The 72,089-nt window shown below is 39.6% G+C and overlaps 4 protein-coding genes and 1 pseudogene across 4 annotated transcripts; 3 read left to right on the top strand and 2 right to left on the bottom strand.

The window, feature by feature from the left end:
* Positions 1-21,884: 21,884 nt before the first annotated feature.
* Positions 21,885-22,820, top strand: LOC138833556 (olfactory receptor 9Q1-like). Its single transcript, XM_070031834.1, has one exon. It carries the CDS (start codon positions 21,885-21,887, stop codon positions 22,818-22,820), a length of 936 nt encoding a protein of 311 aa, XP_069887935.1.
* Positions 22,821-30,577: 7,757 nt separating this feature from the next.
* LOC138833555 (olfactory receptor 9Q2) lies at positions 30,578-31,522 on the top strand. Its single transcript, XM_070031833.1, has one exon. The coding sequence runs from the start codon at positions 30,578-30,580 to the stop codon at positions 31,520-31,522; it is 945 nt and encodes a 314-aa protein (XP_069887934.1).
* Positions 31,523-44,549: 13,027 nt separating this feature from the next.
* On the bottom strand, positions 44,550-45,497 carry LOC138833554 (olfactory receptor 1S1-like). The gene has a single exon (XM_070031832.1). The coding sequence runs from the start codon at positions 45,483-45,485 to the stop codon at positions 44,550-44,552; it is 936 nt and encodes a 311-aa protein (XP_069887933.1). The 5' UTR covers positions 45,486-45,497.
* Positions 45,498-54,117: 8,620 nt separating this feature from the next.
* LOC138834129 (olfactory receptor 5B3-like) lies at positions 54,118-60,767 on the top strand (annotated as a pseudogene).
* An 8,077-nt stretch (positions 60,768-68,844) lies between these two features.
* On the bottom strand, positions 68,845-69,798 carry Or10q1 (olfactory receptor family 10 subfamily Q member 1). Its single transcript, XM_070032891.1, has one exon. It carries the CDS (start codon positions 69,796-69,798, stop codon positions 68,845-68,847), a length of 954 nt encoding a protein of 317 aa, XP_069888992.1.
* Between the last annotated feature and the right edge of the window lie 2,291 nt (positions 69,799-72,089).

Here is a 72,089-nt window from a genome sequence, read left to right as displayed (position 1 = left end):
ATCATGAAACCCACATTCTTTAGATACAAAAATAATTCTTGAGGAAAAGAAAGGAAGGGAATAAATCAAAAGGAAGGTAAGGCAGGAGGCAGAGAAAACACGGGACAGTAGGAGAAGTATTTGTTAATATGACATATCAGGCTTGGAATTTCACTTGAAGACTGGCTGGCAAGTAAGCACAACTCATCTCTTCCACAAACAACTCCATGTTGCTACCTTAATGTCTAGTGGCTTCTCACAGGTAGAATCTTTCCTGACGAGGTTTGCAAAACAGATTGTAGGAGTTTTCCAGGACTTTAATACCCTCATTTTCTTTTCTTTTCTTTTCTTTTCTTTTCTTTTTTTTTTGTTGGTCATGGGGCTTGAACTCTGGGCCTGAGTGCTGTCCCTCAGCTCTTCAGCTCAAGGCTAGCACTCTACCACTTGAGCCACAGCACCACTTCCAGCCTTTTCTGCTTATGTGGTGCTGAGGAATCAAACCAGGGCCTCATGCATGTAAGGCAAGCACTCTACCACTGAGCCACCTTCCCAGCCCTACCTTCATTTTCTTACAAACTGAAGGGGCACATGACAGGATAGATGCCTGAGTTGATGCTCTACTGAGTGCTTTAGCTAAACAGCTGACAAGATGTTCTTCCAGTCTGCAGGCTTCAATCTCTGACACCCTCAGGCTTTCTTAGTCAGGGATTGTTGGTTGGGGCAAAGAGAAGTGTACTCCAACTACCTCAGTAAAAGTGGAGGATTTGATTGTCAAAATAAAGTTGGTTATTTCAAGGATAAAGGAGCTGAAATATAGCTAAATATCATGGGAACTGGGCTCTGGGAGCGACTTGGAACTAAAGCTTCATTCTCATCTCCCAGGGGTGTTGTATCTGACTCACTTTTTGTTTGCTCTGATTCTTTCTGTGTATTTCTTAATGTCCTGTCTGTGTAATATCTAAACATTGTTACCAGCCACAATACAAGCAAATTAATCAGGTCAAGTTTTTCTACCAATCTGGCCACAGGATCCGTGGTTAAAATTATCCAGAGAACAAAACTAAGTCCACTGACCTGTCACATTTTTATTTGGGTTGCCCATTTTGCATGAACGTGAAGTTTGGGTCATCTGATATGTAAATACAGCTGCCTAGCTTTTGTGGGCCTTAGCTATTTTTTTGGAAGGTCATCAGCTTCAAATCATGTCTGTTATACAGTTGCATCGAAAGTCAGGAACCTACTGTATCACACATCACTGAAGAAATTGCCAAGATCCACCATACTTCTCTCAAGGCCTCTTTTTTTTTTAACCAGCATGCATACACCATTGCCAAGAAGACAACAATGAATACTAAATAATGAGATGGTCCCATCTTTGTAGCCAAGATCACTGGAATTAGCCAAAGTACTTGCTTACGTTGGGTTTATATAAGATCTGTGTGCAGGAATTTTGAATTGAAACTATGTAAGACTTGTCTTTATAAGGAACAGACTCTATTGTGCATGGCCAGGAGTCTTCTTCTATGTGGCCTGCCAGAAAAAGTGAATCTTGAAGTGCATGCATGCACACACACACATCTGATGTATAAAGGGAAGAAATGAGAGATGGAGAAGGAACATTTCCTAATTTTTACATAGCTCTTTCTAAGTGGTATTTTCTGACTTACTCTGTGTTCTTAAACCAGTGGATTCTATGAAAGTTTTATCTATTAAGATCACTTTAAAATGATCTGAATTCACCTGTATTGATTTAGGATACTTCTTCAAATCTCTTTTTAAAATTGTTCTAAGGTAAGTCAAGATATGTTTAATTCTATGTCTTTTTTCTTCAAATATCAGGACTACTACACAAATAGTTAACAACAATAGCATATGTGTAATCAGGGATTTGGAAAACAATGTGTCGTCACCTGAGACAGTAATAGGGACACAGAAGACTCCTTCATGTGAAGAAGAAAAATGTAACTTAGAACATGTAATTAGGGATTATCCCCTGTTATCATCTGTGATATAGATCATCTACATCCACAAATGGAGATGACAGGGGTCTTGGCTAAATATTTGTCTATTCAAGTATTAGTTGTTTCTTGAAGCCTTGGTAGAGGCAACAAAATAGAAGCAGATTCTTGTCCAGGACTTCTAATATGGGAGAAGACAGAAACCACAGGTGTGGTATTACAGATTATCTGGCTAAAAATAAATTGACCACGAGATTGTGGATAGTTTAGAGGAATTGAAAAACCTTTAACAGTGCTAATTCCCCACCATTGAGACCTGTAATAGATCCTATTATTGCAGGCATCCAGCCAAAAGCCAGCTCATAAAGGGCCTCATGGATTTTTTTAAAATCATAATTGTCTAGTCTTCATCAAATGTCATCTTCATTCTGTGGACAATTATCTCAAATAAAAATGAGGGCTCAACAGAAGCCATCCTGCATTTCACAATGTAGCATTAGCAGTGACAGAGTATCACTTCTGTCATATTCTACTTTTTTCCCCTTTATTTGGCACTGGGGTTTGAACTTAGGGCCTATGCTTGCTAATCAAATGCTCTATGACTGAGCCACATCACCATCCCTCCTTTACACTGGTTATTTTTGAGATATGGTTCCACTCTTTGTCCTGGCACGTGCTTGGAGGATGATCTATTAAAAATTTTTTTGCCAGTTCTGTGACTTGAACTCACGGCCTGGGCACTGTCTCTGAGCCACTTTGTGCTTAAAGCTAACACTCTACCACTTGAGCCACAGTGCTACTTCTGCTTTTGCTGAGTACTTTATTGGAGATAAGAGTCTCGGATTTTTCTGTCTGGGCTGGCTTCAAACCATGATCTTCAGGTCTCAGCCTTCTGAGTAGCTAGGATCACAGGTGTGAGCCACTGGCATCTGGCTATGATCTGTCTATTTTATACTTCCCATTGCAGCTGAGATGACAGGCATGTGCCACCACTCACAGTTTCTGTTAAGATGAAGTCTGGTGTACTTTTTTGCCTGAGCTGGCCTCAAACTACTATTCTCCTGATCTAGGCTTCCCAAGTACCTAAGATTATTGGTATGAACCACTGGTGCCCAACTCACATTCTACTTTTTGTTGTTAATTCCTTTTCTTTTTTATTGAGACAGAGTCTCAACAGTTATTTTATTTTGATCATGATGAATTGGATAGAATAGGGAAAAGACTTTTTTTTTTGTTAAGAGTGAGTGTAGAGAGACCAGATTGGAAGTAATTTTCATAGTCTGAAGAAATTGCTCATTAGTAATCTAAGATGGTAGCAGTTGATTAGAAAGTCAAGTTCAGGTATTTTTTAGAGGTATGTTTAACAAAATTTCCAGGTGGAGAGTGGAGTTAACATTAATTTTTAATAATAATCATGCCAAAATGTATGTATGTATGTATGTATATATATATATATATATATATAGTCCTATATGCTCTTCTTGCAATATAATATTGATAAATACCTCCATCAAGGGGTGAGGGACAGGCCTATGATTCTTCCTCTTGAAATGGAACCCATCTTAGTAACTAGATCAATGGGTAGAGTGTGGCATATTCAGAGGCAGAAGAGTGGCAAGTTTGAGACAAGTCTGGGCTAGACTTCATCTCAACAATAAAATGAAACAAAGACACAAGTAGAATGGGAGCAGAAGTGATGCTCTCTGAGGGCCGACATGTGACTATGAAAGGTGAAATGGCTTCTACCTGGCTCTCACTTTTGCTTGGGATGGATGGCCATAGAACTTAGCTGAAGGCTTGTGAAGAAGCCGAGACAACATGAAGGGTTCATCTGTGGAATGTTATGCCCAGTGGCTCTGCCAGTCCCTCAGCTTCAGTCAGCATGAATGAGCCTCTGGCCAATTCCAGCCCCCAGCCCTAGGGTATTCTAGCCGAGGCCCTCAATGTCCTAATTGAATTTTTGAATCAAAGAACCTGTGAACAATAATTAATGACTATGATAATTAATAATGACTATTGCTCTTTGAAGCAATCAAGTTTTGAAGCAATTTATTACATAGCAATCAATAACTGGATCTTGGGTAGTACTTGCAGGAAGCAGAAAAATAAGACAAGGGTGAATAAAGATTATGATCAGAAAAAAATGAAATAAAATTAAGAAATAAAAAAAATACAGGTTTGGTCAGAGTGATTAGTGCATTTATTGAGTAAAATCATGTGTTCTCCTTAGTTTGAAATAGCCTTTTTTTCAGGCACTCTCTACTTCGTCCAAACTGGCTTTCTTGCTGTCCCTCAAACACAGAAAGCTCACTTACACCTTATTCTACAATAACCAGATTTCCCACAATAATTTTGCTATATGTGATAATGATCTCTTGGTCACAAGCAGACTGATGACCAGTTTCATTCATTCAGATTAAGCCAATTAGAACCATTTCCTTGGAATTTGGAAGTGGATTGAGTTAAACAGGTGAATATGTGGCCGGCTTAAAAACATGGAAACATGGATGTAGGGTATATATTCTTCAAGGCAGAGTGGACAGAAGGGAGGGAGGGAGAGAGAGATAAGATTTTGAGAGAGGTTGCTAACAATTCTTCTAACCCTCTTTGTAGATGCATAATACGTTGGCATGCCATTATTTTCAAAAGTTACTAGTAACAAGAAATCATAAAAAAATTAAAATGCTCTAACTTCAGTGAGAAAATCACCTTTCATCATTTAGCAGTACTCTCTGGCTTTGTTGGAGTGTGTTTTATGTAACCATACATAGAAAGGACATTTCACTAATAATGGGTTGTCAGGGATTAAAAAATGTAAGTTGTCTAACATACAACTGTACTAAGGATATGGTTAGGGAATATTTATTCTTCAAATGGATTCATAGTAAGACTTGAGAGGGAGTTATGCCTTAGTGAACCTCTTGATGCTTTACTATGGTGGTTGGAAAAAGACCTTCCTGTATCTTTAGTGAAAAGCTAGAGCACTAAGTGAAAGGGTTATTTTATTTTCTGGCATTGCAAAGTGCAGAAAAGGAAAAGCAAGCAGAGCATGGTGCCAGCTGGTGGCCCCAAGAAGGTGACTTAATATCTACTTTCTTAAAAAAATGATGTAAGAGAAATGAAACAATAATTTCTGTGTTTGGGGTCACTCTCTAAATGTCAGAGATGATACTAATGACATCTCTGTTAGGTCTATAGATTTGGAGAATGACCTTGGGTAACTTCTCCATCCACCTGTGCCCTGTCTATGTTCCTGCTTCAGTAGAATGAGGGAAAATCACATAAACTCTGTTCTTCACATAACTCTTCTGAGGATAAAATGAATACCACATGGCTCTGAAAGGTCAAAGTTACCCTGGTAAATCTGAGAATGTGTCATTTTTTTCTTGCTTTGTATTTTCTCTAGGAAGAGGGATGAGGGGGAAGAAAGTGAGGGGACAGCCTTTCTCAGAATTTATGTAACAGAGAGGAGGATGGACAATAAATACACAAGTACATTAAATGTTATTCTAGAAGGTAATAATCTCTATGCAGAAAAATAAGACAGGGCAAGGTTCTCTTTGCCCTTGCCTTATAGGTGTCAAAGTTCAGGCCAAATTCTACTAGAAATCATGTCTTGTGATTCTCTGTCCCTGTGTGGAAAGGGTTGATTTTATATATAGAACCTACTTCTCACAGCAACCTATACAATTCTTGAAGGCAGAAAGTATCTATGTGAATCTCTCTGTGTGTGCACCCATATGTGTATACGTAACTTTCGGACCAGGCTCCTAGAATGTCTTGCACACTGAAAAGAAGTGATAAAACAATCACAGCATGTAGGTGGACCCCATTTGCTCTTTTTTCTGGCCCTTCCTTTCTCAAAGGTGTTCTCCCCTGATCTTGTTCCTTTCTTTTCTCTTGCTCAGCCATTGTGAGACTCCAAAAAAAAAAAAGCCTGTGCTTCTGGTGCTAGGAAGAGTGACCACAATTCCTCTTCTGCAGAGTTGGCAAAGGTCATGCCAATCTGTAGACGATGGCCAACTACGGTTCTGAGCAATGAACTTGTCCTACTTATTTCCCCCTGTAGGCTTTCTCTTGTGTTACAGATGAAAAGAGAAAACCTTGACGAAGCATCTGAGTTCAGGGAGGGCAAGCTGTTGGCTGCAATGGGCCTTGTCCTTTCTTTGGTGAACAGGTGTCTGGATTGTCCTCTCTGGATAAAGAGTAGAGGGGAGCCCAATGTTTACAAAGCATCAGTCTCCCAGATCCTAGGTGGTTCCAGGATTCATGGCATTATTTTGACTAAAGAACCAGACTCTCACATCAGACTGGAATTCAGGCTTCATCATATCCCAATATGGGATAGGACTTTTTAGAAATGGAGACAGAAGAGAAAGCATATTGATTCCTATGTTATTCCCTTTCTCAGCAGTAGCTTCTGCTAGGAGACTTCAGAGAGGCCATTGGATCCCACAGAGCCCAGGCAGGAAGCAGTAGTAAGAGTCTTGTGTTAGAGTCAAGATCTTTGTAGACATATGGGGCCATGACCTGTAGGACATTATTGGAAGGGGAAGAGAAAAGAACCATGAAATTAAGTCTCCATTCTTCCTGTCTTCAGGTGGCTAAATGATGATCATCTGCCAGATTTTTTGAGGTAAATTTAATAAGAGAAAAGAAGAAAACAGACATGAGACTGAAATGTCAGAGATCAAGAGACTTACCTGGGCTGACATCAGTAGTCAAGGATGAGAATGAAGATGGTTCAAAAGGTGGGAATGAACATTGAAGTGTCCCATCATGTTATGCAGAAAGAGGAAGAAGGATGGAAAGAGGCTCTTCAGGGAAATGTGAGACCTGGGTTTCAGGTGAGGAAGCGTCATGTTCACCTTGGCCACACCCAACCCATTCTGAGAGGTGAAATTTTCTTACTTGTCAAGCGAACAGTGGTTTTGTTGTTTAACACTGATCTTGCTGTCAAGTTCTTTCTCTTTCTCCCTTTCTTCCTTTCTTTCTTTTTTCCCTTGTCTCTTTGTCTCTTCCTCCCTTCCTCCCTTCTTTCTTCCTTCCCTCCTTCCTTCCTTCCTTCCTTCCTTCCTTCCTTCCTTCCTTCCTTCCTTCCTTCCTTCCTTCCTTCCTTCCTTCCTTCCTTCTTTCCTTCCTTCCTTCCTTCCTTCCTTCCTTCCTTCCTTTTTCTTTCTTTTTCTTTCCTATTGATTGAATTCAGGGAGCACTCTTCCTTAGCTTTTCCCCCTCAAGACTGGTACTCTATAACTTGGGCCACATTTGCACTTTCAGCTTTTTGGTGACTGAGCTAAGAGTCTTATAGTCTTTCTTGCTTGAGATGACTTCATCTCCTGAGTAGCTAGGATTACAAGTGTGAGTCATCAGGGCCTGGCCTGCTGTACACATTTGGCTTTTGTGTTTCACTTTCTGTCACCCCATAGGGATGTAAGTTCATGAGAGCAACTATGTCTTCAGTACTTTAACAGTCCCTGCCAGATAAGAAGTACCCAGGAAATATTTCTGAAATGAGTAACACATGTGTGAAGGCACTCTTGGTCATTCAGATTTGTGGAGGGGATGATATTTGTTTCTTCTTCCATAGTTCAGTTGATTTTATTTTTGATATAATTTTTATTGTCTGTATTACCTAACATATTTACAAACTTTTTTCCTTTTCCTACACTACAATTCACAGGTTTCAATATGTATTTATCAAAGCCAGCTATTGCTAAATAGTTTGCAATTTCAGGATATTTCCATTTTATCTCAAAATTAAAAATGTTGAAAGGATGACATTGATGAAAATATATTGTATTCATAAACTGCTTTGTTAAATGGCAACTCCTGCGGCTGGGAAGGTGGCTCAGTGGTAGAGCGCTTGCCTTGCATGCATGAGGCCCTGGGTTCGATTCCTCAGCACCACATAAGCAAAAAGAAAAAAGCTGGAAGTGGCGCTGTGGCTCAAGTGGTAGAACACTAGCCTTGAGCTGAAGAGTGAGGGACAGTGCCCAGGCCCAGAGTTCAGGCCCCATGACCGGACTCCCCCTCCCCCCCAAAAAAAGGCAACTCCTTTGTACAACTATTTAAAGATAAAACCAGAAGATTAACTGAGCAGTCTACCTCAGTATATCAAAATGACCGATTGATATTCTTGTTAGGCATTTGTTAACTTTTATATGCCTGATATTGGGGTCAGGTAATGTATCTGATATGATTAATTCTCATTTGAATGACAAGTTGGTTAAATTCTAGATTCAAAATCTTCCCTGTGATATATTTTTTTCTCTTTTGTCTGTCATGGGGCTTGAACTCTGGGCCTGGTGCTGTCCCTGAACTCCAGCTAAAGGCTAGTGCAGCAGCACCACTTCTGGTTTTCTGGTGATTTTTTGGAGATAGGAGTCTCACAGATGTTTCTGCCCAGGCTGACTTTGAACTCGATCCTCAGATCTCAGCCTCCTGAGTAGCTAGGATGACAGGCGTGAGCCACCAGCGCCCGGCTTTCCTGTGATCTTATAGACTGTTTTTTTCTTTCTTGGCTTCCAGTAGATGCATATTTGATGACAGTCTCCTTTTGTGTTTGTTGTTGATCACTTTTTTTCATTCAGAATTATGCAATATAGTAATTCCATTTTCATATCTGGAACGGTATCTTTTAAAAAAATATCAGTGCCAGAATTTTGGAGAACCCTTCGCATCTGAAGGCTTAAGATTTATTTTTAAAGCTCAAGGGAACGTCCTTCTGTTGTGTCATTAATTTTTATTATCCTCTGTCTTTTGTGCTTCTTAACTGTTGGTAGGATTCCTAATTCCCTCTTGTGGCATTTCTGTGTCACCTTCTGGACAGTAACAGGTTTATAACTTATAACCTCAATATAGGTGTGCAACAAAAATAACTTCTTAAAATTTCATTTTCACTGAACTCAATCCCCACTCCCTCCAGGCAAAACAACCATTTCTTTTTGATCCAAGGTAATTTAGTCAGTTCCAGTTTTTAACACACCCCGTTCAGGATTTAAGCTTGGTCAGTTTGCAATTCTTTCTGTTTCCTTCCTTCCTCCTTACCTCCCTCCCTCTCTCCCTCCCTCCCTCCCTCTCTCCCTCTCTCCCTCCCGCCCTCCCTCCTTTCCTTCCTTCCTTCCTTCCTTCCTTCCTTCCTTCCTTCCTTCCTTCTTTTTTTCCCTCCCTCCCTCCCTCCCTCCCTCTCTTCCTTCCTTCCTTCCTTCCTTCCTTCCTTCCTTCCTTCCTCCCTTCCTCCCTCCCTTCCTTCCTCCCTTCTTTTCTTTCCCTCCCTCCCTCCTTCTCTTTCTCCTTCCCTCTCTTTCTTCTTTGTTTCTTTCTTCTTTCTTTTTCTTTCTCCCACTTTTCTCTGTGTGTCTGTGTGTCTTTCTTTTGGGATTGATCCAAATTTCCCAGGGCTTTATGTAGCACTCTGATGTTGGGTGTAAGACATTTAGTTCTTGTTGCTATGTGCTTACGCTGCTGATCTTTGGGCCATGACTTCTTTCTTGACAGGTAAGTGCTCTGTGTTCTTGTAGTATGAATGTTTAAATTTCCTTTGGCTTCTAGACCCTCTCAGCAATTTCTATACAGGGATGTTTGTGTTGGTGAAATTGTTTTGTTCTCATTATCTAGACCCCTCTCTCAACCATTGTTCAAATGTTCTGTAGCCAACTTAGGTATAGAGAGTCTCTGGAAGGCTTGCAATTTTTTGGCCTAGGGAGTGATGCATGATTATCTCCTCTTCTAGATACTTCTGAATGAATAGAGATTTATGTAACTTTCTGATACCCTCTTTGAGTCATCCAGGGTTGAGGGGTGTTGGAGCAATGGAGTCCTCTTGAAGCTTTAGAAAACATCTATAAAATTAGAGATACCCTCTGATTTTCCTCCTCATTTGTAACTTAAGAGATTCTACTGTTAGAATATTATTTTCTATTTTAAGTAAGGAAACAACTCTATCATAATGTGAATTTTCTTTTTGGGTCCGGTCATGGGCCCGAACTCTGGGCCTGGGCACTGTCCCTTAGCTCTTCAGCTCAAGGCTAGTGCTGTACCACTTGAGCCACAGCACCACTTCTGGCTTTTTTTTTCTGCTTATGTGGAGCTGAGGAACTGAACCCAGGGCCTCATGCATGCAAGGCAAGGACTCTACCACTAAGCCTCCTTTCCAGCCCCATAATATGAATTTTATGCTCGTAGTCTAAAGCTTCCTCTCCTTGTCTTGCAGGATTGATTATTGTGGTGAAAGACCCATTTGTGAAATTTTCAAAGAAACTCTTTTTATCTTTCAACATAGTCTCTTTCAATAAAAGCTTTATCTACAACATAATTGTTTTCCAGTTTTATTAAAATAAAAATCAATTTGTTTTTTGTTTTTGGCAATATTGGGGTTTGAACTCAGGGACTTGGAGGTGGGTGCTCAATAATTTGTGCTTTAGTTACTTTGTCAGCGAGTATCTTGCATTTTTGTTGGGTGAGCCTGGAGTGCAATCTTCCTACTGAAGTGTCTTGCATAGATGGGCTAACAAATGCACTTTTTTGTTGAGAAAAAGTCTTTTTCACAGCTTTCCTGTGAGTTGGCCATGGACCATGATGCTCTTGATTATTGCCTCTTGAGTAATTAGGATGATTGCTGTTGTGAGACATAGTCCCATGATCTCTTTAATACATTAAAATTTTATTTAAAAATTTGATGCATTCATTTAAGCCATGATATATCAGATCTACTCCTAAAGGGGAAGTGAATGATAAATAATTGCATCTTAAATCAAGGAGGTAAAACAAGGCATTGGGTGGTGATGAATAGTGGAAAGCCACTGTTTAAAAATGTCAAAAGTTGGGCTGGGAAGGTGGCTCAGTGGTAGAGCGCTTGCCTTGCATGCTCAAGGCCCTGGGTTCGATTCCTCAGCACCACATAAGCAAAAAGAAAAAAGCCGGAAGTGGCGCTGTGGCTCAAGTGGTAGAGCACTAGCCTTGAGCTCAAGAGCTGAGGGACAGTGCCCAGGCCCAGAGTTCAGGCCCCACGACCGGACCCCCCCAAAAAAATGTCAAAAGTTAGGGTTTATCTTTGAAAATGAGAATTAGATTTTCAGATGTGGCATTATCAACCTCTGTTCACTGTCATCATCATGACTCCCAAGATGTCTGACACCAAGGTGGTCAAAGCATGCTTTAGACAATTGAACAATGCAAGCATCTCAATACATTATATCTCCTTCTCCTTTTGCCTGCTCATCAATTCATTTTATGTTCTGTGACCTTCATTGCTACTGGCCTTGCAGCTGCTGATTCTTATCTTTGCTCTTTGTGTGACTCTGGCCCAACTCGCTATGATTCTGTTCATCAGCAAGTCCTTTTCCACATCTGCAATCAGGCTGGGTAAGGTAAGACTTCTCCATCCTTCTCCTCCATAATTGTAGTTGGGTTTGATCTTTGGGATTCCAGCTTTAATCTGTGTGTGTAATGATCTAGGCAAGTCCCTGCTAAGAGACAAGGCTGTGACCATGTTCTACACAGTAGTGAGCCCCAGACTGAACTTTCCAATTTTATTACTCAAGGAACAAGAAGCGAAGGAGGCCCCGAGGAAAGCTTTTAATAAAGCGGAGTTGTTCTAATTATCTTCACAGCTCTGGAAAATGCTCAACAACCACCTCCATCTGGGCTCTCATTATCATTTCCAAGTGTTCATGCATACTAGGCTTGGGACAAGGCCCCCAGAGTTAGGAAACTTTTCAGTAATGAATTTCCCATGAGGCCTAGCACCAGGGAAGGCAGTATAAGACAGGGGCATACTATCACCAAAGGAATTCCATACAATAGTGGAGAAAGTGATAAAGATTTGCAATTTCAAGGATTTGCAAAAGCAAGGAATGCTGACACCAAGAGTAATATTAATATAGAGCTAGAGAAAGGACAAAAAAATGGGATAGGAAGATGATGAAGAGACAGCTGCGCAATGGAGTTACGCCAACAAGAAATGCTTTGTCATCAGTGACAAAGCATATTTCCTTACATGACTGGGGATATCAAGTTAATTTGCATGATTATAAATTTATTCTTAAATAAGAAATTGTATGTGAAATGCTTAACATAGTGCCCGAAACATAACGGGGCACTCAGGGATGCAGTGTATTTCTGTGATTCTTACCATTATGTTTAATGGGATCTACGGTCATTAAAGTCCTGTTAGAAGGTTTTGCAACTATGTCCAAGAAACGAATTGGTATGAACTGACTGTAAATGAATGTACAAAGATCCAGACCTGGAAGTAGTAGGAAGAAAGTCTGAATTTGGGAAGCTATGTGGAAAACACATGCCTGTTTGGTGAAGACCAGGGTAACCTACTAAAGAATGGTTCTTCTGCTTTATTTCCACCAGAACCTTTTGAGCTTGGTGTTGTCATCCCTAATATATAAAGATGTTGAAGTGCAAAAAGATTTTGCTTGTTTCCTAAGATTACATAGTCAGAATGGTTGACCCCAGATTCAAACCCAAGTAGTTTGGGCCAGAACCTGTAATCGCTCCAAACTGACAACCCTTTCTCAGCAGCTATAGAATGCCAGTTGAAAGACCCAAGTCAAATAGAAGCTGTTTGACCCCTTTTGTGAATGCAAAAATATCATGGTCATGCCATTTTTATGAGTCACAACGAACACTGATCTGCTTGATCCTTCTTGCCACTTGCCCTTCTTCCCAACTGAGTGCATTCACTTCATTTAAAAGTATTTTAAGATTGTTATTATAAAGGTGATGTCCAGAGGGGTTATAGTTACATAAGTCAGGTTAAGAGTACATTTCTTTTTGGACAATGTCATCCCTCCCTTCATTTTCTCCCAGTTTGTACTCTCTAATATAGAATTCCTACCCAGAGAAGGGGGTATTTAGCAAGTCTTCACCATGATTTCAGAATTAGTATGGGTCAATGATTACCACACACCTGCTTTTTTCCTTCCCTCCCTCCCTCCCTCCTTCCCTCCCTTCCTTCTTTCCCTCTTTTTCCTTTCTTCCCTCTTTCTCCCTCCCTCCCTCTCTTTCTCTCTCTCTTTTCCTTCCTTCCTTCCTTCCTTCCCTCCTTCCTTCCTTTCTCTTTCTTTCTCTCTTTCTTTCTTTCCTGTTTGCTTACTTTCTCCCTCCCACCCTCTCTTTTCTTCCTTCCTTCCCCCTCCTTTCCTTCTATTTCTATCTAAAATTTTTATTAGCATGTAATTAATACATTGTGACATTTCAATATATGCTTACAAGGTACCTTAGTCAAATTTGCCTGCTCCATTTCTCTCCCTCAGCCACTCTCCCCCTTCGTAAAACAGTTTTAACAGATTTTATTGTTCTATTTTTCCTTCCATACATATAAAGTATTTCAACCATATTCCCCTCCATTCCCCCTCTTCACTGGTCTCCCCTACTGGAACCTGCCCCTCAATATAGCCTTTGCCAATAAGGTTTGGGGGTTTGTGAGAAGATATATAATTTGTCTTTTTACTTATTATGATTATTTTTTTAGTTTTTTTATTGTGAAAAAAAACTGTACTGAGGGGTTACAATTACATGGGCAAGATAATGAGTACATTTCTTATCAAGCATTGTAGCCTCCTCCTTTGTTTCCCCTTCCCATCCCTTCCAAGCTTATTATGATTATTTTAAATTAGCATCAATTGTCTGCTCAAGGGAGTTTCATTGTGACATGTTCATAAATGTATAGAATGTACCTTAATAGGCTCATTCCTGCTTTCAATCTCTGTAATCCTTTCCTTCACAAACAAAACTCAGCAAGTTTTGTTGTTCTATTTTTACATACTTGAAAAAAGTATCTGGGCTATGTTTACCCTCCTCCACGCTGCCCATTTCTCTCTCCCCTGCCACGGGCACCCACATCCTAGACAGGACGTGGTACACCCTCTTACCCTTCATTTTTTTTTTTTTTTTTGTGCAAAGTCCATGTTGCCGGGCTCTTGTGGCTCACATCTGCAATCCTAGCTACTTGGGAGATGTGAGGATTGCCTATCAAAGCAAGTCTAGGCAAAAACATCTGGAAGTGGAGTTTTGGCTCAATGTAGCCTTGAGCAAAAAGGCTCAGGAACAGTGTCTAAGTCTTGAGTTGAAGTCCCAGGACCAGCACATACACCAAAAGTGCATGCTAATTGTTCCAAAGGGCTTCATCATGATATTTAATACATGCATATACAGTACTTGAATCAGATTTAGCTTCCTTATCCACTTCTGCCATTGTCAGTAAAAGAACATGACTGAATATTTTACTAATACAAAGATGATGAGGGAACACACAAAATGGATTAGACAGGATGGGGGAGCTTGGAGGAAGTAGTAAATAAATATTAGATCATGCAGAGATGCGAATAAATGCTCATCCATTGTCTATAATTGAATTTGTGGGTGTTGGTTACATTGTAGTTGCCAAAAGAAAGCACTCCATGGTCAAATGATTTTGAGAACTGCTTCATGATATGCACTTTATTTTGGAGATTTAAAAGCGCATTGCCATGCTGAAGTCATTAGGAAGATAATTGTTTAAATTTATTTAGTAGAGTTTCCTAGTCATCTTGAGCACTGAATCACTTTATGGTAATATTTTAAAAAAATGCTGGCTGAGCACCTATGGCTCAGATCTGTAATTGTAGCTACGTAAGGGGTGGGCCTAGAGAGCATCACAGTTCAAAGCTAGCCTGGGCAGAAGAGTCCACAGGACTACCAAAAAGCTAAGCTGGAGGCATGGTTCAAACAGTTGTGTAAATGTAACAAGTAAGCCAAGTGAGTTAGAGGCCCTGAGTTTAAACCAAAAAATGATGTTATAGATTTTTCTTTATTGGCAAAAGTCAGGGTTTATTATTATCATCATCAAAGAGTTGTATAAAAGGGTTTCAATTCAACATGTCAGTTTGGAAGTATAATGCATCTTTTTTGTTGTATTCTTTGTGCTTTATTTTTGTTATCTTTATAAGTAGTTGTACAAAGTAGTTTCCAATTGACAAAGCAGTTTATGAATACCATACATCTTGATCAATCTTCTTGTCCATCTCTCCCAACCAATCCGTTGCCACATTTCTCTTAATTTTGTAGGATATGCATTAGATTCTTGCTTACATTCTCCTCTCCCCTTCTCTTCATTGTACCTTGTCCTCCTTAGCCCCATCCCAACACTTTCAAGTATTTGCTTCTTGGTGCTTATTTTGTTGAACTTTGACTTTGTCTTTCTAAGGAATCATGCTATTTGATATATCCCTTAAATCTACCGTATTTCAGTTAATACATTTGTATAAACTTGAATACCACACAATGTATTTATCTATAAGTTTATAAGTTAATTACCTTTTATATATGAGGAAAAACATATAATCTTTGTCTTTCTGGGCCTGACTTCATCTATCATAGTTTATTCTAGGTCTTTCCATTTCCTGACAGATGGTATAATATTATTCTTTGTAATGGATGAGTAAAAGTCCATTGTGTATATACCACATTTTCTTGATCTATTTATCCATTGAGGGACATCTGGACTGCTTCCATACCTTGGCTATGGTGAATAATCCTGCAATGGACGTGGTTGTGCTGGTGGCTTCACTGTATCCTGGTAGATTTTTCTTTATTAAAGAGCAAATCTTTTTTTGTTATTGTTGAAGAAAATGCCTCTGAAGAACAAAGATAAATAATGATTTAGGGTATTTTGATTAAAACCTTTAATGCACACTTCAAGTGAGAGATATTTAGACCTTAAAGATTTAGATGATCACATAAAACAAAACAAAACTAGACAAAGTGTCTTTGTCTAGTGAATTGGAAAAAATAAGTCTGGATGACATTAGACTGAGAGGCAAGAAACATGAAGAAAGGATTGTTTCAGTAGAGAAAGACATGGTAGCTGCCTGGCTGACGGTGGTAAGGAACAACCAGTGGCAAATTCCTTGTGATAGAAATGTCTGTGGGAAATTCTGGCAAATGATATCCATAATCATTTCTAGTCAACCCTTCTATGTATTAATGTAAATCTTCAAACTAAAAGCAATATACTTATTAAAGGTCTATATTAACCTTGTTTTAGAATGAATGCCCTCCATTTTCTTGAGGAGGGTTTTAGACTTTATGGTACCCAAAGATAGGAAAATGTTAGCTTGAATGTTATTTTGGAAAAACATCTCTGTGCATGTCTGCGTCTTCTGGCGCCTCTGATAGTTTTGTTAAGGCCTCAGGCCTTTCTCTGTGCTTCTGCTTTCTCAGTAGAAGGTGGAGTCTCACATTTTCTCTCAGTCCCATGGAGCTTTTGTAGAGATAGACAAAGAGAGTGTTTTGAAGTGGTTAAAAATGCTCTGCTTCTGCCAAGATTAGATCTTATTAAGTTATATTTTCTTTCTTTTTTTCTACATAGAGAATAGAGAGAAAGGAAGTAGGAAAGCTCTAGATGATTGAAAGATACCTGTTAAACCTGTCTGCTGGAGGCTCTTTGGTCTTGCCCTCCCATTTCAAAAAATATGTATGATCACAAATGACAACACATAGAGTCTTTGTCTAGTGATATATATATATATTTATGAAATGTATATATATATATGTATATATATATATGATATATCCCAGAACTAGGGTAATGTACAGCTTTATTTTGGGCTGAGGAAAAGGAAAATCTGGAATCCTGTGATTTTTTTTAAGGTTTTGGTGTTTACTTTATGATATATTTCAATCCACTTGATTTGTGAAAATACTATATAAATATATTTATCTCATTTAGCAAGGCTTATGTTGTCATTTTATGTGTGTGACTTACACAATCCACTCTGAGCTTGACTTGCCTAGTTTTCAGATTTCCAAAAATTTGAGATTCAAAATATAAAAATATTGGCACATTCACAGCAGCCCCTCTCAATGGAAAATTCCACATTGACCTCACATAGGTCACAATCAAAACCTAAGCACACTAAATCTCTTGCATTAAATTTACTTTCAGACTATGTGTTTAAGGTCTGTATGAAACTGACGTGAATTTCATGTTTAGACTTGAGTACTATCCCCAAGGTATCTAGTTATGTATAGTTAAGTATTCCCAAATATGAAAGTACTTGAAATCTTTGTTTTTATTATCTTTAAGTAGTTGTACAAAGGAGGTGCCACTTAACAAAGTAGTTTGTGAATACAATGTATCTTGATCAGTGTCATCCCTTTAACGTTCTCACATTCCTTCCATTCACCCCTTCTCTTCATTTTCTTAAGTTTTGGGTATTTACAATTGATTCTTTTTTGGGGGGGGGTCCGGTCGTGGGGCCTGAACTCTGGGCCTGGGTACTGTCCCTCAGCTCTTCAGCTCAAGGCTAGCGCTCTACCACTTGAGCCACAGCACCACTTCCGGCTTTTTTCTTTTTGCTTATGTGTTGCTGAGGAATTGAACCCAGGGCCTCAGGCATGCAAGACAAGCACTCTACCACTGAGCCACCTTCCCAGCCCTACAATTGATTCTTTTTTGGGGGGGGGTCTGGGTCTGGTCATGGAGCCTGAACTCTGGGCCTGGGCGCTGTCCCTCAGCTCTTCAGCTCAAGGCTAGCGCTCTACCACTTGAGCCACAGCGCCACTTCTGGCTTTTTTCTTTTTTCTTATGTGGTGCTGAGGAATCAAACCCAGGGCCTCATGCATGCAAGGCAAGTGCTCTACCACTGAGCCACCTTCCCAGCCCTACAATTGATTCTTGACTGTAGTCCTCCCTTCCGCCATCATTTGTCTAACCTTCTTCCCTGGCCCCACTTTTTCTCTTGCATGTACCCATTTCCTGGTGCCATTGTTGCTGGGCTTTGAAGCATTTAAAACCTCAAACTCAAGCATTTTGGAAAAGGGATATGCAACTGTTCCCTCCTGTGCTGTCACCAAAGTGCCACTGCTCTCATCTCCATAGGTGTTTGCTCACATTGATTTCTTTTCCTGAAGAATTTTGCCCCTCACTCCCACATCCTCTCCTCTTTCCCAATTGTCAAAATCCATCTGCTGTGGGAAAACCTCCTTGATCTACCCTTCCTCTAGGAATCCCTGTGGCACATTCCTCATATTTTGCTTTAGTTTGGTATTTGTCACCTTGTAGGATGGACAGTTAGCTCTTCTGTTGGGTTGCAGAGTTTTTATAGACAGGCACCGTCTACAAGACAGTTTTTGTTTCATATCGTATCTTTTGCTCTTTATGAATCAATGAACTACATGGTGCGATTTTCTCTTGGTTCTCATCATTGTCAAAGTGAGTAACTACCTCTGCTCTTTTTCATCTTCCTGACTTCTTTATTGAATTGGGATTTGTTGGGATTCAATTTAACAAAATGCCTGTGAATTTGGCACTTAAAAAACATCCTCTAGTGTCTAAGATGCAGAGAGCTACAAAGGTCACGCCAACAAGAAGAACTTGCCAGCTTCATCTCTGGCAAAATCCCAGGCTGCCATTTTCCTTCTAGTTTCACTTGTATTTAAGGAAATAAAAAGACAGAGTTAATGGGACATCTAACTCCTGCAGACAGTAAACGAAAGGCACAATGAATGCATTTTGTTCAGCCTCAGGAAGGGTGGTTCATTGGTCCTCATAGTTTGAGTGAAAGACTCTGCTGTATTAGAATATAGTCACACTCTTTGAGGGTGGCATCTTGCATAATTTATGACATTATTTTGAGAATAATGGAGAAACCAAAGCCAGAGACATCTGAATCCTCAAAGGACTGTGCAAAATTGAGATTTATTCTTTATAACTATACTCAGTGGGTGTGTGTCAGAGAGTTGGGAAATGGGATAAGGAGCTGAGAGTCTACTTTCTTCCCGTGTGAGAGAGACCATGTGCCTTGTTAGAAATCCACATGAGGAGTAATCATCTCTCCTTAGAGGCCACTTTAACCATTGCCTGGGGACCTCAGAGGTGTTGTAGCATATATTAAATTTTCTCTTAAAGGGATTTTTGTTGGAGCCAGAAACTTCTGTCCTAGTATGGAACTGAACAAAAGCCGGGGTAAAGAATGCATCATCCCAACCAGATTTAGCAGATCATGGGAACAAAGAGGAAAAGAAGAGAGTCCTTGACCATAATAAAATTGGCTGGACGGATCTTGAAGGTCATTGGATAGGAACAGACATGCACTGAAGGCATTATCATGTTTATGGTGATTCATGCTGTATGCGTGTGTGTGTGTGTGTGTGTGTGTGTGTGTGTGTGTGCGCGCGTGCGTGCGTGCATGTGCACATGTGTATGACTGTGCTTGAAATTTGGAAAGAGACACTGTGTCAATTGAATGAGTGACATAAATGAACAGGTTTAAGGGGAAACAGAAAGTATCCAGACTTCATGCTGCCTAGTACATCTCCTTCACATTTATTTTTTAAATTTATTTTAAAAATAATTTTATTTTTATTATTAGGGTGTTATATAGAGGGGCTACCATTTCATAGTCATGTAGTGAGTACATTTTTTTTTGGACAATGTCACCCTTTCCTTTATTTTCTCCCAGTTTCCCCCTCCCATTCTTGTCTAAAAGTTACATAGGTCATTTTTCATATAGCATATACTGAATAGCTTTGTTCACCTTTCTCCCTTCCTTTCTGTATCCTACCTCCCTTGACCCTTGCAGGAAGGAAGAAAAAACCCCAAACCAAAGCAAATATCATCACCACTACTAGAAACAACAATAGTGAAAAAACCCTATGCTTCCATTTCCTGGAGTTCATTTCAATGAATAGTATTTTATTTTATTTATTTTTTTGGTTGATTGTGGAGCTTGAACTCAGGGTCTGGGCATTGCTCCTGAGTTTTTGTGTTCATGGCTAGCGTTCTACCACTTGAGCCACAGTTCTACCTACAATAAGTGGTATTTTAAATGTTCAGAATAGTTGCATGTTTGGGTTTCTCCTCCTCCTTTAGTCTGACTGTGTATGAATGCCTAGAGCCTTGTTCAGATTATCATGTCCAGTTATATTTTAGATCTAGCTTCTACATATTAGAGAAACATGTGCCATTTGTCTCCCTGAGCTTGTCTTACTTCACTTAGTATAATTTGTTCTAGGTCCATCCATTTCCCTGCAAGTGACATAATCTTATTCTTTCTAGTAGATGAGTAAAATTCCATGTGTATAGGTACTGAATTGTTTTGATCCACTCATCTGTTGTAGGGCATTTGAGCTGTTTCCATGACTTGACTCTTGTGAATAGTTCAGCAATGAACATAGATGTGCAAGTGTCTTTGCTGTACTTGGGAGGCTTCTTTAAGCAGAGGAAGAGAAATGACCTTTTAGAGACTAAGAGAAATAGTGGACTAAGAGGGAAGAAAGACCCACTAGGTAATGTTGAAGTGGGACACAGGTGGTGACCCAGCTTCTTTGATTCATACACAATGCAGGTCATGAGATTCACTTGACTTTATTTATCATTATCCCCAGTAGGTTGGCACAACATTAGTCTTGCTGCCAAAATATTTTGCTTTGAAGATGATCAGACCTCTGTATCCTGTGACTTTGCCAAAGGACATTCTTTTGGCTTACATTTCTCCATTAGCCTTCAGATGCTAATAGATAGCAGTGTTGGCTTTCATTTTGTTGACATATGGTGAGCACTCCCTGAGAAGGGGCTATTGGAAGAGCCATGGGATGTGCATGAAAACCGGTCACAAGGTAAGCAGAGCTTCTTGGTCTGGCTTTGTTCTTAATGATAGTCCCACCATTTACCTGATGGGCCATCTTGGTCTTGAAGCTGTGTCATGACTCAGTTTCTTCATTTGTAGAAGATGGAAGAGAAAAGCTTTTTCCTCATAAAGTGAGGATTAGATGAGTAAAACAGAAATAAAAAGGTTGATCACATCAGCTTGCGGTTAAGTAAGCGCATTGACAGGTAGGTCGAGGATAGACATATAAGGCTTAGAGCCTTCATGGTTTATTTACTTATTTTTTTTGGGGGGGAGAGGTCAATTTTAGTGAGCTTTTATACTTTAGATGTTTTCTACTTTTCAAAACAGAAATAGTCACTTTAGTATGTTCATAGTACTGTTCTCTGTACAAGGTGCTTTATACCTCACTTGATAACTTGATAACTCTATCCTATAAAACATGTGAAGTCCTTACTATGTGCTGAGCCCCAAGAACAAGAAAGATTTCTCATCGAAAGTATGATCTGAGCTGAGTGTCTGAAGTCAATGTAAGAGCTGGGAAGGAACTTGGGGACTGGCAGGATAAGGGCTTTGAACAGAAAGGATGTTCTGCCAAAAATACAGAGCTATGAGAGAACCAGGGAAGCTGCCAATAACCCACGATGGCTGGAGAAATTGTCAGAGAGAGAGAGAGAGAGCTGCGACTGTAGATGCAAAGGTTGGGAGGGAAGGGGCGGGAGGAAGGAAGTACAGAGACATAATAGAGGCATTAGCAACCTATCCGAATCTAAGTAACATACTGTTCACCATGGGGCACCACACTGGTTTTGTTTTTGCTTTTGTTTTTACATAAGGAATGAGATGTGAGCAACCTCAAATATTAGAAATACCAGTTTTATTGGTCTTTCAAGTAAAGTAATAAGAATTTCCCCGAAGGAGGAGAAAATAGTTCCTTGGGTGTTTTTTTAAGACCTAGAAGAGCCAAAGAGGACTAGGGCTGTGGTCTTGGGAGGAAAAAAAAAAGGGAGAGCACAAAGATGGAGAACCACCTGGTAACCGGAAATTTGGTACCAGTTCCCAATGGAGCCACAAGGAGGCTGTGGCTCCCAGTGATGAGCTGAGGTGAAGGCCTCTGACAGAGGTGTCAGAATGCGCATTCTTATCCTTAGACCTATCTTGAGATGATTCTGTGTATCTCAGAGAACTTCCTTGAAGGGAGGGAAGATCCACAGCCACCTGCACGGTCCTGTGCACTCCCATGTATTTTGTCTACATGGTAAAGGCTCAGTGCTTGGAAGCAAAGCCTCAGCTTCCTGGGGATGTTTCCCATGTCGTTCCTTCTCAGGTGGAGCATGCTGGCTTCATGGCCCAGGCAAACCTCACCTTCGTGACCGAATTCCTCCTGATCGCCTTCACTGAGCATCCCGAACGGGCGCTCCCTCTGTTCCTCCTGTTCTTGTTTATCTATCTCACCACTCTGTTGGGGAACTTGGGTATGATCGCTGTGATCCGTGCGGATCGCCGTCTGCACACCCCGATGTACTTTCTCCTGAGTCACCTCTCGTTCATGGACATCTGCTACTCATCTGTCACCGTGCCTCAGACCATGGCTGTGCTGCTGCAGCACGGGGCCGCCTTATCCTACGCTCGCTGTGCTGCTCAGTTCTTCCTCTTCACCTTCTTTGGCTCCATCGACTGCTACCTCTTGGCCCTGATGGCTTATGACCGCTATGTGGCTGTGTGCCAACCCCTGCTCTACGTCAGCATCATGACCCAGGGGACTCGATTGGGGTTCGTGGCCGGGGCTTACCTTGCGGGTCTCTCCAGTGCCTCTGTGCGCACGATCTCAGCGTTCACGCTCTCCTTCTGCGGAAGCAACGAGATCGACTTCATTTTCTGTGACCTCCCGCCTCTGCTAAAGCTGACCTGTGGGGACAGCTACACCCAGGAAGTGGTGATCATCGTCTTCGCCATCTTTGTCATCCCCGCCTGCATGGTGGTGATCTTGGTGTCTTACCTGTTCATCGTTGTAGCCATTATGAAGATTCCTTCCGTGGGAGGCCGGGCCAAGACCTTCTCTACCTGCGCCTCGCACCTCACCGCGGTGTCCCTCTTCTTTGGTACCCTCATCTTCATGTACCTCAGAGATAACTCGGGCCAGTCCTCAGAAAAGGATCGGGTGGTGTCGGTATTCTATACGACCGTGATCCCCATGTTGAACCCCCTCATCTATAGTCTGAGGAACAAGGAAGTGAAAGACGCTCTCAGGAAAATGCTTAATAGAGCCAGACTCTCCTAACCATTTCCCATCAGGAAACATCCGGAGAATCACCCACTCTTTGGTAGTCCCCAAAGTGTGGGCCCTCACGGCTTAATAGTTATTCAATATGAGGTTGAATGTTCCAATAAACACAGCATGGGATGAGACCCTGAAGAAGGAAATGAAGGAAAAAACCCAGAAGAGATTGGAGTTAGAGCTGTCACTCCCAGAACACAAAAGGTTCTGGAACTTAATCTTGTGCAGTACAGATGTGGCTTGCCTGACCAGTCTGTGGTTATAGAACAAGTTTTTATTTTCGCAAGATACTCCATGAAAATTTTCACCATGTAAAAATATTGCATATAATGTAAAATAAACACCTTGTACTAAGTTCTTAGGTTGCGTAATTGGTCATATTTTCACTTACGACTTACTATTTACTTCATGACACATATAATCTGCCTGTGACTTTATCCCTCTATCAATTTATTCCATCCATTAACCCAGTTTATATTTTGATTATTCTTAATGTTTGTTATAGATGTTAGCATTAACTTCTATGTACTTCAGAATTAGGCCATCAGTTAGAATTTAATATTTAGATTAAAAAAATTTTTTTACCTTATTTTTGGGATAGTTGTAGGGCTTGAACTCAGGCCTGGGCACTGTCCCTTAGCTTTTACACTCAACGTTAGCACTCTACCACTTGAGCCACAGCGCCATTTATAGCTTTTTGCTGGTTAATTGGAGATAAGAGTCTCAGGGCTTTCTTGTTCAGGCTGACTTTGGCTCACTATCCTTAGATACCAGCCTTTTGAGTTGCTAGGATTACAGGGATGAGCTACCAGTATTCAGCACAAATTACCCTTATTATGGCAATCTGATGGCCCAGTGGATGACACTGACTCTTTTGAAACATTCTTCAGATTCTGGTATTGATTTCTGGAGATGCATTACATAAATTGTTTAACATCATCTGCAATCACATGCCTGCCCATTGCTTTCCCCTCTAGAAATACAGCCTCTGTCTCTGTTTCCTTTGTCACATTGCATCCTCGAGAATCCACATGGTTGAAGACTTTCCAGTCTCACTGCCCATAATGCCCATCCATTTTCACTGTGTTCTTTGAAACTTTTGTGCCTGAGGCAGAGTATTGCTACATTTTGTGGTGGGGTGGCAGGAAGGTAATCCTGACTGTCCTGAGTCCCTAAACACTGCAATATCTTAGCCTCCTGCAGTATATTGACTCTTGCATCATTGTTTCTCAAATCACAGGTCCCTTACTTCCAAGACATTGGAAAAGAACAGTTCCAGCCTACTCATCTTTCTTTTCTTGGATTCTTATTCTGAAAGGCAAGCAACTTTTCTCCTAGCCTCTGGAATAGCAAATAGACAAAGAACCATTGAGAGGAAATATTAACGTTGGGATGGGTCCTTCCAAAGCAGATCTAGAGGGACTAGGTGATCCTCAGCCTTAGAGTTGGGTGTTCCTTGAGACCAGTACAGATCAACTCACAGTCTTATCCCAGTTCAACCTGCTACGGTGGCTGCATGTGAGTAGGGTGGAGAGCTGAGTCTACCTCATCACCAGAAGCTGTGCTTGACACTTGGAGAAGGAGCAAGGGACTTCCCAAGTATGCTAAGGATTTCCCATCACAATCTGCTTACCATACAACTTAGGTGTCCTGTCCAACCCAAGTCTTCTTTTTCAAAAGGAGAATACAGACATTACAGAAGACAGAATACAAGGAGAATGCAGACATTATGGAATTTGGAGATATTCATGTAGAAAGTTTTCAGTGTGACTGGGACTTGGAGTTTGGAGTATGCATTCTGGGGCTGGGCTTCTGGATTCTAACTCTAACTTGGTCTCTTACTGTAGCAGCATTGGGATTCCAGTTAACCTCCATGCCTACACTTTCTAATGGCTTTTAAAGGAGGAATAATGATAGTACTTGAGTCATGAATGGGACTGTTGCATGGATTAAATGAGCTAATACAACTAATCAATCAGTCCATGCATTCATCCATCAGATACATTCTTAGCCTTTATCTTAGAACAGTGAACTGACACATAAATAGTAAGCAGCTAAACAATCTTTGCTGTTAGTCTGTTTATTTCCCTTCCAACGTTTGTCTCCGGAAAAAAATGTCTTAATGAAAAGTATCTAAACCTCTTTTATAGGCTGTAACAGAAAACATAAAAACATGATCAATACCCCTCTGAAACTGAACACGGGCTGGCTAACGTATCCTCATTGCCATGTTTACAGACCAATAACCATTCTTTTTAAATTTACAAATAGTCTTATTTTATTTCTTTATCTTATGGTAAAGATATTCAGTGTCATTCCAAACAAAACTACACACACTAAGAATATAGGAGATTACTTGTAAGATTTATTATATTAGTTAGCTGCAATTAATGGAGACTACATATAACAAATAGGACCTAAAAACCAGCCTATCAATATTTTTTCTATAACATTAATTGAAATTGATTTCAAGTCAGTAAAATAACGAAAATGGAGATAGAGTATCCTAAAATCATGTATAAGAGCCATGGAATGAGACAGAGAGAAATCTTTTAAAATGTGGTATAAATATTTGCCATGTAAAAGAAATCACTCCCAACATTAAACTTGCATCCACCCAAGAACGTTGTTATAAAACATGTAGGAGAAACACTGTTTCAGTGATACTTAAAACTCACCATATTATGCAAACAATAATTTTAGAAAAAATATAAAAATGAAGATATAAACATATAAAGTATGAAATTAAAAAACACATATACCCTGACATAAATAGACATAACAAAAAAGATAGTAGAAAACATAATGTAGGGGAATAGATCCCAAAATATTCTCTGACATGAACTTTTCTCATTACAAATGTAGTAAGACCCAAATTAAGAAGTAACTAAGTGATAACTTTTCCATATCTTTTAAATATAGAAAAGGATAAACTATATAATAGCAAAATGGAATAATTTTGAAACTTGCAATTTAGTCCTGACTAATAACCATTATATATATATATTTTTTTAAATTGTATTTTATTTTATTTGAGAACATACTGTACAAAGGGGCTACAATTACATGGGCAGGATAATGGATACATTTCTTACCAAGCATTGCAGCCTCCTCCTTTGTTTACCCTTCACTTCCCTTCCCCGCCTCCCCCCTCCCCCCACCCAATTTTACCCCCCTCCCCCCACCCAATTATACCCCCCTCCCCCCCCCCACACCGGCATTGTAAAGCTGGTTTTGACATGACATTTTGTACTTCTCATTGTTGCAACAGGTCCACCTGAATCCTTAAACGACTTGTTTGTCCCCATCTACTCCACATGTTATACTGACATCAAATATAGTGAAAACGGGGGTTACACTGTGGGGGAGGGACATACAAAGCAACAAAGAAATAATCTTATAAATGCATTAGAAATACATGCATGAAAGAAACGAAAACATTAAAATACATATTTAAGGGTTCATTTTCCTAGCATCACATTATCTGACCTTTTCCGCTTGACTCATACCTATACTAGATATTGCAAATAAGGGAAACCATGGGACCTATGCTTCTTTGGGCCTGGCTTACTTCACTTAATATAATTTTTTCCAAACCTTTCCATTTCCTAACAAATGGGGAAATGTCATTCTTTCTGATGGAGGCATAGAATTCCATTTTGTATATATACCACATTTTCTTGATCCATTCATCTACTGAGGGGCATCTGGGTTGGTTCCATATCTTAGCTATAACCATTATATTTTTAAGCATTTAAAATTAAATTGACACATGATAACTGTACATATTTGTGGGATATGATTTGATCTACATGTTCATTTGGAGAAAGTGAATCAACCTCATTAGATAGCATAAATTTATTTCATCCAATTAAATATCTCTTGAAACCAGAAAATGGCCTCAAAAACTGATTTACCTGATGACTCGAGTGGTAGATGGAATGAATATTATTTGTGTACTAGATCTTCAAGACCCTGTTATGGGACCCACTTCATGACTCAAAGGAAAGTCTTTCTTAAAGGCCAAGGTGGTGTCCTCTATAGTACCTAAGAGATCCGTCTAGAACTCCCAGCCAATTCCCTTACCAGTAGAAACAACTGCTTTTGGGGGCACCAATCTCACAGAGAGGAGCCAGATCCTGAGATGAGTCATCAGGAGATGCTGTATAGGAGAATAATGACTTGTTTAGCACTTGAATAGTTTCTGAGCCTCTGTAAAGTCATACTGCCTCAGGAGCATCCGTCTCTAAGAACCCTGATTCTGTAGGATTCTAATGTATATGAGAGTTTATGATTCCTTTTGGGAAATGCAGGGTTAGCTAAAATTGTTGAGGTTTCTTTTAACCATAGGACTTTATACATCTTATGAGATGTGGTTACTTAATAGAATTTCCATGTGAGAAGTACACGCAAAGAGGTCCCCAAACTATGAGAGCAGTAACCCTGTTTTCCTACCTCAGTCACCTAGGGAAGAGCAAGAACATGCTGTCAGCAGTTTTTAAACCTTGATGCACATTGTATTCATCTCAGGATTGAAATTATCCTGGCTCCAACTCTCAGACATTTCGATTTAATTGTTAAGAGGTACAGTCTGGATCTTGGGATTTTAACAGCAACTTGGGGAGTTCTTCTGTGAGTGAAGTTTGAGAACCACAGCCCCGGAGTTCACTTGTGTCTGTGTATTTTCTGGAGTAAGTTTGGTGAAGTTTCGGTCTTTGGTTTGTCACCCATGAACTTTCATGGCACACTCTCTGTGTCTACCTCTTTAAATGATTTATATGACAGGAAACCTAAACTCACCTTGACTGTGTCAATTCAATGAGGAAGGAAGATAATCACATTTTTAAAAAATATACATATATGTGTGTTTATTATTTCTCTTTTGTTTATAGCACCACAAATAGAGGGTGAAGCAGGGATACAGCTCCTAAGAGTGCTTCTTTAGTGTATCTAAATATCAATGTTGAAGATTTACTGTGTGAGGATTTTCTGGGATGACTATGAATGTATTGTTGTTTGCTATGAATAGAGCTGCATCAGAATCCTTTGGAGGGGCTGGGCAGGCTAACATCACATATTTTCCAGTCCTGGGTAATTCTCAATCACACTGAGGCTTGAGAACCACTGGGGTCACCTTGAAGAATTTTGTTGAAGGTGGAAGTCTGTTTATATCTCACTCACATCTATCTCTCCCAGCTTTCACTTAAGGACTCTTGATACCCTGTTTGGCTTCTGCAAAATAGCGAGCTTTCAAAGTCACCAATTCCAGTATGCTTTCGTGATGGGAGGAAAAATTTATGCTTATAAAACTTCCCCTTCTAGCTGGGGAGGGTGGCATTGTGTAAAACTCGTGATGAAATTCCTGAGTGAGATCTAAGGAGCCTTCAAAGAAAGACATTCCTTTTGGTACAAAGCAGGAAGAGCACAAGTCTAGGAACCATTTCCATCCCAGCCTCCCAAAGGACAGGGATTTGGGAGTTTGAAATTAAAGAGAAACCTTCGAAGTTATTAGACACCTTGTTAGGAAGTCACAAAATCAACTGTCCCCTGGAGAGTTACCTCAGGAACCAATTAGGGTGCCACACTGGAGAAGGAAGTACAGGAGCATCGGTGACAGGGTCTAGGGTTGGATCAGAAGCTTAGGGAAGAAGCTGGTCCCCAGCCTTGCTGTCTTGGGATGAGTCTAGAAAAATAACACAAGGAGTTTAGTGTTGGGGATGCTATGCTTTGTTAAGAATAATAGGAAACAGAGAGACTTGCAGGTGCAAGAGTAGACTGGAAAGGAACTGGAAAGTCGACATCGTAACAAGTTTGCTCTGATTATGATTCCATGCAATGTGCTGTTGTTTATTGACAGGGAGACAGATAAGGTAATTAAGAGGAAATGTGACTTGTTCAGGGTCACACGTATGCTGTGGGTGAACTAAAGCCATGTCACTAGACTGGCAGGTCACAGATAAAAACAAAATTATCGAACAAAGGAAGAAGGCACTCACAAAGTGGAATTCAGGTAAGGAGGGCTCATGCTCAGCTCATGGCTTATAGTTCTCATCATGTTGTTGTTGTTATAATCTATAATGGGTCATCTCAGTATTTCATCACACATTCAAACATTATAGAGACCTTCCTACTACCTTGTTCTAGAATTCTATCACCACCCAGCCCACGAACCTAGATTTCTCAGGCAAGCACAAGACGAAGAACGAATTCTGCTCCACTCTACTTTCAAACTCGGATGCCGACTCTTTTCTGGTTACTGCAGTGAAAGGAGTTGTGTGCAGCAAAGTCTCTCATGACCACCTAGGTGAAGTGGTGTGGCAGTCCTATGCCACCACCGGCACAAACACCAGAGGATCCTAGAATTGGTGGGAACGCAGATCGGTCCGAGAAACTGCAACCCCCAGAAGGACACTGGCACTGTCAGGCTTAAATGTACAAGTTCTCTGTATACGCCCTTAGGGGGGCCAGCATGGTGATGGGGTGCAGGCTGTGCATAATCCGCACAGGGACATCGAGGCTCTGAAGAAGTTCAGCAAGAAAGAAGAAGCTGGGCAAGAAGCTGGCCAAGAAATATAAGGCTTTCTGGCTTCCACATCTCTTGATCAAGCAGATCCTGAGTAAGGCCAGCGAGTTCCCTTTCCTGCTAATACACAAAGAAAATACGGTGGCTGAGGTAGATGAGGTAAAGCCCACAATCAAGTTCTAGATGAAGAATCAAGCCAGATTAAGAACATCTTGTTGGCTGTTGTTGGTGTGTTGGTCCGGTGAAGTTGACGGACAATGAACATAGGTATAACATCCACCTGACTGTCCACTTCCTGATGTCATTGCTCAAGAAGAACTGGCAGAAAGTCAGAGCTTTGTACATCAAAAAGCACCATGGAGAAATTCCAGCACCTGTGTGAAGTCATATACTAATAAGGCCACCAAAAAAATAAATTAGGATGCTTGTTGTTGTGACACAATTGCTTTTATGAGGGGCTTTAAGAAAAACCAAACAATGTTCAGGAATATTTGCCAAGTGTCTAAGGGAGCTTACCCTTATTCTTTTGGTTCCAAGGTTGATGTTAGTAGGTATATACACATATACATTTACACAGAATCTTAAGAGGCTAGCCCACTTTAATTAGGGTAACAGCTGTTTGTTAAACATTCAAATTATTAGACTGAGAATAGAAATCTTTCTATAAGCAGATCCCAGTGCTGACTGATAATGGGCATTTTTGGATTCACATTCCTTTGTCCTTAGAATATAAAATTTCTTCTTTAAAGCATTCACTTAAAAATTTGAATAGTCACCATACCTATATCAGGGTGCATTTAGCTTTCCAATGAGCTTTGGCAACTGTTTTAATATACATTATCTTGTAAATAGGGCAGATATTATAGTTTCTTTTGGCAGAGGAAGAAAGGTTAAATGCCTTGCACAAAATCAGCTAATTGGGGTGCCTTGTAAATACAAGCTCTGATTTGCAGGCCAGGGAATCACTTGCTCTTTATTCCTATTGTAATAGAAACCTTCACTATTTTTTCTTCTAAATTAAATGTCAGGCTATAGTTATATATATATATATATATATATATATATATATATATATATATATATATATATTTGTCTGACTTCCTTGGAGTGTAAAGTTGGTTGAAGTTGAGTGACTATAGGTCAAGCACTCAGTGCATGCTTCCTCCCTGAAATAGCTTGAACTCTTAGGGTGTTTTTCTCATCTTGTCCTAGCCCTCCCAGGTGAAGTGCTTGATGGATGGCTGCAAAGAACTATACTTTAGTGACCGAGTTCTTCATGACCGCATTCACTGACCATCCCGAGTGGAGGCTTCCTCTATTCCTGGTATTTCTGAGTTTCTATCTCACCACTGTGCTGGGAAATACAGGGATGATGATCTTGATCCGCAAAGATCGCCACCTCCACACCCCGATGTACTTCTTCCTCAGTCACCTTTCCTTCGTGGACGTGTGCTACTCCTCTGTCATTGTCCCTCAGATGCTGGCCGTGTTGTGGGAACGAGGCTCAATCATCTCCTTAATTCGCTGCGCGGCTCAGTTCTTCCTCTTCACTTTCTTTGCTTCCATCGACTGCTACCTCTTGGCCATCATGGCCTATGACCGCTATGTGGCCGTGTGCCAACCCTTACTGTATGTCAGCATCATGACCGAGAAGGCTCGTTCGTGTTTAGTAGCTGCAGCTTATGTTGCTGGTTTTTCTAGTGCCTTTATTCGAACAGTCACAGCCTTCACGCTCTCCTTCTGTGGTAACAATGAGATCAACTTCATTTTCTGCGACCTCCCTCCTCTGTTAAAACTCACCTGTGGTGACAGCTATACCCAGGAAGTGGTGATCATTGTCTTTGCCATTTTTGTCATGCCTGCTTGCACCCTGGTGATCGTGATATCCTATCTGTTCATCGTCATTGCAGTCATGAAGATCCGCTCTGCTGGAGGCCGGGCCAAGACCTTCTCCACCTGCGCCTCCCACCTCACGGCCGTCACTCTCTTCTTTGGCACGCTCATCTTCATGTATCTGAGAGATAATTCAGGCCAGTCCTCAGAGGGAGACCGAGTAGTATCTGTGCTCTACACAGTGGTGACCCCAATGCTGAACCCATTCATTTATAGCCTGAGGAATAAGGAGGTAAAGGAGGCCGTTAGGAAATCCCTGAGCAGATTAAAAGTTTCAGGGAGGCTCTAGATGCACCCCTGTAAGATATGTCATTCTATAGTTTCTCCATCCTTGGTGCTTTTTTTTTTCTCTCTCTCTCTCCAATATTCTTGGGAAGGCTTTCTTGCACTTACTGAAAGGTCAGCCCAAACTTCCCACTCCACTTTCTGACTCCATGCAGAAGTGACATGTGTCAATATTTGACATATTAGATGGCTGGTGTTTGGCTATGGCCTGGTTCTCAGAACTGGGAAGTAGATGTTGTAAGAGGGCACATTTTAAGCCGGGTGTCGATGGCTTGCGCCTGGGGTCCTAGATACTCAGGAAGCTGAGATCTGAGGATCAAAGTTCAAAGCCAGACTGGGCAGGAAACTCCGTGAGACTCTTATCTCCAAATAATCACCAGAAAACTGGAAGTGGAGCTGTGGCTCAAGTGGTAGAGCGCTCGCTTAAAGCTTAAGAGCTGAGGGACAGCGCTCAGGCCCAAAGTTCAAGCCCCACAACCAACAAAAAAGAAAAAAAGAGGACACATTTTCTTTTTCGTTTTTTCATGCCCAGTGCCTAGCTAAGGAGTTAGCACATAAAATGTATGCAGCAGGTACTTGACCGATCCGTGATTCCCAGGTTTCATGGCTACTTTTGGATTTCCAGCTTCTTCAGTTCTTAGTAGGCTGACTGCCAAATGGGCTTATATACTTTATAGGATTGTATTTTTGAGGATCCATGCACGAATGGGCAGAGACCATGTCGGTCTTTTTCACTAATATCTGCTGGACCATTAACTTCTCTGAGGGCTAGGAAGTACTTGAGAAATGCAAAAATAGTTGAAAAAATTCACAAAGCCATCTCTAAACACATGTGATGTTTTGATTCCGAGATTTTTTTTTCAGAGATTTTTATAAAGTCCTATCATGTATCTCAAAAAATTGCCTTCTTATGGTTTCTGTAGTTTTTAAGTCATAGTAGCAGAATTATAATAATATATTAACACACAGCAACTAATATTTTAAAGGCATAATTATCTTCCAGGATTTATACTGTTTGCCATAGAAATTCTATTTAACTTGTAGGGTATCCTCAGAAGGCAATTTCTACTAGTATCTTGGCTTTCTAGGTGGATGAGGCATTTAAGATTTAGAGAGTTTTTCCAAGATCAGGAGGCAAGCGATAGAATGGGGCTTCTACTCATCAGAGTCTGACCCTTCCATTACCATTCCTTCTGCTTCTACCTGTGATCTACTGCTTACTCTACATCCCTCAACCTGGAATTTATTGTTATTGTACTTTTTACTTTCATCGGGACAAGGAAAGGTAAAAGACCAGTCCATGGGTTAGAAGGCAATCAACAGTATCCATCTTATAGCTCCTAAGTGCTAGTATTTTGTAATATGACTCTGTGTTCTCTCTCTTGTCCCTCTCCCTCTCCTCCTCTCTCTCCCCCTCTCCCTCTCCCCTTCCTTCTCCTTTTCTCTCTTCTTACAGTCCCTGCCCCTTCATAGATAGCTCCACAGCCCAAACTCTAAGCTATTCCACAGTTCTGCCAGAGAAGCTGTACTCTTGGATTCTTTGTGTGGAGGATTTCATGATGAAAGATTCCTTGTCAAATTGTGCTTTGCCTCTCCTCACTCTGCTCCACCCTGGCCCTCCCCTCCCCTCCTCCTCTCCCTCTCCCTCTCTCTCTTTCTCTGTAGATGTTCATGAGATCACGTAGATGAAAGTGAGATGTATGAATTAAGCAATTGCTTCCAGACTCCAAGAACTTTCATATGAAGGACATATACCAAGTATTTTAGAACAGAATTGAAGGAAAATAATTGCACTAATGGTCCAGAGATTGGAGACCACACATTAGATTTTGTTCATGTTTTGGCATAAATCACCTAAAAACCTTCTGGGTGAGGTGAAGCACCTTTCAGGAGTACATTTCAAACACAGGCTGCCTGTTTTCCTTCTTCTGTAACAATTAGTATATGTGTAGGAGAGTTCTAGCAGAGGATCACAATAGCTCAATAGCTATGTACATATGACCTTATAAAATGATGCTAATCAAATAATCTACAAGATATAGAAAAAAGAGGTTTTAAATTTTTTTGTTAGGGTACTGTATGCAGTTATCCGTTTTGCTTTCTTTGTTTTCCCTCCTGTTTTCACTGCTTATGATTTCGGTTTCCTTTGTACTGTATATAAGTTTAGCTGATTTGGGGATGGGACAGGGAGTCACAGAAATGGTGAGACAAAGGAAAAAGGGTGAACCAATGCTACAGCGATCCTCACAAGACACTATGCTGGAAATGAATTTCACAACTTGTGGGGGAGGGGAGTTGGGAGGGAGTGATAACAGGAGAAAACAAGGGAGGGGGTAGCAATGTTGGACACGAATTGTATTCATTTCTTTACTCATGTAACTGTAACCCCTCTGTACATCACCTTGACAATACAAATACATTAAAAAATAAAATGTATATTTCCAAAAAGTACAGTTTTCAAGTAGTTGCTGCAGGCAATTCTTCCTGAACACATCAGCTTCTGCAGTAGGTGGTAAATGTGTTTGGGCACCGATGTAGCCATGTTTTTCTCCTTTTTTCCCCCGCTTAGCTGCATGGCTTAAGATCGGTTACTACCTTTCAACCTCCTTCACATCTGTGAAATAATATTTACTGAGCCATACTGTGGACCAGGCTTTACATGCATTTTACAACTGGGTCACAGAGAGAACAAGGAGGTATTTAGAAATGTCTAGCACGATGACTATGTGCATGATGGTCGTAAGCAGAGGGACCACAGCGGATTTGTGGCCTCTTTGCTTTTGGACAGAGGCAGTATCTCCTAGGTCCAGATTAGATTAAGCTACTTCCAGACATAGAACAGTCACTAATAATTAAAAAATATAACTCTTAAGCTAATGCACTCTTGCCATCTTCAAGCACTCTGCTAAAAGCTTCACATGAATCATTTATTTCAGTTCTCTTAACAAGTATAATAATTATTGACTCCAAGGAACTTCAAAACTGCAACAATCCAACACCCAGAAAAGGTACATGACTTGTTCAAATGGTGAAGCAAGAAATTAGCAGACAAGGAATGTTCCAATCTCAGGTCGCTCATAATCCAAAGTCTTTCCTCTTAACCTGTGATCCCTTCCCTTTTCTTTCTCCAAAGCCCCACACTTTTGACAATTTTCTTGCGAGGTATCTGAGTTTCAGCTGCATTCTTGGTTCCAAGGTTTGATTAATATGGGCTGACTAAACGCAAAGTTTATGGACCTTACATTGGTTCTTGTATATGTCAGTAAGCAAGAACTTGGGGAACGTTCAACTCTCTTAAAAGTGCAGGATTGGCTCAGATAAACTATTCCCCTCCAAAGCCCTTCCAGAATGCCTCTGGGATCAGAATTTCTTCTGATAAATAGCTTATCAGTGTCCTGTCACCAGGTAAGTATCAATCTGGCCTACAAGTCTTCTTTTGTAATTTTAAGTCATCCCTTAAGGAATTTGAGATTAACTATTATTTATAACTATTTATTAGCATTTAAAATGTTGAATTGTACATAAGTATACATTAGCATTTAAAATATTGAGTTGTATGTATGTAATTATTTTTGTTCTATTTACCTACTTACCTGTCACCATCATCATCATCTTATTATTATTATTCAAAGATAAGCCTGAAATCTTTTATTTTTCCCAAAACTTAAACAAAAGGCTTAGCTGGGCACTATTGGCTCATACCTGTAATCCTAGCTATTCAGGAGGCTGAGATCTGAGGATCGTGTTTTGAAGCCAGCTGGGCAGAAAAATGCATCTCCAATAAACCACTCAGAAATAACTGGAAGTGGTGCTGTATCTAAAATGGTAGAGCATTACCCTTGAGCACAAAGAGGACAGTTCAAGTCTGAAGACTGGCAAAAAAGAGGCTTTATTGATATTTAGTTGACACGTGATGAACTAAGCATAGTCAAAGTGCGCAATTTAGGTTCTGGCATACATATACTTATGAAACTATATAACTCTCAATAGTGCATACATCTATAACTCCTGAAAGCTTCCTTATATTCCTCTATACTTTCTCCCATATACTCTTTCCACCAACTCCCCACATTCACGAAGGAATTGCTGATATGCTTATTGTATTGTATATATTAATTTAAATTGTTTAGAATTTCATAAAAATTTTATATGAATGAAATAATGTGCTTTTTCAGAACATAATTATTTTATGAATCATTAACATTATCACATATATCAATAATTCAATTCTTATTGCTGAATATTATTACACTGTACGCATATACCACGTTTGTTTATTCATGAATCTGTTTTCTGAGCCATTTGGGTTATTTCTAGTTTGGGCTATTATAAATAAAGCTATAATGAACATTTCTGGAAGGATTTTGAAAAGATTCAAACTTTCAGTGCTCTTGGGTCAAGGGTACTCTTGGTATCAAAAGATAGGTTAGGTGTTCGACATTTAAAGAAATGCCAGAGCTGTTTTTTTTTTCCCCAAAGTAAATATATCACTTAGCATCCTCCCCAACAATGCTAGCAGCATACAACAATTCCTCACACTCAGCCTGGCTAGACTTTGCTTTTTAGATTGTAGTAAGAACAGATAACATGACATGTACTGTTAGTCCTTCTTAGGGGCATGCTACATGTTGTTAACTATAAGGAAAAACATCGAATGACAGAACTCTGCTCTAGAGTTATTCATCTTGCATAACCAAAACTTCACATATGTTGAACAACAATTCTGTGTGTGTGTGTGTTCTATCTCACAGTAACCACCACTCTACTTGATTTGATTCTGTAAGTTTACCTATTTTAGATACTTTATATAAGTGAAATCTACAGTTTTTGTCTTTCTGTGGCTGGCTTATTTCACTTAGTGTGATTTTCTTTAGGTTCATACATACTGTTGCATACAGAAGGATTTTCTTCTTTTTTTTTTTAAAATATGAGGTTGATTCTGTGGTATATACAAGGCATCTTACTCATTTCGTCTGTTCATTCTTCTACCTCTCCCCCCACTGCAAGTACCCATTTCTTGGCATTTATTTTGTTAGGCTTTGACTTAGTCTTTCTAAATAATTAATCTAATTGCATTCTCCATAGAGTCTATTATACTTCAGTCAATTCATTTATAACCACTTGGGTACCACCTACTATGTTTACTTGTAGATTTACACATTTTAGCTGTATTTCTCTGGTTCTGGCTTACTTCACTTAATAGAATTTTTTCATGTGAGAATGTTAAAAGGAGTGACATTGATCAAGAGGTGCTGAATTCATAAACTGCTCTGTTGAATGGTAACTCTTTCACACAACTACTTAAAGAAAATAAAAACATCGGGCTGGGAAGGTGGCTCAGTGGTAGAGTGCTTGCCATGCATGCATGAGGCCCTGAGTTCGATTCCTCAGCACCACATAAGCAGAAAAAGCCGTAAGTGGTGCTGTGGCTCAAGTGGTAGAGCACTAGCCTTGAGCTGAAGAGCTGAGGGACAGAGCCCAGGCCCAGAGTACAGGCACCATGACTGGCAAAAAAAAAAAAAAAAAAAAAAAAGGAAAGAAAAGAAAATAAAAACATATTAAAAATGTAAGGTGAACTTGTATTCCACAATGTGCCCATAACACATTTCCTTTATCCCCCCACTCTTATAGACACCTAGGTTGTTTCTGTATCTTGGTCATTGTGAAGACTGTAGCCATAATTGTAGAGCGTGGATATCTCTTTGAGATATTAACTTCAATTCTCTTGGATATAGACTTTGAAGATGGATAGTTGGGTCATGGGGGTTCTTCTGTTTTCAGTTCTTTTGAGGAAATTCCATGTTCCAAAGTATCTTCACCATCTTACATTCTACTAAAAATGTACAAGGGATCTACTTTCTCCATTGCCTCACAAACATTTATGTTTCTTATTCTGTATTAGCTTTAAGTGGACATCCAGACAAGAAGCTATGAAATGGCATTTCTTGGCTTTAATTTATATTTCCCTGGTGATTAATGATATAATGCTCCTTTTCATGAACCTCTTAGCCATGTAGGGATCTTTTTTTGGAGAAATGTCTATTTAGGACTTTGGCTCATTTAAACCATTTTATGTGTAAAGACATTTAATGAAGGTTTAAATAGTACAGTATAGTTACTTCTGCTTATTTGTGAAAAGTCAGTTGTTTGCATAAGTGTGAACCTATTTTTGGACTATATTCAGTTATTTTTTCAGGTAACAAATTACCACTAATATCAGTTTTTACTATCAAATCATCCAAATGCATAGACATTAAAATCTATATGATATGTTTGTGTTTGTGGTGTCTTAGCTTTTAACTATTATCATTATTAAGACATATTAATTGCATGATTAATGGGTTGCACTGTGACATTCCCATACATGCATATATCCTCATTTGACCATGTCTATTCTCCTCCTTTCTTTTGCCCTCCCATTCTTCTTTCCCTCTTCCAACTCCATCCTTTCTCCCTTCCTGATAGTTCTTCTTCTACTTTATGAAAAGTTTCCATGTATAAAAGAAAATATACAATGCTTGTGCCTGACTTTTTTGAGACAGGTTTTCATTGTGCTGCCCAGGCTGACCACAAACTCGAGATCCTCTTGTCTCCCCCTCTTAAGTAGTTGGGATTACAAGTGTGTGCCAGCACACCCGGCTTCTTTCAGCTCTAACATTCCATTTGTCTAATTTTACAACAGTACCACACTGTCTTGAATCCTAATATGTTGAAACATCAGATAGCACTGGTTCTTCTACTTCATTCATTATTACAATGACTTCAGTTAATCTAGGCCCTTTGAATCAAATGAGTTTTAAAATCAGTTTGTTAAGTTTGGAATTTTGATTGTAATTGCAATGATGAATGGAAGTGAAGAGAGTACAAATCCTTGTCTTAGTTTTGATCTATGGGAATACAGTAATTTTTTTTCACCATTCAGTATGCTGCATTTTCACAGATGCCTTTAATATTACAACAGTTCTCTCTTTTTAAAAAATTCTGTCAGTCATAGGGCTTGAACTCAGGCCCTGGGCAGTGTCTCTGAGTTCTTTTGCTCAAATGTTGTGCTCAACCACTTTGAACCACAGCTCTACTTTCAGTTTTCTAGTAGTTAGGATTTTATGGACCTTTCCTGCCTGATGGGCTGGCTTTGAATTATGATCTATGATTACAGGCATGAGCCATCAGCACCTGGCACAACAGCTCCTTTTAGTTCCTAGTTTGCCAAGAGTTTTTTTTTCTTTAAGTTGAGAATAGCGTTTGGATTTTTTTTGGGGGGGGGGATCTGGTCGTGGGGCTTGAACTCTGGGCCTGGGCGCTGTCCCTCAGCTCTTCAGCTCAAGGCTAGAGCTCTACCACTTTGAGCCACAGCGCCACTTCTGGCTTTTTTTCTTTTTGCTTATGTGGTGCTGAGGAATGGAACCCAGGGCCTCATGCATGTAAGGCAAGCGCTCTACCACTGAGCCTCCTTCCCAGCCCCAGCATTTGGATTCTTGTCATAAGGTTTTATGCATTTACTGAGAGGATCATATACTTTCATTTAGTCATATTTTGACTATCACTCTTTATTTTGGGAGTGTTAAATAATTCTTACATTTCTGGGAATAAACCACATTTGGCCATAGTATTATTTATTCACTTTACTTCCTAAGTATACAAGAGATGATATTAATCATTCTTGCATGATTAAAATTGTCACATACAGTGTTGCCTAAAGGTGTTTGATGATTTTACTTTATAGAATTTTGGATAAACACAAATAGTTGTACATATATATGAATCCATTGTGGTATTTCAGCACTTACTTACAATATGTACCTATCAAATGAAGGAAAGTAATGTTTCCATTTTCACATTATTACTTTGCATTTGGATCCTTCAAGCTTCTGTCTTCTAGTTCTTCATATAATATAGGTAATTGTGAATTTTAAGTGTCCCCCCCCCCTGAGACAGAGTCTCACTGTATAGTTCTACCTAGCCCCAAATTTATAATCCTGTTGTGTCAGCCTACTGATTGCTGGGATTGCAGGCTTGTGACACTTGACTCAGATGAAGTTGACACCCTGAATCATTTAGAATCTTATGGAAAAGAAAATTAGGGAGATAGAAAGACATAAACCAGCAGAAGGAGGAAAGAGACAAAGAAAAAATATAAGATGCTTACATCCTTTTTTTTTATTGTGAAAATTCTGTACAGAGGGGTTACAATTACATGGGCAAGATAATGAGTACATTTCTTATCAAGCATTATAGCCTCCTCCTTTCTTTCCCCTTCCCATCCTTTCCCATCTTCCTCCCGCCCCCCACTGAATCCTCCTCCTCTTCCCCCCCCAACAAAGTTGTAAAGTTTGTTTTCGACATAACGACTTGTACATCTCATTGTTGCAATGGGTCCACCTGTATCCCTAGTTAAACGATTTGTTCCCTCCACAAATTATACCAACATCAAATACAGTGAAAGCAGGGGTTATACCATGGAGGAGGGACATACAAAGCAACAAAGAAATCATCTTATAAATATGTTAGAAACAATCCCATGAAAGAAAAAGAAAACATTTGAATACTTAGCTTGGGGCTCATTTTGCCTAACATCAACTTATCTGACCTTTTCTGTTTGTCTCAGACATATACTAGTTATTGCAAATAAGGGAAACCATGGTTGCATCCTTTCATAGACCTATTCTGATCAAATCAGTTCCATTTTTTTCAACCTTGACCTTTTAGGACTGCTTGTCAGTCAGCTAGAGGTGATAGCAGATCAGGGAGTCTGCTCTCAGGAGTTACAGTTTGGCTCTGATTGTATTTGAAACAGTTGATATCTTCCTTTTTTATAGGAAAAATCACTTTCCCCTGTGTCTTCCTGGGCACCTATTTATTCTATTATTAAATATTGGGGTTTCCTGGGGCTTTGTCTAACACTCTTTCTCTAAAGTCACTCCTCAGATAATTGTATTGTCCCATGACTTAAAAGACTTAAACTATTTTTTGTGTATTGGGCTTGGGATTTGAACTCGGGGCCTGGACATTGTCCCTGAGCTTTTGTGCTCAAGGCGAGTAGAGCCACAGCTCCACTTCCAGCTTTTTGGTGGATAATTTGATTTTAGTCTCCTGAGTAGTTAGGATTACCGAAGTGGGCCACCAGATCCAGCAATACTTAAATATTTCATTAAACCAAAACTGTTTGCCATGGCCTGTAAGACTAAACTTGGATAGATTCCCAACAACCTTCCTGGCTGTGGTTACTTGCCTTCTCTACATTAACTTTGCTCTAGTCTTGTCTATTTTCTATTCCTTGAGCATGCCAAACCCTTCACCACACAAATATCTTTTAATTCACTCTTCTTTTGTCTTGAAATGTGCCTCAAGATCTTCTTTTGAGAGATCTGAAGATCTTCACTCCTTGTCTTATTTGTTTTACCGTTCAAAGGCCTGAGAGAGTCATTCCCGACTCCTGGACCATCCTATATAATGTAGACATCCTACCTCACTCTGTCCCTAGCCCTGCTTTATCTGCCCGTATGACTCTTCATGCTTCCTAAACATAAGCTCATCCATTTAGTTCTATGTTCAGTGTCTTAGGCACTAACAAACACCAAGAAGGCAACTATAAAAAGCTTAATTTCCTTTGTACTCTTACTAGGTCCTCAATTTTTATTTTGTGTAGCAGATAAAATAGGAATATTTGCTGGCATTTTATATATTTTGTTTTATAAGTCATTCCTACCCAATATGAAGAAGTTTGGGTGTTTTTGGACATATATCTTAACATTTGTGTTAGCTACGGTTAGATGGCAGAAGTTTCTCTGGATGAATTGATAAATCACAAATTGTTTTTCAGACATGGCTTGGGAAAGACCAAGCAAAAGACAAAATTCAATTGAGTGCATTTTGTATAGAATCTGTATTGCTTTCATTCTCTTTTTTTGTTGTTGTTTTTAATGTACTCAGTATGTATAACTTGAATAATTGTACCTTGAGAGCAGATGGCAGAAGATAAATTTTCTCAAACATGTAAGATATATTACTCATTTCAAAATTTTCTTTTCTAAATAAAGATGGTTTCTGTACAATAATTTACAATGCCATAAATACAGGAAATATGGTTTTTCAATATTTTTATTAGCATACATTTATAGCCCAAGGGGTTTTCATTGTACTATAATTACATAGATGTGTACAGTGTTCTTTGAGCAAGTTGATAAACTTGCTCATCTGACTGCTTTCATAAAAAATGACATCAAGCCGGGCGCTGGTGGCTCACGCCTGTAATCCTAGCTACTCAGGAGGCTGAGATCTGAGGATCACGGTTCAAAGCCAGCCCGGGCAGGAAAGACCGTGAGACTCCTATCTCCAATAAACCACCAGAAAACCGGAAGTGGCGCTGTAGCTCAAGTGGTAGAGTGCTTGCCTTGAGCTGAAGAGCTGAGGGACAGCGCCCAGGCCCAGAGTTCAAGCCTCACGACCGACAAAAAAAAAAAAAAAAAAAAAAAATGACATCAATAATTGACCAAATATTGTTTTTGCTTATCAAGTATTTAAAAAATCAGATAGAATTATTTTTATATTCTGTCTTCTCTCTTTGGGAGACCATTGAAGTCATAAACAACGAGTTATTCATTGTTTTATTTTTAGTGATTGTAAACATTTATTCCTTTCCTTGTAGCCTCTATTAATAATACAAAGGAGTTCGTTGTGTCATGAACATGCATATATGTATACAATGTACCTTGTTCAAATTTATCCCTTCCATGACATTTCTTATCTCCTACCCTTCTTTTTTTCAAAACTACTTTTTAGTGGCTTTCATTATTCTATTGTCATATAGCACATAGGCCATGTTTAGCTCCATCCCTTCATTCTTTTAATCCCAGGATCAGACATAGAGAGTGTTAAAAGGAAGGTTTGTTGAAAATGACAGTGGGGAACAATTCAGAGATATGTAAGCATCTGGGCACGGATGTATATCTTTCTTCTTATGAAAAATCTATGAAGGTCTTCATAAAATCCTGTGAATGTTTTTTTAATCCGTGGTCTTCTATGCCGTAATACTAACTCTAATTTACTTTCTCAGGCAAAGTTGCAATTTGCATGCAAATCTATTTCTGGACAAATAAGTCAGAAATAAGTCACTGCAGATAAAGTTGCACCTGCCAGTCTTCTATAAGTCAGAAGTAATGGAAGACCAGGACAGGCCCACAGAAATATAAATCAGCTCAACTAAAACCTTCTGATTATAACCCTATGTAGTTTCATAATGTAGGTGCCAGATTCCTTCGCTGGACATTCTGGGTCATTAGATCCAGGATGGACTTTGAGAGGACTCTGGTAAAGCCTGCTTTGCAGTATTTTATTTCTTCAGCCAGAGGAAAGCCTAAGAGTTTGAACTTTTGTTGATTTCTCCTTGCGATTACCACAATTTTTGAATGACCAATTATTGCTGAGATTCAGCTAGCCTAGCAAAAGGGTGTTAGTTACATATCTCTGAAAAGGGCTATGTAACTATAGAATATAATGCCCAAGCCCAGACCTAAAGTGTCTCTGACCTAAGGTGGCTTGTGACCATGCAGCATTCTATCTTGGCCATGTATATCCCAACTATTCAATAACCAGGAAATTATGAGACATCCTTGTACTGCCACTGTGAATGCTTTGTGTATCCTTTCTTGGTTTAGTAACATTGAGTTGTGTGACTTATTACAAATAGGAACCTCACTTCACTGAAGTAGAAGAAACACAAAAGTAACTTCAGGATTTGAGGATGTGAATTTTGAAAAAAATTCTCCCCCCCCCCCCCCAAATTTGGATGCCCACCTTCAATTAGAAGCTAGTGGTCTAGGCCAATGAACTCATTTTTAGATAAGAAAATATGCTTCAGAGTTAGGCTAACATGTTTGTAGTCTCCACAGCTATTTGGAGACGGAATCAGGACTGTATCTTCTGCATGTACACTTCTGTGGATTTTCACTAAAATAATTGAAGTCATCCATGAGGCTAAGTGAAATGAACCCCAAGATATGGACACAAGAGGTCTGTCTTTGTTGTTGTTGTTTCTAATGTACTGTGTGATTTTGTTTCCTTTGTATGTTCTTCCCACTATGGTATATCCCCTGTTGTCACTGTACTTTATTTTGGTACCCTGCATCTTGCATATACATTTGTCTACTTTGGGGGAGGGGAAGGGGAATAACAGAACACTGAAACAAGGACACAGGAGGACCCATTGCAACAATGATACCCACAAGACAGTATATTGGAAATGCACTTTACAACTTTGGCGGGGGGGGGGGGGGAGGGAACTGTCGGAGGGAAGGGATAACAACAAAGGAGAGGTAACAACGCTGGACAGGAAATGTACTCATTACCTAACTCATGTAACTGTAACCCTCTCTACAGTATCTTTACAATAAAATACAATTTAAAAAAGAATTGAAGACATCTGGAATTATATTTTCCAGAGTGTATTTGGTACAACACTAGCTCCATCAACCACTCGGTGATAAATTAGGTTCTATGTGATTGAGTAAGTTTAGTTTTGAGCACAGAGGCATACCTTATTATCCCCAACTGCAGGCTTTGAGAACTTGTTTAATTAAGACCATTTTTCTTTATTTAACTCAGAATTGTTTGAAAGTAGGAATACTTATTTTTGCAAGTATTAAATCTTTCATTGAAAAGGGCCAAGGCAAAATAAGCTTCGAGCAAAGCTGACCTAGATAAGTATAGATTGAATAAAGAATTAACAATAAGTATCTTCAAAGCTGTAAAAAGGTAGACTGTAGGCACTACTTGCACCTATTTTTGTCTGTGTCATAAACAATTTGCACAAACATTGGTATTAGAACAGATTAGCATCCAAGTGTCTGCTATTGTAATGACTTAATAATGGCAATTAGGGATCCTCTTTCTAACACTAGAGCAACATAGGAAAGCACCAACCCTTCAGAGGCTGGCATATGAGAAAGTGGATGTCTATCAGAACTATGCCACAAACGTTGAGCTGAATCAACCACTTAGTAATGCAGATTCAAGAAACGCAGATGCTCCTGCCATCAAAGGGAAGAGTGTTTCTTTACTATGAGCTTTCTCAGGGCACCTTTCATGTCTTTATTCCTCAGGCTGTAGATGAAAGGGTTCATCAGGGGTGTGACCACAGTGAACAGTACTGCGCCAATCTTATCTGTGTTCTCAGGGTGAGCGGACAAGGGGAAAAAGTAAACCCCTACAATGGTCCCATAGAAGAGCAACACAACTGTCAGGTGAGAGCTGCAGGTGGAGAAGGCCTTCCACTTTCCCTCTTTGGATGAGATTCTCAGCGTAGCCCTGATGATGCAGATGTAGGAGAAGAGGATGAGAGCAAAGGGGAAGGTAATGACTGATAAGCCCACAATAAATAACACCAGCTCATTCACCATCTTGTCTGAGCAGGACAGTTTGAGCAGAGGGGCTAAGTCACAGAAGAAGTGTGGGAGAATGTTTCTGTCACAGAAGATCAACTGAATGAACAGAAGGGTGTGAGTCAGGGCAACAATATTACTGAGGAACCACGGGATGAGTGTAAGCAAAAGGCAGAGCCTCGGATGCATGATAATGGTATAGTGAAGAGGGTTGCAGATAGCCACAAAGCGATCATAGGCCATGACGCCCAAGAGGAAGTTGTCAATGACAACAAACACAATTGAAAAGTACATCTGTGTGACGCAGCTCTTGTAGGAGATGGATTGACTCTTGGTCTGAATGTTCACCAGCATTTTGGGGACTGAGGTGGAAATGGAAGAAACATCAGCAAAGGATAGGTTGGCCAGAAAAAGGTACATGGGTGTGTGAAGGTTCGAATCAAAACCAATGGCTAGAATGATGACCCCATTCCCAACTACAGTGACCAAGTACATACCCAGGAAAAGCACAAAGAGTAGTTCCTGCATCTCAACCTGAGAGGAGAGTCCCAGGAGGATGAATTCAGAGATGGTTTGGTTTCCCTGACGCATATGTCTCCTAATCTGCAGAAGAAAACACAGTCTTCAGATCCCCACTAGAAAACCCAAATAGCACTACTCAGCTGCATCCACTTCAGGAGGACACATTTGTTATACTGAACAGGAATGAACTGCTACTTAGTAAGTACGACTTCTGAATACACTATTAACTCAGCAGTGCAGAGAATCAGAATTGCCTTAGGAAGAAAACAAACGATATGATACTTCTCAGTGAATGTATCTTAAACTTTCAGCTCTGAATGTGATTTTCATAGTTGGTTCAAAATGTTGTTTACTTCAAATTGAGAGCCTCAAGAGAGGTGGATCTTATATTGTAAAATTGTTAAGTATGCCAGCAGGAATTAAATAAAAATAAATCGTTAGAACTAGCCCAGGATACCCTTCAATGGATGAATGGATCAAGAAAATGTGACATATATATGTATATATACATACACACATATATCTACACATATATGTGTGCAATATGCGCACACATATATAACATAGCACAAACATATATATTGAAGTTTTACTCATCCATCTGGAAGAATAATATTATATCATTTGCAGAGAAATGTATGGGCCTGGAAAAAATTCTGGTAAGTAAGTCAGGCTTAATAGAAAGGACCCATGTTTTCTTTCATATGTGGGAGTTAGATCTAACATATATATGTGTGTGTGTGTGTGTGTGTGTGTGTGTGTGTGTGTGTGTGTGTGTGTATGTGTGTGTGCACATGCATAAACATACACGGGATCATAGGAATAGGCACACAAACATATCATACCAAGTATGGTACATGCAGGGGAGTAGTTCAATGGGGTAACTCCTTTGAACAACTTACATTCTTAGCAAAATGAATACCAGGAAGCTGTAACTTGAGGTTGTCTGGGGATTGAGGATAAAGGCAAAAGGGTGAATAAATGAAGAAAGGAGGAAAAGGTGATAATATTCAATATATATATATATATATATATATATTATGTGAAAGTGGAGTTGGAAAAATTAAGGGGATGGGTGGGGTTGGGAGAGCTTGGGGAGAATGATGAAAGAAATGACATTGATCAAGATGCATTCTTCTCATAAACTGACATGTTGAATTGACACGCCTTTGTACAACTACTTAACTATAAGTTAACAAGGAATTTTTTGTCTTTTCTTTTTTTAAAGAAGAAGTATTCTAGAGGAATTGAATGGTGAAGAGAAGAGTACACCTTTGACCTGCTAGGCCCCAGACATTCCAAAGTGGTGTCCTGGATGTTAAGTGTTGCCCTCAAGGAATACTGAAGAGAAAAAGATCATTTCCATGGCTGAGTAAGAGACCCTGGAGAGGTTTGTGTCAGGAGAGATTTGTTTAAGCAGAGATTTGATAGAGTCCAGTCCTACCCCGCGAGGCCTCAGTTATAGCCCTTTGTCCTTCCAAATGCCCTCTGTCACTGGGCTTGGAAATCCCACTTCTTCTGGTCACTTTTTTGGGGGGAGGCAGTACACCTTTATTAAGGTCATCACCCCTTCCATCAGTCTCTACTATCTCTCTAAGTCTTCATCAGCCTTGTGGGCTTTTGAGCATCAGTTCCTTACCTCATCTTCTGGTTCCATCTATCCCAGCCCCCAGTAGTCTCATTCAGATTGTTGTGAGTCCAAGGTGGCTGCTTAGTGGGTTTGATCAGTTTTAAGTTACAAAGTGCTCAGGCCTCTCTGACAGTAAAATTTCTGGAAGTTAGGGAATCTAGATACAGAAGCTTTCTTGTGCTTACCAGGGTGGCAGAGGGCTGAGAGCAGCTTTCCTGTGCTGCTCAGAGTTGGACTCTTCTTCCAAGCACCAGTGTGTCACGATGTCTGACTCTCATGGGACATTTATCTCCTCCCAAGTCCTTAGGGATGGCATCCCTAGAGTGTTTTCTTCAAGACAAACACTTATTTTTCACCTCCTAGTGTCAATGAGGTAAATGGGGAATAGATAGCCCTGCTTTTTGCTTCCTTTGTTTTGTCTTTAGGTGCTACTCATGTTCTTTTTGCAAGTTAGGTAATTATCCAACAGATTAGAGGTCTCTGCAAGATTAAATAGATGTCACTGTTGGAATGGCGTCTCTGTGGTGATTTAGTGCCCAGGAAAGTATTATAGTCTGAGTTTCTAGTAGTGCCAAAAATTATTGAAATAATATTGAGTGAGTGGTCCCCAATGCACAGAGAAATCTGGAAGAGTAGATCTGAAATGGACAGGGCAGGTAGGTTGTACAGCCACAAGTAACATTTCCCTTCCTCTAATGTCTTCACATGCCTTGTAATGTGGTGAGCCATTTCTCACCCGAACCAAGAATATTCATCCTTTCCTCAACAGGAAGAAACTCAATGTACTTTTGGGCTTACTCAAACTTTTATTAATATTAGTCACTTAATTAGTCACTTAAATCTTACTTAGAATCTAGTATGAATTCCACTCTATCTGATAATAGTATTTTCAGATCAACTTAATGTACTCATTACCTTGTTCACGTAACTGTAATCCCTCTGTACAGCACTTTTTTTTTTTTTTTGGTTGGTCATGGGGCTTGAACTCTGGGTTTGGGTGCTGTCCCTGCACTCTTCAGCTCAAGGCAAGTGCGCTACTGCTTGAGCCACAGCACCACTTCCAGTTTTCTAGTGTTTTTTTTTTTTTAATTGGAGATAAGAGTCTCACGGACTTGCCTGCCCAGGCTGGCTTTGAACCACGATCCTCAGATCTCAGCCTCCTGAGTAGCTAGGATTACAGCTGTGAGCCACCGGCGCCCGGCTAGCATTTTTTACAGTAAAAAACATACACCACAGAAACCTAACTGTAACTCTACGAATAGCTGAACCGGATTCCAAACCAGTCAAATCAGGCATTAAAGCATGTAATCTCTCTCCAAAAAAAATTAAAACTTGTTGGATCACTATCTACTTTAAGTCTGTTTCATGAACATGAATCTGAATTTTAACACTTAACCTTAAGATTTCTGTCATTTGACATGTGAATTTAAGGGATTCACGTACATAGGGCCACTGACATACTGGGTTTATGCTTCCTACCTAATATATTATTTTTTTCATATTTTTTCTTGACTGTTTCTACAGTGGTGGAGCTTAATTCTCTTTGATACCTGGCATCAAAATACATCTGTGCTATTTTCCTTTTTCTTTTTGGTTGGTCATGGGGCCTGAACTCTGGGCCTGAGTGTTATCCCTGAGCATTTCAGCTCAAGGCTAGCATTCTACCACTTGAGCCACAGCACCACTCCTGGCTTTTTCTGCTTATGTGGTACTGAGGAATCAAACCAAGGGCCTCATGCATGTAAGGCAAGCACTCTACTACTGAGCCACCTTCTCAGATCCCCATCTGGGCTATTTTTAATCTACCAGTATTTAAAACATATTTTTTATTTTATGGAAATAGAATGATGATACCATATAATAATTTTTTCAAAAGAGAAAGAGAATAAGAAAGAGTAATAGAGAGAGTGAATTTGATCAAAGTATACTATATGTATGTATGGAAAAAAATCTCACAATGAAGGCTTTTGTACAAAGAATATATGCTAATATAAATAAAAAATATTTTAAGAAGATATATAAACACAATTTTATAACATTTATCAGCTATTATTTGTAAACTATACTTTAAACAAGAAGAAATAGAGTGATTACCATATGTCTTCTCCTACCCTGTATCATTCATGTATGTTCAAAGTCAATTTGAATTTAAATTTCAGATAGTAATAGTTTAAAATATATAACTTGCATTTTATATACCTTCCCTTGCTAATTGCATTAAATGATGAAAACATATGTTAATATTCACTGGAGCCAGAAATTCTAAATATGTCATTTCTAACTACTGTTTCTCACATTTTATGTCTGCTTTCACAAGACTAGAAGGGCTTTGTAAAATCTTCTGAGACCAGCTGAGTTTGATCTGTTTTAATGATGAATAATGAATAATAACTGAGACTTCTTCTATTTTGGCCTAAGCATTACATGGAATATATATATATATATGTGTGTGTGTGTGTGTGTGTGTATTCACATACACACATACATCATACATGTATATACATGTATATATATGTATTCTTATACATTGTATATTTTATAAGAATATATATTCTTTTATTTTGTGTGGGTACTGGATCTTGAACTCAGGGATTAGGTAGACATTGTCCCTTAATTTTTTCACTCAAAACTGGCACTGTATCATGTGAGCCACAACTCCATTTCCAGCTTTTTAGTGATTAATTGGAGATAAGAGTCTCACAGACTTTCCTGCTCAGGCTGGCCTCGAACCATAACTCTCAAATCTTGTTTTTTTAATTCTTTTTTTTTAAATTGTGAAAATACTGAACAGAGGGGTTACAATTACATGGGCAAGATAATGAGTACATTTCTTATCAAGATTGTAGCCTCCTCCTTTGTTTACCCTTCCCATCCCTTCCCACCTCTTCCTACCCCCCTCATTCCTCCCAAAGTTGTAACGTTCATTTTCAACATAACGACTTGTACATCTCATTGTTGCAATGGGTCCACCTGTATCCCTAGTTAAACGATTTGTTTTTCCCCTTTCCCTCCACAAATTATACTGACATCAAATACAGTGAAAGCAGGTGTTATACTATGGGGGAGGGACATACAAAGCAACAAAGAAATAATCTTATAAATATGTTAGAAACAATCACACGAAAGAAAAAAACATTTGAATTCATATCTTAGTGTTCATTTCCTTAACATCAACTTATCTGACCTTTTCTGCTTGACTCAGACATATACTAGTTATTGCAAATAAGGGAAATCATGGGACCTATGTTTCTTTGGCCTGGCTTACTTCACTTAATATAATTTTTCCCAAGTCTTTCCATTTCCTAACAAATGGGGCAATGCCATTCTTTCTGATGGAGACATAGAATTCCATTGTGTATATATACCACATTTTCTTGATCCATTCATCTACTGAGGGGCATCTGAGTTGGTTCCATATCTTAGCTATAGTAAATAATGCTGCAATAAACATAGTCGTGCTGGGAAGCTTTGGTGTGGTCTTGTTTGTGATCATTTGGGTAAATGCCCAAAAGTGGGATTGCTGGGTCATAGGGGAGCTCTATGTGGAGTCTTTTGAGGAACCTCCATACTGTTTTCCAAAGTGGTTGAACAAATTTGCACTCCCACCAACAATGCAGTAGGGTTCCCTTCTGTCCACATCCCCTCCAGCATCTGTTGTTATTAGAGTTCTTGATTTTAGCCATTCTAACTGGGGTGAGGTGGTAGTGGTATCTCAATGTTATTTTGATTTGCATTTCTTTTATGGCTAGAGAGGTTGAGCATTTCTTCATGTGTCTATTGGCCATCCTTTTTTCCTTTTCAAAGAGGTTTCTCTTTAAGTCTCTAGCCCACTTATTTATCGGGCAGTTGTTTCTTTGAAGATTTGTTGTTGGGGATTTAATTTTTTGAGTTCCAGGTATATTTTAGATATGAGAACCTTGTCTGTTGTATGTCTAGTGAAGATCTTCTCCCAATCCATAGGCTTTCTATTGATCTTGCTAGCTATGTCCTTTGCTATGCAGAAGCTCTGCAATTTCATACAGTCCCATTTGTCCAACGTTTCTTTTATTTGCATAACTCTCAAATCTTAGCCTTCTGAATAGCTAAGATTACAGGTGTGAGCCACCAGTACCCAGCTGGCAAATTATTATTAAGGACAGACTCACATTGTAAATATTCTTCATGAAGGGATGGGGAGGCAGTAGTTTGAATTAGGTAGATTTTCAAAAAGTAAGGCAAAGACACAGGGAAGAAAAAGGGGAAGAAACATAACAACTTGCCATGGTTTGTCTTTTTCTATGTTACCTGGAAGCTAGGTTGTTATTGGGGAGGGGTAATTATTTTCTCAAGGAAGAATCATTGATAGGCATTTTTGTCACATAATCTGAATCATGATTTAGTGTGATTTCATTCAGTGCTCTAATTCCAGAATTATAATCCAACTCATAATAATGGAATAACTTTCCATTAGCATACAGAAGCTCTTTGTGCTCATTGCAACATCAGTTATAATAAACAAGATACTGAATCAATATAAATGTCCATCAATGGATGAATGTGTAGAGAAAAATGCCAATAAGATACCATAGAATACCACTCAGCTCTAAAGGTAAGGAAATATAGCCGTTTGTAAACACATTGAGCAAATTTTGGAGACCATTATGTTAAGAAAAATAAGCTAGGAACAGAAAAACAATAAAATGGCTAAGAAAATAGATATATTGAATGTTTTCAAATACAAAACACAAGAATCTGAAGTAAATCTGATGTTCGGTAGGTTATTTGACCATTCAAAAATGGAGAGTAAGGCTGGGAAGGTGGCTCCGTGGTACAGTACTTGCCTTGCATGCATGAGGCCCTGGGTTCAATTCCTTAGCACCACATAAGCAGAAAAAGCCAAAAGTGGCACTGTGGCTCAAGTGGTAGAGTGCTAGCCTAGAGCTGAAGAGCTCAGGGACAGTGCCCAGGCCCAGAGTTCAGTCCTCATGACTGACAAAAAAACAAAAAACAAAACCAAAAAACCAACAAAAAATGGAGAGTAATATGTGTTACCTATAAATATGTAGGATTTTTACTTGTCAGTTTAAAAAGTGAGTAAAAAGCCAGGTCTTGGTGTCTCATGCCTGTAATCCTAGTTACTCAGGAGGCTGAAACTTAAGAATCACAGTTCACAACCAGCCTGGACAGGAAAGTCTGAGAGAACCTTATCTCCAGTTAACCACTGAAAAGCTGGAAGTGGAACTGTGGCTCATGTGGTAGAACAAAAAGCTCAGAAACAACATCCAGACACTGAGTGCCAGCCCCGCCCGGGACTAGCACACAGACATAGATGCAGATACTGACACACACACACATACACACACACACACACACACACACACACACTCAAAGAAAAATGAAAAGAGAAATGCAGGAAAAAGGAAAAAAAGAATTCACTCTGTGGAATTTACATAGGAACATCACTGGGAGAAGCCAATAATTCAGGTTGAAAGGATCAAGTAGCCAATAACACCTTCTTTTCAATAGATTAACATTTTATACTCTTTCTTTTGAGTTATAAGTTAACTTCCTCTTATGAAAGGAGAAATAGTTGTAAACTTCTCTTGGTACTTCAGACAAACCCTAATCTAATATGCAGATGAGTGCTCTCTGATGTCATGACATGACTGAGCCTGGATAGGTTGATGAAAAAACCTGCCAACCAGGGAGTATTATTTTTCTTCTCCAGCATTTCTAACAATCTTAAATCTATGTCTGTCTCCAGAATAAATAATACTTTTTAGTTCTTTTTTTTCTAAATTCTCAAATGGGATAAGCTTAAAAATCAAATTGCATGGAAAGAAGTTCTGTAGGAAGTATCTAAAGTGGCTGCTAAAGCCTTTGTGATATTATATATTTGTAATCCCAGAATGAGGGAAGCTAAGGCACAAGCATTCTAAGTTCAAGACCAGTCTGAGCTATGAAGTGAAAAGACTGATTTTGGGCCAATGATTGCAGAGGTTTTGGTTCACTGTCAATCAGCTGTGTTGTTTTAGGGATATGGTGAGCCTGAACATCAGGATGGAGAGCATGTGGTGGAACAAAGCACCTTATATAATCATGGAAGATAGGAAGGAGAAAAGGAATATAGGGGCCAGGGAAAGATGTCTAAAAATCAATGACCCCAATGACCTACTTTCTCCCGCTAAGCTCCACCTTCTAAAATTTTCAGCATTACCTCACATAGCACCACCTGCTGGAGACCAGGCATTGATACATGAGACCATATGAAACATTTTATATTCAGGCCAAACAAGTACCATTTTTTAGAGTGGTAGAATCTCTCTACCACCTGACTTCTTAGGCTGCTGGGATTACTGTAGTTATCTTCAGAATTCATATTCATTCCCATTTTTTCCTATAGAGTCCAAGTTCCTGAAGATTTCCAGTGTTGTATCTAAGCAGATCTTCTTCAGAGAAGAAACTAAGGAAGCACACTCCTGTGGAGTCATATTGACAGCCACAGAGCAAAGGTCTTTAACTATAGCCACACAAATCAGGAAATGTGTGTGTGTGATTAAAATCACACATATAATCATATGCATATAATCAAAGGAAATTCATACTTGAAAACAGGAAGTGAAAATGTCATTGATTTGACAAGAAATCATATTGCATGTGGAAAACCAAAACTACCCAAAAGCTGTTGCACTAGTAAATGAATCTGACAGTTACAGGCTACCAAATAGATAGCCCAAAGTAAAACAGCATGGCTCCATGACATCTAGTGAATTATCTGAGTAGAAATCAAGAAAGCAATATCATACACCATAGTTCATAAAACTGCTGGAGAAGTTTTTCACAAACTGTAAAGTTTCTACAATGCAAGTTATAAAATATTGTTCAAAAATTGAATTTGACACCAGAAAATGGAAAAAAAAGTCTTCTATCCATGGATAGGAAGAATGAATATTATGGAAATGTGTGTGCTACTCAAAGTAATCCGCAAATTCAGGGCAGTGTTTACAAAATTAAAAAAAGTGACCATCATCACAGAACTAGGAAAATTAGTCTTAAATTTTCATGAAACAACCAAAGTCATTTCTGAATAGAATGCAGCAAGAGGCACTAAACTCTCTGACTACAAATAACTGCAATGATGCAGTAACCGACACATCATTGTCCTGGAGTAGATGCGGATACATACACAAGAGTGACACAGTAAAGAGAGTAGATACGAACCTACATGTGTACAGCCAGTGTGCTTTAGAAAGTGTTGTCATTTATTGGGAAATGGAAGCAAGTGGAGATCATCATGGTAAGTGTGATAAGCCAAGCTCAGAAAGACAAATATCAAGTCTTTTCACTCATATATATATATGTGTGTATACACATACTCATATATATGTATATACACATATGCATATATATGTATTTTTATATATTCTAGATTTAAAAAGGGATCAAATGACATATTTGTGAAAGAAAGACCCTTTGAAAGAAGGAGAGCAAAAGGACACAATGAAAAGTGGTGAATGCCACAGAAGTCCATATATATGCAAATATATATGGACTTAATATATACTTATATATATTAATATATATTTATATATGGACTTAATATATATTTGCATATATATGGAGTTAATATGCAAATAACCTAATGAAGCTCAACAGAATCTAAGAAGGAAGGGAAGAGGGGAATAGTTAAGAAGACATAATAGAGGGCTGGGAAGGTGGCTCAGTGGTAGAGTGTTTGCCTTGCAGGCCTGAGGCCCTGAGTTCGATTCCTCAGCACCACATAAGCAAAAACAAAAAAGCCGGAAGTGGCGCTGTGGCTCAAGTGGTAGAGCGCTAGCCTTGAGCTGAAGAGCTGAGGGACAGCGCCCAGGCCCAGAGTTCAGGCCCCACGACTGGACCCAAAAAAAAAAAAAAAAAAAAAAGAAGACATAGTAGAGAATGTGAGGGTGATCTGGCTGTGATATTTGTCTATACGACCCCATTGATCACAGGGTTGATTCGGCGGATCTGGCTGGCTCGGCAGGTGTCCCCTTCCTCCCTCACTACTCCATGTGTGTCACTCCAGGAGCTGAGTGCTAGGTTGAAGAGGACAACCATCATCAATAGAGGAGGATTGGTCTTGAGTCAAGGATATATGAGTAGCCGCGCTCCCCTGCTAGAACCTTCAAACAAGCTCTCAAGAAAACGTAATGCAGATGGAGTGAATTTGGCCAAAGTACATTATGTATGTATTGTAAATATCACAATTAATTGACTTGGTACCACATATTTATGCTGGTAATAAAATGAAGTCCACAGATGGCCAAGCCATCTATGAAAAAGTTGTGCTGTATCACTCATTACCAGGGAAATTCAAATCAAAACCACAATGAGTGAGATATCACCTTGTCCCTATAAGAATAACTTTATTAAAATAACAAAGATAGCTGTTGCTCACAAGGGCATGGAGAAAGCATAACCTTTGTAAAATGTTGGGATTTTTAGATTGGAACAAGCTACTGTTGACATTGATAAGGAGGGTATTAAAAATGAAAAATAGCATCACTGTATGATGATAAAAATTCCTCTCCTGAGCCTAAATCCAAAGGTAATGATATTGGCATGTGAGGACGCTTGCATTCATGACCCTCACAGAGCTAGTTCCTAAGCTTAGAAATGAAAAGAAGTCAGCTGTAAATGGATAAAATGTGGTACACAAATCAGACAATACTATTCACCCATCAACATGAATTCAGTGGTGTCATGTGTAACAACAGGAAAGGAACTGAAGATGTCTACACAGGCTAGATATACAGTTGTCAATTGATAGTCCTCATAGGTGGACCTGAATGTTTGAATTCATACAAGTTGGAAGTAGAACATTAGTTGCCAGAGTCTGTGGACAGTAGAGGAAGGGTAATCATGGAAAAGATGATCAATAGGTACTAAAAGACAGAGCTGAGTGAGAAGCTCTATAGTTAAGATAGATGACCTGCCGCAATTCTAGCTACTAGGGAAGCTGAGGATTATAGCTCAAGGCCAGCCAAAAAGTTATAGGTGTGATATTTGCCTCCAGCTATGCAGGAACTAAAAATAGGAGGATCAAAGTCCAGGCTGCCCTGAGCATAGATGCAAGTTTATTAAGAAATAAAAAAGGGGAGAGGCTGGTGTCATTCCAGTGGGAGAATGCCTGCCTAACAAGTGCAAGTCCTGAGTTCAAATGCTAGTACCTGCAAGAAAAAGTGTGATATATTGCACTGCCCCCCAAACTCGAAGTATGGATTTTGGAAGGCTTATCATAATGAAATGGTAACCATATTGGCAGATAGGCATGCTTAAACTTATTTTAACACTACACAACATATATGTACATGGAAAGATCACACAATACCCCATTAATATGCACAAGTACAAGCTTTTCATTTATCACTGAGGACAAATTTAATTTTTTAATAGGTAACAACCATCTTGTTCCCTATAGGCAGGTTAATTGCTTCTTCTCTAAGAAAGCAGGGTGAGGAATGTTAGGTAGTCTCACAGGGGAAATTTCCAGAATGCTAGAAGTCTCTGTATTTCTCTCCAGAGTGCTAGCCTTTGAAATCCCAATATGACTCAAAATGAAATTGCATTATAAGGAACACATCATATGCCTTGCACTTATAGACAACACTTATTATCGAAATGATTGCCATTGTTAGCAAAGATCTTCTCTGACCTGATATTAACTGTGAGCTTTCATCCATGGCCAGAAAAACTATGTAAAGATAAATACCATTTGTACTTCTTCTTAAATGATGTTGTCTATCCACAGGATATTTTATAAATCCTTCTTTTTAAAGTATTTTTATTATCATTAAGGAGTTTTACAAATTGGTTTATAAGTGAAATGAATCTTGATCATACTCTCCATTCCTCCCAACCCATCCCTTCCCCTCGATATTCTTAGTTTCATAGGATATGCCTTGAATATTGTGACTACAATTTCCTCCCTTCCTTTCTTCATTACTTATCATTTACAGATACAATTATGTGAATAGTGTGAGAGGAATATTTTTTATTATTTCTTTTCTTTTAAGTAGGTATACAAAGGGCTTTCAATAAAATATGACAGTTGAAGGGAATGATGTATCTTGGTTAATGTCACCTCTTCGATTGCTCTCCATTGTTCTCCACCACACTTCATTTTCTCACAAGAAGGAGATAAGGGATTGTTCAGGACAAAGAAGGAATTTGTGCTGGCTTCAAGATATTATCCTTGTTAACATTCTTTCCTCTGTTTTCCCTGCCTTACAGAAGTTGGGATCTTTCCGCTGCCCCCAAGAGGGAGCTCCTGTAATAGAATGCATGCAATATTCTACGGCTGACTGTTATTTTTCAGACTGAAGATCCTGAATTGAATGTTGTTTCTCTGCTAGAAAGCTGGTAAGCTTCTCTATTTCATAGACATTTTAGTAAGAAGTGCTATGTATGTAAAAGAAATGGATATGTAAAACTACTATGAATGACTTGAAAATAGAGATATTTCAAACCTAATTCTTTTTTTAATTTTTTATTGTGAAAATACTATAAAGAAGGGTTACAATTACATGGGCAAGATAATGAGTACATTTCTTATCAAGCATTGTAGCCTCCTCCTTTGTTTCCTCTTCCCATCCCTTCCCAGCCTCCCCCTGCCCCCCCCATCCAATCCTCCCCCCACCCAATCCTCCCCCCACCCACCAAAGTTGTAAAGTTCGTCAAACCTAATTCTTAAGTGATGAGCAGAGTCTAGGGTATTAATGTCATAAAAGTCAATTGTTAGATATAAGTAATTCATAGAAAGAATCATACTTCTTTTCTAAACCTATGTATAAACACTTGTGAAGATGATGTTTTGGTTGTAGTGGCTTTATTATGTTCACCATTTATTTAAAGGTGGCATGGAGCAAGGATTGGGGAGTGGAGGATATGTATGGTCAATATACCTTATGTACACAAACTAAAATGGAACAGTAAGCTGGGTGAGATTGGTTTGGAAAGAGAGGGGGGTAAGGAAGAATGACACAGGGTTGAGTTTGATCAAGGTACATTGCATTCATATATGTCCATACCAAAATTAAACTCCCATATACAACTAATTGCTGTGAATAAAAAGCATTAAAATATCAATCATAAGCAAAGAAAAATACCCCAGATGAAATGATTCTCTTCAATGTGAAAAAGGGTCCTAACTGTGATGCTATTTCTGGAACTACTTTTTAAACGTTCACTATTATTCTTTTTTTCTTTTTAATTTTATTTTATTGTAAAGATGTTGTACAGAAGGGTTACAAAAACATGAGTAAGGCAATGAGTACAGTCCTTGTTGATCAATTTTACCCCTTCCCTTGTTGATGTCCCACTAACTATTAGGCTTAGAAAGTGCATTTAACTCTGGAATTTTGTCTTTCTCACATATGTGCATACATATAGAATACCATGCAACTTCAAGTCTAGTTTCCTTACTAATCAAGTAATAATAATAACCATTCCATACAAACACACATACACAAATACTTCATTTATTTATATATCCCTTATTACTGGCTATAGAACTCAATTCATGCTAAAAGACCATGTATCATAAATTGCACAAGTGTAATATCTTCAAGGGGCAGGATCATCAATAGAAGTTGAAGAAGTAAATGTGAGCCAAGAGGATAGTAGTTAGTTTAAGGTGGATATAATTCCTCAGATTTCAAGACAGAAAACAAGAAAAGACAGAACAACTTTCAGTACTGTTACTAAACAAGAATGGAGTCAAATAAAATATTTCCCAACATGGAACTTGCTATCTTAACACATTCGAGAGCTGAAGATGGATTTTCAGTTCTTGGCCTTTGTGATTTGGCTCTGGTATGAGAACAATGAGAGAAAGAATGTGATTAAAGAACAGTAGACTTTTTTTAAACCAAAGTTAACATATGGATATCAAGGAAGAAATTTTTGACAAGTACGGTTCACATGAAATAGCCATTATATCCTTGCAATCAGAACAAACTAAGAAATATGGGAGAGCACAGCTAATCTTAGGGTGGGAGTGTGGAAGAAGAGGCAAATTGTGGAGAGAAGGTGGAAGACTTCAGAGTAAATCTCAACTCTGGCTGCATGTCAACCTCTACTTTGATCAAAGCAGCATAGAGACCATTACCCCCATCCTAACAGCATGATAGCCAGTGCTGTTGGGCCCTGCCTTCCACTCAGTGTTATGTTGCCTTTTATGTATTACCTTGTTTCTTTCTCAGAGTGATCTCATTCATGTCCTCATTGTGCAGCTGGAAATACAATGCTTGGGGAAGAAAGTTACCTCTTGAGCAGTGGTTAAGTATGCCAGAAATCAAAGATGCTATCCTGCATTCAGAAATGACCTCTAAAGGTTGAAGATATCCCCAGCACACCTGCAACCATACCACATTTACTATGCCTACCATTGTGATACATGCATTCAGGAATGAAATCCTTTGACAAGTTAATCAGAAATGTATTGTTTTTCCAACTGCAATAGCAAAAAAGATGGTTAATTGTACATGGGTCACATTTGGCCACAACGATGAACAGAATTGGCCTAGAATGTCACATGTCCAAGCACAGGGCCAGCAGGAGCTGCTGGTTATGAGCAAGGTGGGTGTTTTGGGGGAGGTTTTGGCTATGGAAGTTCCAGATCTATTGAGAAATCATAGACAGTGGCATGTAGTGCAATCAGTTGTATCAGTGTCTTGGCCTCTGGCATTCCTTATTTCTGCTCCTCTGGCCTCAGTGGGTGAACAAGTTGGTTTAGTTGGACCTCTGCTTCATCTTTCTTCTTTTGTGCCTACACATTCGCTTCTTCTTCCTCCTTGATCTTCTGGCCAGTGGTTTCTAAGAAGATGGCACTAAGTCCCCCTCTTTATCACCTTCCTCATCATCTATATCCTCACGCTGGTTGGGAACCTGGGGATGATCCTGTTGATTCTCTTGGACTCTCGTCTCCACACCCCCATGTATGTGTTCCTTGGTCACCTGTCTGTAGTGGATTTGTGTTACTCTACAGCTGTCACTCCAAAGGTCAAGTCTGAGCTCCTTGTAGGAGACCAGGTCATTTCCTACACTGCTTGTGCCATGCAGATGTTCTGCTTTTCAGGCTTTGCTAGTGCAGAAAATTACCTGTTGGTCTCGATGGCCTATGATCGCTATGCAGCAGTGTGCAAACCCCTCCATTATACCACCACCATGACAACCATTGTGTGTGTGCATTTCTGGTCATGGGTTCCTATGCTTGTGGCGGTGTGACTGCTATTATTAACATTGGGAATATATTCAGCCTCTCCTTCTGTAGGTCCCGTGTGGTCCATCATTTCTTCTGTGATATGCCAGCAGTTATGTCTACCTCTTGCTCAGATATACATGTTCATGAGCTCATTCTGATCTATGCGGCCAGCTTCAATATCTTTTTTGGTCTTCTAGTCATCTTAATCTCCTACATCTTCATTTTTCAAAGCATCCAAAAGATGCATTCCATTTCAGGACGTCAGAAAACAATCTCCACCTGTGCCTCTCACTTTACAGCTGTCTCCATATTCTACGGGACGATTATATACATGTACTGAAGGCCCAGCTCCAGTTATTCCATGGACTTTGACAAATTTTCATCTGTGTTTTACACTCTGATCATCCCTGTGCTGAACCCTATGGTCTACAGCCTGAGGAACAAGGAGGTGAAGAGTGCATTCACCAAACTTATTTCCAAGGCGAAGTTATCCTTGTGATTTCTTATTTTAAGGTTTTAGATGTGTAGTATCTGGAATTCTCCCATGGTCTTCTCTGTACTGAGACTCATTTAAATACTACACTATATTATCATATATTCAGTACTAAGATCTTACTGCTGCAATCTATCGCTGCATAAAGGTAACAGTATGTCCAGAAACCTAATACCTGAGTAAGAATGTATATGATATCTTTGAATCTTGTAGAATACCTTATTAACTGTATCAATGTATTCAGCCAATTTCCCTGCCAATTTTTTCCTATCACATTCAATGCGCATGTATGCAAGCAGAACCTAAAATACCCAGGAACATAATAAGTCCATGCAGGTGTCCTGTATGGACACATGGATTTGTGGAGTCAGTTTGCTGGAATGAAATGTGTTTTGGTGGTTTGTAGAGTTTATTTTCAAGCATATATATATAACTAGATATAGGGTACTTAGATGGGTAATAAGATATTTTAATCTGTGTACAATCTTGAAGGTGCTTCTCAAAGTGTTCTGTTTGAGCCTGCAGATCTTTACTCATGCATACAAATGGTCATCATGCAGTCTATTGAAGGTTCATCTGAATAGGGCAAAAGATATGGACAGAATAACAACCTCATGTCTTCTCTAATTGAGAAATCCATCTCCTCTATGCCTTAGACATCAGGTCTATGGGCTCTTAAGTCCTTGGCCTTGAAGACATACATTAGCCATTCTTTACCTATGATTCCTGGGCCTTTGAACTCTGGATGAATCTCATCCCTGTCTTCCAGGTTCTTTAGCTGGCAGATAACAACACATCAAGGGTCTTTTCTTCTCTAATTACATGAGCCCACACCACAACAAATTTGCCCCTTTGTGCATATGCCCATGCTACCAATTCTGTTTCACTATAGAACCTTGACTAACAGAAGAATATTTAAGTCTCAAAGTTTGATATACTTTTGGGTATTAGAACATGATTATTTGTGATAGTCTCATATTTTCCACTTTTCTAAGAGTTATACTTTGCAAAACAATTAAGAAAGTCTGTACTTCCTTTTTTTTTTTTTTGCTTGAACTAGAGGCCTGGGTACTGTCCCTAAGCCTCTTTGTGTTCAAGGCTAGCTCGCTACCACTGAGCCACTTCTGGCTTTTTCTGAGTAGTTTAGTGGAGATTAGAGTCTCATGGACTTTCCTGCCTGGCTGGCTTTGAACCACAATCCTCAGATCTCAGCCTCCTGAGTAGCTAGGATTACAGGCGTGAGCCACCGTGCCCAGTTGTCCTTTAGCTTTTTTGCTCAAAGCTATCAGTCTACCACAGTTCCACCTCTGGTTTCATTTCCCTTCCCTTCTCTTCCCTCCCTCCCTCTCTCCCTCCCTCCCTCTCTCCCTCCCTCCCTTCCTTCCTTCCTTCCTTCCTTCCTTCCTTCCTTCCTTCCTTCCTTCCTTCCTTCCTTCCTTCTTCCCCCCTTTCCTCACTCTCACCCCTTCTCACTCCCTCCTCCCTCTCCCCCACCCCCCTCTTTCTTTCTTTCCTCTCCCTCCCCCTCTCTTTCTTTTATTCTTTACTGTTTAAACTTAGGGTCTTGTGGATATTCTACCACTTGAACTACATCTCTAGCTACTTTTCTAGCCACTTTTTGCATAGATTACTTTTAAGGTATGGTCTTGAAAATGCAGCACAACAACTAAAAAAACAAGATCAACAAGCTATTCACTATGGCTATCATATTCCCAAGTGAAATGGATTGAAGTTTCTTAAGTACTCATAACTGATAAGGAATCAGCATTTCCCGTTCACTCTATATAGTACACTTACATGTTGCCTGGACATGCTGAACATAATTTGAATTTGGATTTAAAAAGTAATCTTTTTTTTGAGATTCCCATATAGAAACACTACTCCCACCACTGTAACTGACCCTTAGTTGTACCTACCCACTAAACTCTAATGAAAAATTACAGGAAATCCACAATATGCCAGTGATACTTGCATTGTGTATTCTGTAGTCTGGCCTCAATGTGTTTGTTGCATAGCATTTGTACACATATAATGACTTAATTACACTTCCCTGTGATAAAACGCATGTCAATAAAACTTCAAGGAGTGATGCCGAGAAAGAAGATGTAAGTAGAAGGAGTTTATGTGTTTGGCAAGTAATTCTGTCTCAGCCGTCTGAAAGTGTAGGACAGATTCATACTATAAAAGGCTGTGTGACTGGATGAGCAGGATTTAAATGAAGTGGAATTTTTAAAGCAGTGGTGAAGAGGACGAGGGGAGGAAGACTCAAGTTTGTCTTTCTGGTTTGTCTTCCACTTGTACTACCTGGTGGCAGCTGGTTTGTTACATGGCAACCATAACTTCCTCCAAGGAAATATTTTGGATTGATTTGTCTATCTCATCATCTGACTGTTGATCCAGTCTCAGAATACAGAAACTGTCATTAAAAGGATATAATTTTTCATTAGGAAGGAGAAGCTCTTTCATGTTCATTGAAGCATCCATCACCATAACAAAGATATGAAGTCAAGCGTGCACTAATGGATGAACTAATAAAGAAACTATGGGGTATATACATATATGATTCTATTCAGCTGTGAAAAGCAAGAAATAATTGTCCTCTGCAACCACATTGATAAAATTGGATAGCATGAGAAATAAGCTAGACACAGAAAGACTTGTATGTGGTGAGTGTAAGCTCATCAGGCTTATAAAGAATCTGGGAGGTACTGTTATTGGGGAGATTTTCATCAGAGGATATATCAAAGGCTGCACCATTTCATTTAGATAGCAGGTATTTGTTCAGGAGATATGTTGTAAAGCCCGGAGACTACAGTTAATAACATTTTGTGTATTTGAAAATTTGCAAGAAAATAGATCTTAAGTGTTTTCAATTATAAAAGAAGTATCTAAAGTAATATATATGGCAAGTCACTGATTTAGTCAACCAATAATGGAGAGCTATATAAAAATATTGTACCCCTCAAATGCATTTCAAGTGGAGTTATCAATTAAAACTGTAGCTATGCTCTTGTGGCTCATGCATATAATCCTAGCTCCTCAGAAGGCTGAGATCTGAGGATTGCAGTTCAAAGGCAGCCCAGGCAGGAAAGTCTGTGAGACTCATATTTCCAATAAACTACTCAGAAAAGGTTAGAAGTGGTGCTGTGGCTCAAGTGGTAGAGTGCTAGCCTTCAGATGAAGAAGCTCAGGGACAGTTTCCAAGTCCTGAGCTCAAGCCCCAGGACTGTCCCCCCTCCCTACCCCCCAACAAAAAACAAAGAAAAAATGGAAAAATAATAAGAAAAGGAAGAGTTCACTGTATTTATGAAGAGTTTGTACAAGAAAAGTAGATGGGAGGGTCTAGTACTTCATGTTGCAAGGATCAGACAACCTCCTTTTAAAAGAATAACATTGAACTCTTTCTCTTTTTTGCCTTCCAACTTAATATCCAGTATGATTTGTGGCATTCAATACAGAATGTAAGGAGGCGTGAAAATATAGCTGTGTACTTCTTTTTTTTTGTTGTTGTTGGCATTTCAGACATTGCCTTAATGTAACGTTTCCAAATAATCGATTCTTTATGTTCTGATGTGACTGGACCAGGAGAGGTTGCTTAGGGACCTGTCAACCAGGAAATTGCCCTTTCCTTTAGCATGAACTTGGAAAGGGAGGCATTTTAAATATATTATTCAATCCAAAGCTATCCCTAGAACGAGGAACAATTTGTCATTCTTCTCCTTACCCCCTTGTGAAATCAGCCTGAAAATTGAAATTGTATGGAAAGAAGTTTTGAAGGAACAAGGAATAAACCAAAGAATAGGTCTGAAACTAGGTAAAATCCAAAACGTGGATTTAAGCTGTAATGATGGGAGGTTTATGAGCCAAGTAAATCTACATGAAATTCATATTTTCTTTTTCTTTGCCATTCCTGGGGCTTGAACTCAGGGCTTGGGCACTGTCCCTGAGCTTCTTTTGCTCAAAGCTAGTGCTCTACCACTTGACCACAGCATTACTCTGGCCTTTTCTGTTTATGAGGTACTAAGGAATTGAACCCAGGGCTTCGTGCATGCTAGGCAAGCACTCTACCACTGAGCCACATTTCCAGGCTTTTAAAAAGACACATTCACTTGTCTGGTGATAAGAACAGAATCCTACTTTAGGAAATGTGCAGAATGCAGCAATGAATAAAGAAGAAAAGAATTTAAATCCATAACCATACAAATCACTGTTAATGTTTCTATTTATTATAACACCCATACATGTATACACACATATATTAAATTGGGTGACTAGTGCTGGACTATTGATCAGAGGTAGAGAACTTGCCAATCATGGGTGAGGCAAATTTCAATCATGACTTTGTGATTTACAAGGACAATTATATCTATCACTCTTAATTAGTAAATATTTTAAATAATATAGCAAGTCTGTAGTGCAATGACTGGGTTTATCTCTTAGAAATTAGTTGTTGTTTTTTTGTCAGTCACGGGGCCTGAACTCTGGGCCTGGGCACTGTCCCCCAGCTCTTCAGTTCAAGGCTAGCACTCTACCACTTGAGCCATAGCACCACTTCCGGCTTTTTCTGCTTATGTGGTGCTGAGGAATCGAACCCAGGGCCTCATGCATGCAAGACAAGCACTCTACCACTGAGCCACCTTCCCAGCTCTAGAAATCAGTTTTTAATGACTTTTTAGCCTATGATTTGAGACTGTCTCATGTTTTCAGGTTTTTTTTCTGTTTTTTTTTTTTTTAATTGTGAGAATACCATACAGAGGAGTTACAATTACATGGGCAAGATAACGAGTACATTTCAGTGTCTGCTAATTTTCTAAGCCCGTTGGTATTATGATTCTTATGATGTTCAGAGAAAGGGTACGCAAATCTATTAAGCCAGCTTCAATATCCACAAAAAACAATTTTGATCTCTTTCCCCTGTAGTTTACTAAAGTCAGTTTATGGGCTGGACCCAGCACCCTTCCATAGCTGTTCTGGGAGTGGTATAAGAGTTTTGGTAAGAGTGTTCTCTGAAGCTCTCTTCATTTGGCTGTTTCTGAGTGCATGGAAGGATGAACAGCAGAGGGTCTGCTGAGAACACCATAGAGGGAAGTGGATGCTATCAGGTGGCTTATCTGGTCCTGGGGCAAAGATTACCTGAAGATGTTGAAGCCCTGTGGTGGCACAACGTCCTGAGATGGGAGGAACTTAGCGCCACCTGCTGGATGCATTGCTTAGCAGCAGCCATCAAGAAGGCTTGGGCGGTATAGAAGAAATGGAGGTACAAAGGGTGAACAAATGCAGCTGTGGTACTCAGTAGACACTATGTTGAACATGAACGATACAATTTGTGGTGGGGGACCGGAGGGGAAAACTGGGAAAGATTGAGGGAAGGAGTGACATTGTTCAAAAAGAACTGTACTCATTGACTTATGTAACTGTAACCTCACCGTACATCACCCTTATAATAACAATTTTTAAAAAGGTTGGAAGTATAAACCCTAGTGTGATATTAGCACAAGGGTGTCATGTGTGTGGTGCAGGAAAAGACCAGAGGGAGTTTTAGGGTGTGTGGCACATGGCTGGTACTCAATGAAGCTAATTCCTGTCCTTTTCCAGGAGCTGTAGAATGAAACAAAATGAAGGGAATCAGTTGGGAGGAAGGATGGGTGAACTTACCTATGTGGATCAATTTACCTATGTGAAAATGGAACTAGGTACATGGAGGGGAGGGTGGGGTTGGGGGACATGGGAGAGGAGGATGAAAGGGGTAATGTTGATCAAAGCACATCGTATGCACAAGATGACACGTTGAACTGAAAACTTTTTGTACTTAAGGATAATAATAAAATTAAACACTATAAAACAACCCCCTGGTACTGCTAAATAAATGAATGAAAGCAACAATTGAAGGATTTAAAAAAGTTGGAGACTGAAGCATTAAAAAGTTACGGCTTACTACAATGAACACAAGAAAGTAGGTTCCTCTGAGTAAATTTATGTCTTTATGGATTTCCCTTACATAAGGCTCTGGTCAAAGGACACATTACAATTGCCCCTGCCTCCTTAGGAGTCTGCTCCATGCTTAGAGGTGTCAGCCTTTGTTCACAGCAATGAGGAAGGGACAAATGCTCAGTAGAGCTAAGTAGAATTCCTATGGAAATTATGCTCAAAATTTAAAAACATTGTTTTTATATGTTTTTATTGTAAAAATAGTGTACAGAGGGGTTACAGTTATATGAGTAAGGTAATGAGTACACTTCCTATTGAGTGTTGTTACCTCCTCCTTTGTTTTTCCCCTACCATCCCTTCCCGCCCCACCTCCCCAAGTCCTCCCTCCCCCTGCAAGTTGTAAAGTTCATTTTCAACATAGTGTCTTGTACATCTCATTATTACAATGGGTCAACCTGTATCCCTATTTAAGCATTTTGTTTTTTCCTTTCCCTTCCCCGAATTGCAAAAGTGCATATACAAGATGCAGGGCACCAGACTCAAATACAGTGAAACAGGGGTTATACTGTGGGGGATGAACATACTAAAGAAACAAAAAAAATCACACAGTACCTTATAAGTACATTAAAAACAATAGCAAGAAAGAAAAAACCATTTGTGATTTCACCTCACCCCAGTTAGAATGTCTATAATCAAGAACTCTAATAACAACAGATGCTGGAGGGGATATGGCCAAAAGGGAACACTACTGCATTGTTGGTGGGAGTGTAAACTGGTTCAACCACTTTGGAAAGCAGTATGGAGGACCCTCAAAAGACTCCACATAGAGCTCCCCTATGACCCAGCAATCCCACTTTGGGCATTTACCCAAATGATCACAAACAAGACCATACTAAAGCTACCAGCACAACTATGTTTATTGCAGCATTATTTACCATAGCTAAGATATGGAACCAATCCAGATGCCCCTCAGTAGATGAATGGATCAAGAAAATGTGGTAAATATATATATATATATATATATATATATATATATATATATATATAGAGAGAGAGAGAGAGAGAGAGAGAGAGAGAGAGAGAGAGAGAGAGAGAGAGAGAGACACACACACACAATGGAATTCTATGACTCCATCAGACAGAATGACATTGCCCCATTTGTTAGGAAATGGAAAGACTTGGAAAAAATTATATTAAGTGAAGTAAGCCAGGCCCAAAGAAACATAGGTCCCATGGTTTTCCTTATTTGCAGTAACTAGTATATGTCTGAGACAAACAGAAAAGGTCAAAAACTATGTACAAAAAATATTTTTATTGTTAGCCAGGCGCTGGTGGCTCACTCCTGTAATCCTAGTTACTCAAGAGGCTGAGATCTGAGGATCATGGTTCAAAGCCAGCCTAGGCAGGAAAGTCCCTGAGACTCTTATCTCCAATTAACCACCAGAAAACTGGAAGTGGCTTGGTGGCTCAAGTGGTAAAGTGTTAGCCTTGAGCTGAAGAACTCAGGGACAGCACCCAGGCCCAGAGTTCAAGTCCCAAGACCACCACCACCACCACCAATTATATGTATATGTATATATATATATATATTACACACATATATATAATTTTTATTCTGAAGGTACAGAGGGATTATGGTTACATAAGCCAGGTAATGAGCACATTTCTTTTTGAACAATGTCACCCCTTCCTTTGCTCTCTCCCAGTTTTTCCCCACCCATCTCCACCCACAAGTTGTATAGTTCACTTCCCACAGAGCTTCCAGTGAGTAGCACTGCTGCATTTGTTCACCCTATGTCCCTCCATTTCGGGTCTGGCCCTTACCATCCCAGAGACAGATAAATGACCTAACAACAAAAAGGAAAAGAAAAAAGAAACGTTGAAAAAACCCAAACCTCTCTTGATTCTTTTTCCTGGAGTCCATTTCAATAATGTTCACATGTTCAAGACTTTCTTAAAGCAGTTCAAACAAACAGGTGTAGACTGGTGAGGCTGAAGACGCACGGAAGGCAAAGTTTGGGACATTCAATACTTTTAACTGTCTTCATCCCTTAGTGTTGATTGATCTAACCACTGATGGGTCTCCCTCTCCCCTCCCCTCTCCCAGGCCCGCCTTTCTCCTTCTCCATCTGGAAGGATGACAGACAACCCATAGCTAGACCGAGGCCCCTTTACTGAAGACGGCACCCCTCAGAGCGCCTTTGACATCCTTGTTCCTGAGGGTGTAAATCACGGGGTTGAGCAAGGGGGTGACAAAGGTGTAGACCAGGGCGATCCGGCGGTCCTGGTCCTCGGAGGTGCTGGAGCGCGGCCGCAGGTAGACCAGGCTGCAGCAGCCGTACTGCAGCAAGACCACGGTGAGGTGCGAGGAGCAGGTGGAGAAGGCTCGCTGGCGGCCCCGCGCCGAGCGCATCCGCAGGATGGCGGCGCCGATGAACCCGTAGGACACGCAGATGAGCAGGAAGGGCACGGTGAGCACCAGGATGCCCACCACGTAGAGCACCGCCTGGTGCACGCGCGTGTCGGCGCAGGCCAGGCGCAGGACCGGGGGCACGTCGCAGAGGAAGTGGTGGATTTCCCGCAGGTGCCCGCAGAAGGGCAGGGTGAAGATTAAGGCTGTGAGCTGCAGGGAGAGGAAGACGGCCAGGCCCACGGAGCCCGCCACCATCTGCACGCACCGTCTGCGGGTCATGAGGAGGCCGTAGTGCAGCGGGTGGCAGATGGCCGCGTAGCGATCATAGGCCATGACCGCCAAGAGGAAGCAGTCGGTGCTGCCGAGGGTCACGAAGAAGAACATCTGAGCCCCGCAACCAGCCAGTGGGATGGGCTTCTGCGCCCCGAAGATGTTGGAGAGCATCAAGGGTACCACGACCGAGGTGTAGCAGATTTCCAGGAATGACAGGTTGGCCAGGAAGAAGTACATGGGTGTGCGGAGAGAGCTGTGCGTACACACCACGCAGATGATGGCGGTGTTGCCACAAAGGATCATCAAGTAGAGGAGGAGGAAGAGGAGGAAGAGGAGCACCTGGAATTCAGGGACCGTGGTGAAGACCCGGAAAACAAATTCAGTGGGACCAGATTGGTTGAGTAAGCGATTCCAAGCCAACATGACTCCTGCAAAACAGGGGTAGGGATGTGGTGAACTTTCGTTGACTGAGTTGCTTCACAGTCCACATAGAAGCGGGAGCTTCGAACTTGTGCTTTGATTTGGAACTACCTGTGCAGTATTCATTTTTTTCTGCCACAATGCTTGGATAGGACTCATACGAAGAGATCTGGCATGTTTTCCCCTGGTCATTTTCATAAATGGGTGGATACTCATCTGTAGAAGAATTCTTCAGGAGTAAAACATGTAGATGTTCCTGATGAAATGTGCCTTTTCAATTGTAGAGTGTGTTTCGTTGTGTGTGTGTGTGTGTGTGTGTGTGTGTGTGTGTGTGTGTGTGTGTGTGTGTGTGTGTGTGTGCTTGTACTGGGACTTGAACTCTCAGACCCTCATGACTCTACCACCACATCTCCAGTTCCAGCTTTTTGCTGGTGAATTGGAAGAAAGAATCTTACTTGGACTTTTCTTCCCCAGGCTGGTTTTGAACCACATTCCTCAGATCTCAGCCTACAGAGTAGCTAGGATTAGAGGCATGAGCCTCTAATCAGTGCAATTATAATGTTTTTAAGCTAATTGACAAGAGCTGATATTTTGTGTTTTTGTAAAAAGAAAACAACCCTTCAAAGACTTAATGGTTGTATTTTTATGATTAGATAAATAAGTGCGTTCTTGACATTTTTGGTAAAATACTGAAACATACAGCAAGAAAGTCTAAGTATAGTTTGATTTATTTTTCCTAAGTAAACACATCAAATAAGTGTACATACACCAATAAAATAAGCAAACATATCAATAAAATAAATAAATAGAACAATTCCAAGAACCTACAGATATCTTTCTGCCTTCTCATTATCTTTATGCATTGACAGCTAACCACTCTTTTTTTTGACTTTTATCATTGCAGAATAGTGTTTCAATCTCCATAAGTAACGATAAGGAATTCACTTTCTCATGCATGTCTGTAAAGGCTCTTCTTGCTTCTTGGCTTAGGAATACTCTATTCTTCCCATCACTATACCCCAAGTTACGGTTATACTGTAAGTTGTTGATAAATGGTTCACTTTACATCTTGCTGTTTCATCCCTATTTAAAACTAGGTAGGCATTTCATTGCGATCCTTTCTGATATGTGCTCTTCTTCTTTCTCCAAATTTCCAGCTAAGAACCCCATTTTTAAAAAAATGTGGACAGGTTTTCATGAAAAGGAGCCAAAGAGAATTAGATTCAAATCAAAGTGGAGCTTCCTGAGAGAAGTACCAGCGGGGAACTACGACTACACCAGTCGCATGGAACTGCGCATCAAATCTCTGGAGAATAAGCAAGGGTTTTGTAGGAATCTGGGGATGGAAAGTGCCTATAAATTAAGCACTTTCTGGTTGCATTATGCTTTTACTTTTAGGAAAATAGAACAATGTCTCTGAGTTTAGAGAGACAATATTTTTTTTTAAAAGATTTATATAACAGGCTTTAGAGATATGTGTTCCAAAAGCAATGGATTTGCTCTAATTTCCAAGATCTAGGAAATATATCATACTAATTAAAAAAAAATCCCTCAACAAAGGCATTGGGTTGCTGTGTGATTAGTTAGAATATATAATTCTGGTTTGGGAGGCTATAATATAATATGCTCTAAATAATTACACAATAAAATACATGAATTTAAAAATTAAGTGGTTAATGTAAATACTGGGAAAAGCAAAAGAGTAATTCCAAACCTATGAAATGTGAATTGCAAAAAAGCATACTTAAAGCCACAATTCATAGAATCAGTAAACTGATAGAAAGAAGAACTTAAAGTATATCAATATCCTCAACCTATGTGACAAATATTCTAGAGAAATTTCACTCCAGAGTGACTATCTAGAGAAATGTTTACTCAAATTTGTTTTTCCCTAGTCATAAATCATGTAAACCTCAGCATATTCATTCCAGATAGTCAGATGGTTTAAAAAATATAAATACTGGGAACAGAAGGCTGAAAACAAGAGTGAGCTAGCATCAGGACAAAAATAGCTTGAATAAGCAGAGAAAAGAAACTCTTTTACTGACAGACATAACGTTTACAGGGTGCTTAGAATATCACATACATGGCAGAACTGCCAAGCTAGCCCAGGGTAAATCTAGTGTCATGGAATTTACTAGACCGCTTTTGTTCAGTGTTAAGCCAGAAAAAAGAAGAGTCTTACCTAAACACAGCAGAATCAAATGAGGAATGGAAGGCACAAGACACTCATGATGGAGATATGTCCCATGTGAAAAAATGTGGGGAGTCTCCATTCTTAACTATTCTTAACT

The sequence above is a fragment of the Dipodomys merriami genome, unplaced genomic scaffold, assembly GCF_024711535.1.
Source record: "Dipodomys merriami isolate MVZ:Mamm:240054 unplaced genomic scaffold, mDipMer1.0.p SCAF_21, whole genome shotgun sequence".
In the NCBI taxonomy this organism is placed as follows: domain Eukaryota; kingdom Metazoa; phylum Chordata; class Mammalia; order Rodentia; family Heteromyidae; genus Dipodomys; species Dipodomys merriami.
This window is presented reverse-complemented; position numbering and strand designations above follow the sequence as displayed.

Excerpts from the sequence above, each read along its gene's own strand:
- LOC138833556 (XM_070031834.1), top strand. The coding sequence starts at position 21,885 with ATGGCCCAGGCAAACCTCACCTTCGTGACCGAATTCCTCCTGATCGCC.
- LOC138833555 (XM_070031833.1), top strand. The coding sequence starts at position 30,578 with ATGGCTGCAAAGAACTATACTTTAGTGACCGAGTTCTTCATGACCGCA.
- LOC138833554 (XM_070031832.1), bottom strand. The coding sequence starts at position 45,485 with ATGCGTCAGGGAAACCAAACCATCTCTGAATTCATCCTCCTGGGACTC.
- Or10q1 (XM_070032891.1), bottom strand. The coding sequence starts at position 69,798 with ATGTTGGCTTGGAATCGCTTACTCAACCAATCTGGTCCCACTGAATTT.